Here is a 72,089-nt window from a genome sequence, read left to right on the forward strand (position 1 = left end):
GTGCCCTAAAAGTTTGGTGCTTTTTTAAAGAAAAAGTTTTTTTCTTTAAAAAAGCACCAAAAAAACATGCTGCCACTCTGTCCTCTCCCCCCCGAGATATGCTGCCACTCTGTCCCTCCCCCCCGAGATATGCTGCCACTCTGTCCCCCCCCGAGATATGCTGCCACTCTGTCCCCCCCCGAGATATGCTGCCACTCTGTCCCCCCCAACCTATGCTGCCACTCTGTCCCCCCCCCCCGACTTACCAGAGCAGACTCCCAGGTGTCTTGCGGGGCCAGAGGGGGACATCTATGCACATCATGTATACAACTCCCGGTGCCAGCACTCAGCGGAAGTGCCGGCACCGGAAGTTGTATACGCGTATTGCGTAGATGTCTTCCGCCGGCCCTGCAAGACACCCGGGAGTCTGCTCTGGTAAGTCGGCGGGGGGGGGATGTAAAATGCATCATGCGGACGTTCACCGGCAGCGGCACATCGCCGCTGCCAGTGAACGTCCACGCGATGCGCTTAGACAACCTTGCGTGCCGGCACTCCCCCCGTGGGAAGTGCTGGCAGGGGAGGCTGTCTGAGCGTATCAGACAGTAGGATACAGGTCCCCTGCACCGCTGCGGGGGATCTGTATCCTGACCCCGCTGCCTGCCCGGCACTAGACCCCGAATATAGGCCGCACCCCCACTTTAAAGACTTAAAGTGGGGGGAAAAAAGTGCGGCCTATATTCGGGCCAATACGGTATATATCAGCAGCAGGATCTAATATTTATATGTATCGGCAGCAGGGTCTAATATTAACGAAACTGCCAGTTCAGCTGTAATTTTGAAATCATGTTTCAATCATAGTCTTTACTTCAAAGAGATAAGTACTCATTATGTAGTTAAAAATGCATGTCTAACGCATATATGCAATGGAGCCCTCACATAAATCAATAGTAAAGGGAGGGGCTTGCTGGGGGCATTAATACAAATAGTGGTGGCTGGAGGCGATCATACAAGGGTGTGGGGGCACCACATTAATCTATACTAAAAGGGTGCTGGCTGGGGCATCAATACACAAGGGGCAAAAACACCAAGGGGGCATAAATGACAATGCAGTGTGAAAAATCCATCCTCCTGTAGATGTCTGTGATGTAGATTGTGTCCTACTGTTTGTGTGTTTTTGGTTATCAGTGTAGCAGAGCTTGTCCTGCGGTGTGTGTGTGTGTGTCGGTGTTGGTGTGGCAGAGCCTGTCCTGGTGTGTGTTTGGGTGTTGGTGTGGCAGAGTCTGTCCTGGCGTGTGTGTTCGGGTGTCAGTGTGGCAGAGCCTGTACTGGTGTGTGTGTTTGGATGTGGGTGTGGCAGAGCCTGTCCTGGGGTGTGTGTGTGTGTTTGGGTGTCCGTGTGGCAGAGCCTGTCCTGTGTGTGTGTATGTGTGTGTGTGTGTGTGTTTGGGTGTCAGTGTGGCAGAGCCTGTCCTGGTGTGTGTGTTTGGGTGTTGGAGTGGCAGAGCCTGTCCTGTTGTGTGTGTTTGGGTGTCGGTGTGGCAGACCCTGTCCTGGTGTGTGTGTCTGGGTGTCGGTGTGACAGAGCCTGTCTTGGTGTGTAAGGCACGTACCGTCCAGCGTACGGTACGCGCCGTCCGAGGTCCGGGACGTACCTGCCGGGGCAGACCGCATCTGCTTGCGGCAGGCTCCTGGTCCCGGTCTCCATCGCGGGCAGCGTATTCTTCACTCCCCGCGTCCACGCGGGGAGCTAGGGAACACGTCGGCGACGCGGTCCGGGTCCCCATGAAGGGGGCGCCGCTTCAACACGCCGCCCTAAGTTCTCCTCCTCCTGCTAACTGTATGCAGGAGGGAGGGGGAGGAGTGGGGACAGAGGCTTCCCCTGCCGTCCCATAGGAAAAAGGCGGGTGGGGGCGGTACAGAGGGTGGAGATCCAGACGTGACGTCAGACGCCACGTCTGGGATCTCTATAAAACCCCCAAGCTCCCTTATGTCGGCGCTCAGATATTCTGAGACGCTCTGTACCCTACACAGCGTCCCCAGTTCTGTGCTCCTTTACCTGTTCTCATCCTGTTTGACCCTATCTGTTACCTGACCATTGCCTGTGACCCGTAGTCACGCTATATTTGATTGCTGCCTGCACCTGATCTCTGCCTGTGACCTGACTACGCTATTGTTTGCTGCCTGAACCTGATCCCTGCCTGTGACCTGACTACGTTACTTGTGTGCTGCCTCTACCTGATCTATTTTGATCGTGCCCTATCTCCACTACTCTGGACTGTGTCATTTACCTCCGGTAGTCCTGCATTCTGGACTCCTTCTACCCTGCTAATACAGACACCAGCTAGTGTGTGACATGGTGTGTGTGTTTGGTCATCTGTTTCCTGGCACTTAACTTACAATAGGAATTATTTAATTTATACTTATCCAGAGATAAAATGCCCTCCTGAAGTTGTAGTGACTTCAGGGGACAAAACGTTCAAGGCCCTGAAATAATTTAGTGAAAAAGTTAAGGTATTGTGTTATTTACTCTGTAATATTTATTTCAAGTATTAGTCATTCTAAATTGTGGCTTCAGGCTTCCCATGTTGAATGATCAAGTATTATGTTAGTCCAATAACAAAAGTATCATTCCATAGCACATTACTTTTGGCAGTATATATATTTATTATTATTATTATTTATTTATTTTTTCAGTGGTATGATTTAATGGTGGAAATTATTAATGCCCCCCCCCCAGTTTGACTATGGTATCTTGTGTGCCCCCCCCCTATATATTGTTTCTAGAGTCGCCACTGGTGGTATTCATTCTCTTACCAGTAATACTTCCCAATACGTGGATTCCTTCCTTCCCTCACACATCCAGGATACTAAACACACCCTCAACCTTTATATCAAATGGCCCTCAGAATACATTTGGGCCACCATAGCTGTATCGTTTCTGTACACAGTCATTCCCCACGACTTAGTGATATGAGCCATTAGTAGAGTCCTACAAAACGACGTTGTTCTGTCCTCGCTACACGTTATCCCGTGGCGTGTGTGTAGTTTGACATGCAGATAAACCGCCCTACTTTTCAATAGACAAGACTGTATGATGAAGTCAGTAGATTTATTGAATTATAGGAAATGTGCGGTGAAACTAGAAAACAATAGAGCAGAAAACATGAATGAACACCTGGCGTTTATGGGTTTCAGACGCTGTAGATAAACATTGACGTGCCTTGGCCCAAATGGAAGGGAGTTGAAGTAAATAATGGTCAACAGCGGGAACAGGAGTCTCTGGAAACACTGAGGGCAAGGTGGCAGGGTGAAAGCCGTAGTTGCAAAAAAAAGGAGAAACTTTAGAGGCTTCATGCGTGACATTATTTCTCGCAAATTCTGCCCACGGGAGCAATCTGGCCCAGTCGGAGTGATAGTCTCCAATAAAATAGCGAAGGATCTGTTCTAGGGATTGATTGGTTCTCTCGGTGCACCCATTAGTTTGAGGATGGTAAGCAGATGAGAGGGCTAGAGAAATCCCTAGTGCTTTACAGAATGTTCTCCAGAAGGTGGTGTGAACTGAACTCCTCTATCAGACACAATCTGCGTCGGGAGACCATGGAGTCTAACAATTTCTCGTACAAAAACAGGTACCAATTCGGGTGCAGAGGGGAGTTTGGGCAAAGGGATGAAATGTGCCATCTTCGAAAACCTATCAACGACGACAAAAATCACAGTACAACCTTCAGAAACAGGTAAGTCCACCATAAAATCCATAGCGATATGGGACCAAGGACGAACAGGAACAGGCAGAGGTAGTAACAATCTGGCAGGACAGGAGTGAGAAGCTTTGGCAGTAGTACATTGAAGACACGCGATTACAAAATCATGACAGTCGGATCGAAGCTCAGGCCACCAAAAGTCCCTAGAGATGATGTCCGCCGTGTGCCGAGCATTGGGATGTCCAGCAGTAAGGGATGAATGAGCCCAGTATAGCACTTTACGCCTTACGGATTCAGGTACAAATAGAGTACCCATGGGCCAAGCACTGTGAACCGGAGAACGAGACTGAGCCTTCAATATGCGCTTCGTCAATGAAGAATCGAGTTGCGTGGTAATAGCAGAAATTATACAAGCTGGAGGGATAATAGGTTCAGGAGCCGGATTGTCCTCAGAGGTAGAAATAAACTGTCTGGAAAGTGCGTCGGCCTTAACATTTTTTGATCCCGGTCTGTAGGAGATAATAAAATTAAACCTGGACAAGAACAGAGTCCATCGGGCTTGTCTAGGGTTTAGGCGTTTGGCCGTTCTGAGATATTCCAGGTTCCTATGATCAGTGAGGATAGTGATGGGATTACGAGCCCCCTCGAGAAGATGTCGCCATTCTTGTAGAGCCCAAATAATTCCAAGCAATTCCCGGTTACCGACGTCATAATTAGCTTCGGTAGGGGAGAATTTCCGGGAAAAATAGGCGCAGGGATGTAGACGACTGTGAAATTCTTTGCGTTGTGAAAGTACAGCCCCAACCCCGATCTCGGAGGCATCGACTTCGATAATAAAGGGTTTAGTGACGTCTGGGTGTACTAACACAGGAGCAGAGGAAAATGCCTGTTTCAGGAGAGAAAACGCCCGTTCGGCATCTTTGGACCAAATTTTACAATTGGCCCCTTTCTTGGTAAGGGCGGTAAGGGGAGCGACGATCTTGGAAAAAAATTTTATGAATTTTCTGTAATAGTTTGCAAAACCCAGAAAACGTTGTAGAGGTTTTAAGGCCGCCGGTTGGGGCCATTCTGCTATGGCTGAGAGCTTAGCTGGATCCATCTCGAACCCTGAAGCAGAAATAATGTATCCCAGAAACGAGATGCGTGGAACTGCGAATTGACATTTCTCGAGTTTAGCATATAAATTATTCTGCCGAAGACGCTGAAGGACTATACGGATGTGCTTCTTTATGAGTTTCGGGATCTGGCAAATGAATCAATATGTCGTCAAGATAAACAATAACAAATTGAAGTGCAATGTCACGAAAAATGTCATTTATCAATTCTTGAAAAACTGCGGGAGCGTTACATAGTCCAAAAGGCATAACAGTATTTTCATAATGTCCCATGCGTGTATTGAAGGCCGTCTTCCATTCATCCCCCTCCCTAATGCGAATAAGGTTATAAGCACCTCTCAGGTTATAAGCACCTCTCAGAGTCTCTCAAACGGTCAAACAGTTCAGGAATAAGAGGAAGGGGATACTTGTTTTTGACCGTAATATTATTGAGCCCCCTATAGTCAATGCAAGGACGTAAACTGCCATCTTTCTTAGTAACAAAAAAGAACTCAGCACCAGCCGGAGAGGTGGATTTACGAATGAAACCCCTTTGAAGATTGTCTTGGATATATGCTTCCAGAGCCTTAGAATCCGGAAGAGACAGCGGATACGTTCTTCCCCTGGGGGGCATGGTACCAGGGAATAATTCGATGTGGCAGTCATAGGGACGATGGGGAGGAAGAACCTCCGCTTTGTTTTTATCAAAAACATCTGCATAATCCAGACAGTAGGCAGGCAACGGCGCAACAGCGACAGAGGCTAGGTTAGCCTTGGTACGGGAAGGTTTTAAGAGGCAATTCTTCTGGCAGTGCAATCCCCAGGCTGTGATATCTTTAAGTCTCCCATGAATGGAAGGATTATGCAATTGCAACCACGGGAGCCCCAGGATAATGGGGCACTTGGGTGATGAGATGACCATAAGGGAAATAGTCTCTTGGTGAAGTAATCCAACGTGCAGCAGGAGAGCCAAAGTACTATGAGTGACGGCAGCGGGGTGTAACGGGAAACCATCTATGGCAGAGATGGCAATGGGAGAACCGAGAGGGGCACAGGGAACATGGTATTGCTTAACGAAGCTGGAATCGATGAATGAACCAGCAGCCCCAGAGTCAATCATAGATGTGGTACAAATCTGGTGACCACCCCATCCCATGGAAATAGAAATAAGGAATCGGTCATCAGGAATCGGAGGAGCAGAAAAATGCTCACCCAAGACAGGCTCCTTAACTGCGCCTAGGTGCGGAAGTTTCCCGGCCTCGAGGGACACAGTCTGACAAAGTGACCCTTCTGTCCGCAGTAGAAACAAAGAGCCAAAGATCTCCTGCGAGACCTTTCTTCAGACGTGAGTTTAGTAGCACCCATGTAATGGTATGATGAGGCAGGACCCCAGATGGCGGAGGTAGCCAGGCCAAACAGGAACCAGAAAGTCAGAGAACCAACCGGGTCAGACAGGTAATCAGGATAAGCCAAATCAGAATCCAGAGACGAGGTCAACAAGCCGAATCAATACCAGGTGAGCAGGAATCAGGAGCCGAATCAGAAGACAGGAACGAGGTCAACAAGCCAAGTCAAACCGGAGCAGTAGTCACAAGCAATGCACAAGCAAATAGCAAAATACACCAACCAAGGGTGATCCAGAAGAGGAATTCCGGGTTTAAATAGGGAGAGGAGGAGGCGTGTCCTGCATTAAGAGGTCAGCCAAGGTTATAAAAGCATGTTACAAATGTAACGTGCAATATTAACTTTTGACCACACGGTGGTACCCGTTTACCGCGTGGTCGGCCATGCGGTGAAGACGCCGACCGGGTAGCGGTGGTACTCGCTGCCCGGGAAGCCGCCTGAGGAAGCGTCGTGGGAGCAGCCATGGAGCGGGGCCGGAGAGGCAGGTAAGTCCTTACAGTACCCCCCCCTCGAGAGCCGCCCAAAGGGCGACCAGGACCCCCACTGGGTTTCCGGGGGTACCTGACATGAAACTGACGAACCAGACGAGGAGCGTGGACTTCAGAGGCGGGCACCCAGGCTCTTTCCTCCGGTCCGTATCCCTTCCAGTGTACAAGGTATTGGAGGGTACCCCGGAAGAAGCGTGAATCCAGGATGGAACGGATCTCATAATCATCCATGGAGGAGACTGAAACAGGACCAGGACTGGCCAGCGTCCGGGAAAAACGGTTAAATATCACCGGCTTCAGGAGGGAAACGTGAAATGTACGAGGAATACGGAGGTTGCGAGGCAAGTCCAGTTCATAGGTAACAGGGTTGATACGACGGCGGACGGAATAAGGTCCAATAAAGCAAGGAGCCAATTTTTTGGAGGGAGTACGTAGGCGTATATGTCGGGTTGATAGCCAGACTTTGTCCCCGGGCATGTAAGTGGGGGCTGGTAACCGTCTGCGATCATAGTACTTCTTTTGATCCTGAGAGGCAGCAATGGACGCAGAACGGACAGAGGACCAAACTGAAGTTAGCCGCTTAAGATGATCATCCAACGCAGGAACACTCGAATCAGGGGATACCGCAGGAAGTACAGTCGGGTGGAAACCATAGACACTGTAAAAAGGTGTATGCTGGGTAGAGCCTTGTACCGCATTGTTTAGGGCGAACTCCGCGAGTGGAAGAAGGTCAGCCCAATCGTTCTGGTTGTCATTAATGAAAGCCCGCAAATACTGCTCAAGGCGTTGATTGGATCGTTCAGCCGCTCCATTGGTTTGGGGGTGATAAGCCGTGGAAAAGGAAAGGGTGATACCCACAGCTTTGCAGAAGGCTCTCCAGAAACGGGAAACAAACTGGACTCCACGATCGGAGACAATCACCTGGGGAAGGCCGTGGAGTCGTACAACGTCTCTGATGAAGATGACTGCAAGCTCCTTAGCTGTCGGTAATTTGACGAGAGGCACGAAATGAACCATCCTGGAGAATCGGTCAACAACAGTAAGTATAGTGGTGTAGCGATGAGAGGAAGGTAGCTCCACTATGAAGTCCATGGCGATGTGGGTCCAGGGACGACTGGGTACTGGAAGGGGCAATAGCAGACCGGAAGGGGGAGTCCTGGGGGTCTTGGTCGTAGCACAAGTGTGGCAAGATTTAAGGAAGTCTGCAACGTCCTTTCTCCAGGAGGGCCACCAAAAACTACGGCCCAGAGCCTGACAGGTGCGCCGGAGACCAAGGTGGCCCGCAAACTTTGTGGTGTGGTGCAACTGGAGTATCTTCTCACGGTATACAGGGGGCACGAACAACTTGTCAGAAGGGGTCTGGGCTGGAGCAGTGGGTTGACTGGCTTGAATTCGTTGCAGAAGGGGAGAGGAAACGGCAAGAGTGACAGCAGAGATGATACGGTTAGTGGGTACGATGGGTTCCGGGTCAGGTTTCTCCTCAGAGGCAGTACAGAACATACGTGATAAAGCATCGGCCTTGGTATTCTTGGACCCCGGACGATAGGAGATTATGTAATTGAAGCGGGATAAGAAAAGGGACCATCGTGCTTGTCGAGGCGTTAGTCGCTTGGCATCGCCAATATACTGGAGGTTCTTGTGATCCGTGAGGATGGTTACAGGAATACGGGAGCCCTCCAGAAGATGACGCCATTCAGAAAGGGCGAGAATCACTGCCAGTAGTTCACGATTGCCTATGTCATAGTTCCTCTCTGCAGGAGAGAATCGTTTAGAGAAGAAGCCACAGGGGTGTAGAGGCCCTTCGTACGTTTTGCGTTGGGACAATACTGCTCCGGCCCCGATTTCCGAAGCATCTACTTCGATTACGAAGGGTTGAGATACATCAGGATGTATGAGGATCGGAGCGGACACAAACAGGGTCTTTAGTGTATGGAACGCTTGGACTGCAGCGGTAGGCCAGTTATGGCAGTCAGCTCCCTTCTTGGTGAGATCGGTCAAAGGAGCTACCACTTTGGAAAAGTCCCGGATGAATCGGCGATAATAATTGGCAAAGCCGAGAAATCTCTGTAGGGCTTTAAGTCCCTGTGGTTGAGGCCATTGCAGAATGGACTGGAGCTTGTCAGGATCCATCTCGAACCCTGTACCGCTAATGACGTAACCTAAGAAGGATACACGGTTGACTTCAAATTCACATTTCTCTAGTTTTGCGTACAACCGGTTTTCACGAAGACGTGTCAGGACCTTCTTTACGTGAGTTCGATGTGAAAGCAGGTCAGGTGAATGGATTAGAATGTCATCAAGGTAGATGACAACGAATTGGTGCAGATAATCCCGAAAACAGTCATTTACAAAGTCCTGAAAAACAGCCGGGACGTTACAGAGCCCGAATGGCATTACTGTATATTCGTAGTGACCAGAGCGGGTGTTAAAAGCTGTCTTCCACTCGTCGTTCTGACGGATACGAATGAGGTTGTACGCACCCCGTAGATCTAATTTCGTGAAAACTTTTGAGCCTTTTAGACGGTCAAACAACTCAGAGATGAGTGGCAAAGGGTAAGTGTTTTTTATGGTGATTCGATTAAGACCTCGATAGTCGATGCACGGACGTAGACCTCCATCCTTCTTGGAAACAAAGAAAAATCCCGCGCCGGCGGGAGACGTGGAGCGGCGGATAAAGCCTTTTAGGAGATTTTCACGGATATAGGTCTCCATAGCTTCGGTTTCAGCCGGGGATAACGGATACACCCTACCCCGTGGGGGTACGGTGCCAGGAAGCAGGTCGATGGGACAATCGTAAGGACGGTGCGGGGGCAAGGAGTCAGCTTCCTTTTTGTCGAATACATCAGCAAAGGTCTGATATTGTGGAGGTAAGGTGAAACGCAAGTGGTACACCGCCAGGAGGTGATCTCACGGGTGGACCAATTGATGTCTGGGTTGTGTAGCTGTAGCCAAGGGTAGCCCAACACTATGGGAGCAGCCGGAGAAGATATTACGTGTAGAACCACAGTCTCTTTATGGAGAACCCCTATTTGGAGACGAAGCGGTGTAGTGTCATGGGTCACCGCTGCAGGTAGGAGAGGCCGCCCGTCGATTGCCTCCACAAAAACTGGAGAGGCTTTCTCCTGCAAGGGAATGTTGTGGAGCTTGCAGAAGTCACGGTCGATAAAGTTTCCGGCGGCCCCAGAGTCAATAAGGGCTGGGGCTAGAATGGTTCTCTCCTGGACAGTGAGAGCAGCAGGCACAAACATACGCGATGTCCGGTCGTGGGGAAAAACAGCAGGAAGGCCTAGAGGAGACTCCCCAATCCTCCTTAGGCCCTGTAGATTTCTCGGCTTCACGGGGCAGGAGCGCACGTAATGACCTTGTTTGCCACAGTACATACAGAGGTCCTGTTGGCGCCGGAGGGTTCTCTCCTCCTCGGAGAGATGTGTGGAGCCGATCTGCATGGGCTCTTCAGGCGGAAGAGAAGCAGAGTCAGAAGCAGCGAGACGTGGCGCAAAACGCACTGGACCCCTTCTTTGGCGATCTCGCTGTACCTGGCGTTCCCGGAGGCGTAGATCAATGTGGCCAATGTAGGCGATGAGTTCTTCCAAGTCCGTGGGCAGGTCTCGGGCTGCTACTTCATCTTTCAGGCGGTCAGACAGGCCATTAGTGAAGGCAGCAACCAAGGCGTCGTTGTTCCATGCCACTTCTGCAGCCAGGGTACGGAATTCAATGGCATAGTCCGATAAACTGCGTGTACCCTGACGCAATGAGAAGAGACTTGACGAGGCAATATGGCCGCGACCTGGCCTGTCAAACACTTGACGGAAAGTGGTTACAAAGTCATTATAATTGTTGACCACTGGAGAGTTGCGTTCCCAAAGAGGAGTTGCCCAGGCCAGAGCCCTGTCAGTGAGTAGAGAGATGACATACCCCACACGAGCTCTGTCGGAAGGAAACAAGTAGGGAGACATCTCGAAGTGAATGGAGCACTGATTGAGGAATCCACGACAGGTAGCAGGATCTCCTCCATATCTGGGAGGAGGAGGTAAACGGAGGGTATGAAGACCTGGGTCAGCAGGCGGTGGAACAGCAACAGGTGCAGCAGCGGGCACAGGAGGAGGACCACGTGCTGGATCAGTCCTCGCCAGGAGGGTTTGCAAAGCCTGAGCAAACTGGTCCATGTGATGATCCAGACTTTCAATACGGGCTTCACAGGTAGACATCTTCTGGCCAATCTCCGCGGGGTCCATGGTGACCCTTGGTACTGTAATGGTATGATGAGGCAGGACCCCAGATGGCGGAGGTAGCCAGGCCAAACAGGAACCAGAAAGTCAGAGAACCAACCGGGTCAGACAGGTAATCAGGATAAGCCAAATCAGAATCCAGAGACGAGGTCAACAAGCCGAATCAATACCAGGTGAGCAGGAATCAGGAGCCGAATCAGAAGACAGGAACGAGGTCAACAAGCCAAGTCAAACCGGAGCAGTAGTCACAAGCAATGCACAAGCAAATAGCAAAATACACCAACCAAGGGTGATCCAGAAGAGGAATTCCGGGTTTAAATAGGGAGAGGAGGAGGCGTGTCCTGCATTAAGAGGTCAGCCAAGGTTATAAAAGCATGTTACAAATGTAACGTGCAATATTAACTTTTGACCACACGGTGGCGCTGTGGTACCCGTTTACCGCGTGGTCGGCCATGCGGTGAAGACGCCGACCGGGTAGCGGTGGTACTCGCTGCCCGGGAAGCCGCCTGAGGAAGCGTCGTGGGAGCAGCCATGGAGCGGGGCCGGAGAGGCAGGTAAGTCCTTACAACCCACTTCCATAGGTTCATCCACGGAGGGACTTGGACTAGGGCTGGAGAAGGTACAAGGAGATTCATACGACGATTTGGTCCATCTTTTAGTCTTTTGGGACTGTCTCTCCCGGAAGCGTGTGTCAATCTTTAGGCCCAAAGCCACGAATTCCTCAAAATCCACAGGGAGATCTTTAGTGGATAATTCATCTTTCAATCGTTCCGATAAACCATCGTAGAACGCTGCGATAAGCGCCTCAGGAGACCAGTTCACCTCGGGAGCAAATGTCTTGAATTCGATGGCATATTCCGCCACAGTCTTATAGCCCTGAGAAACATGTAGCAATGAAAGAGAGGCAGTGGCCGCCTTCCCTGGAACATCAAACGTCTTCCGAAAGGTGGAGATGAAGGCCGCGCAATTGTAGATAAGTGGGGAATTCTTTTCACATAATGGAGAGGCCCATGCCAAAGCTTTGCCAGACAGAAGGGAGATAATGTATCCTACTTTGGCCTTTTCGGAGGAAAACATGTGAGGAGAGAGCTCAAATTGTATAGATGACTGGTTCAAAAAGCCACGACAAGACATAGGGTCCCCTGCATATCGACTTGGAGGAGGTAGTTTCATGGAAACAGAAGGGGAGTCAGCAGACACAGGAGGACTTGAAACCGAAGGTTGAGCAGCAGACGTGGAGGAAGCAGCTGTAGGGTTAGGGTCTGACCGGGACAACAGGATTTGCATAGCATGGGACAGCTGATCCATTTTATCCTCAAGGCTAGTGAAGCGGGCTTCGTGAGCTTGAATCGCCTGCCCCTGGGCAGAGAGGACCTTGCCGTACTCAGAGGGATCCATGACCCTGGTGTAATGTCACGTCTACCACAAGCCAGAGCACTCACCGCGGAAGTTCTTCTCCTGGGGGAGTGCGCAGAGACGCAACCCCCGGGTATTCGATGATCCCAACAGTGAGGAGGCCCCAGAGTAGGTAGATATGGAGAGGTAGATAGTCTCTGGGTACAGCTGGAGAGATCTCCACCAAATTAGTGTAGGGGGAGAGCAAAACAAACGCAGAGTCAGACGAGCCAGGGGTCATACACGGGACGGGTAGTCAGCCAGAAGGTGGGTCAGATCCAAAGTGGGTAGTCAGACGATCCAGGTCATACACAGGACGGGTAGTCAGCCAGAAGGTGAGTCAGATCCAAAGCGGGTAGTCAGACGATCCAGGTCATACACGTAGAGGAACAAACACAGCCAAATCGCAGAGCAGAGCGTAGTCAGGACAAGCCAAAGGGTCAGATAAATCATAGAACGCACTAGAACGGTAACCAGCAAAAGACCACACCAGGGTACCGGTAACAGGGCTTCCGGATTTTTAAATTTGGCGCCGGTAGCCACCACGCCCCCAACGCTGACGTCACACGCGCCCCCTACCTGCCAAAACACGGCAGCTGCGGCTAAACCTAGCTGCAGTAACGCCCGTGTCCAGCAAGGGGAGCACGACCGCAATGCCGAGCACCCGGCCGACGCTTCCTCCTGACCTCGCCACGAGGTAAGTGTAGCGGCGAGCCGGGAGCCGGATGGACGGACGCAGGACAACGGGGGACAGCGGATCCACGGGAGCGGGTGACACTGATTTCCAGAGATTCATAATATTTTCTTGAAAAAGATTTGTGGACAAATCAAGAGACCAACAACGTTTATTTAAACATTTTTATCTACACAATACATTGTTACTAAAAGGGCGATTCGCATTTTTGTTTTTATGTATGTGTCGGTTTTCGGGCCAGAGATGAAGAACAATCCAGAAATGCACATTCCTTTTATTTCCCTTCCATATCTTCCACTTCGACGGCACTTTTACAGACCCTGATTTTGCGTCAATTATCTAGACCAAACCCCGTTCAACAAGGAAGAAAATGCAGCCATGGAGGGATGCCACACCCCGAGAGGGAGATCTTATGACACGTTATCGGCCACTAGGTCCCCCCCACATTGAACGCAGTGACGTCAAACCCGGAAGTATACACTACATAAGACCAGACAAGGGATCGCACACATACACGTATCTTTTTCTCCGACTACTATTAATTATTCTCCTGAGGTAGGAGAAGTAGGATTGGCGAAACGTGTTGAGAAAGAAACGAGAGAGAGACTCCAGACTGGATATTTTACAGCCTTGAGACTTCGATCCTACATCCTCTATATCTATGGCTGTTTTGCGTTTCTTTATAGGTGAATGAAGAAAGGTTGAAAATCTGTTCTTGGTTATGAGAATGTGGGATAGTTGGTCCGTTTGTGTTGATCTTTTTCTTCGGGATCGCTCCCTCTCTGCCCGGACTGCCTTGAGATGCACAGTGCTTCTCATGTTGTGCCAATTTCAACTGTAAGCGCATCCAGATCTTTCAGATCATTTTACCCAAGATACTGCATTAGTCCATTTATCTTACAGATTTTAAGAAGCCGTTAAAAATAACTTTTTTATTGCATCCTCTGATGGGTCCGATTTATCAAGCTCGTTTGTGAGTTGATTTTACATCATATAAAACCCTACATTTGTTTTATTATACTGCACCGTCATTGTTTTTGTTTTTTCTCCCTTATGTATATGCGCTCCATGGTTCGTTGATTGGATGATAGTAAGAAAGCTACAAAGCTAAACTCTCGGGCTGCCATCTCTCAGCAAGGCAAGCTGTTTTTATTAGAGACTATTTATATGCAAGTGCAAACAAGTACAATAATATATAACTGGAAACGCTGGTAACAATAATGTTCCTTGCATACATTAAATATAGGGGGAAAACAATGTTTGTAACAAAAACATTTTTCCTTTAAATATTGAAAAAATTGGACCCTAGGCAATTATTTCCTTTGCACTCCCTGCACGCACCCTAGCATGCAATCACTCCCTCCGCTCCCACACAGAAAAAAAAATATTTGCCACACTGACTGCAGATTAAGGGAAGACTGTGAGAGTCAGTGCAGTCTTCCCTCCTTCTGACTCTACCGTGACTTTGAAAGGTCCTCTCCACCGTAATCATTCCCAGAGTCCCTTTGTCCCCTCACTCACTATGCCACACCTCTCTTTTCCTTCCTCCCTATAGTTCAGGTATAGATCAAATAAACAACACATGTAAACAACAGTTGCGTGTATAGCATTGCAGGTATAGTCCAACAGAATAACACACAAACCCAGCTTTGCAGGTATAGATGAACTGGGGATCACATGTAAACTCAGCACTGAAGGTATAGATCAACTAAATAAGTTATACAAACCCAGGTATACATAAATAATGTATGGAAACATAGTTTATCAGATATAGATCAACAGAATAACACAGAAATCCGGCTTTGTAGGTATAGATCAACTGGAAATCACATATAAGCGCCGCATTAAAGGTATATATTAAAAAAAACTAAATTGCAGGTATAAATCACAGGTTGCACACCCCAAAACCAGCCCTGGTGTCCACATTGAACTTAACCAGCACCCAGATTACACACACAAATTACAGCCCAGCCTGAGCCATCTTTGTCCCCAAACATCCCAGCCTGAGCCATCTTTGTCCTCAAACAGCCCGTCCTGTGTCATCTTTGTCCCAAATCACTTATACATCTACGATACACACAAAACACTTATACAGTCACTTACTCATTCACTGTCATTTACACAATTCCTTCACACAATTATTAATTCTCTCACTTATTCACACAAATCATTTACACATTCATTAATGCATTCTCACAATTCATTCTCACCATTCATCCACACATTAATCCATTCATTCTCTAATTCATTAACACAATTCATCCACACATTAATTCATTAATTCTCTCTCATTCAAACAATTTATCCACACATTAATTTATACTCTCACGCATTCACAAAATTCAACCACACATTAATTCATTCATTATCTCCCACATTCACACAATTCATACAGACATTAATTCATTATCTCACGCATTCACACAATTCATTCACACACCAATTAATTCTCTCACTCATTCACACAATTCATACACACATTACTTCATTAATTCTCTCACCCATTCACATGATTCATCCACACATTACTTCATTCATTATCTTACTCATTCTCACTCTTTCTTTCAAGATTCTTACTACCCCCCTTTCTCACGATCTCCTCCCCTTCTCACTATCTACCCCCTCTCCTCTCTTCCTGTCAGGGTCCACGGCGAGAGAATCCTCACTGCAGTAACTCACCTGAGTACCCGCCGATAGCTACTGTCTCCCACGCCACAACCTCCATCTTCCCTGAACCAGCTCCTCCAAACTGTGTTTAGGGGCGCGCGCTCACCCTCCTGCCTCCTCTAGTTTCCTGCACGACGTAGCCTGGGGAATGCACGTCAATGGCACCACACAAGGAGGAGGCTTTGTACCCTTGGCTTTGTACTTCGCTTATCCTGATCTCTCCGACCCCGAATTTTGGCTCGTCTTACGGATTTCGCTGCTGTCTCCCGCCCTGATCCTCGGATCCCCCAGGATTTTGCCTTATCCACTAAACCTTCCCTCATCTTCTGGAAGGTAGCCTGTGTACTGGGTTCCTCTCCTCGCTCCTATCAGCCTGACACTTCCTCACAATCCCCTCCCCTTCTCACTATCTACCCACTCCCCCCCTACTCACTGTCTAACCCCTCTACTACCCTTCTCACTATCTACTTCCTCCCCCCACTCACTAGCTAACTCTCCCCCTTCTTACTATCTATCCTCTCTCCCCCCTTTCTTACTATCTACCCCCCCTTGCAGTTCACTTGCCCTGGTGAGGTCCTATGGTGGGAGCACGAGGCTTCAGTCTTGCTGTCCTGCCACAGCGCAAACAGCTTCACCGCTGAGCGTCAGGATATGACGTCATATCCCGGCGCTCATCATGAAGTGCCGCAACGCGACCAAGGCCTTGAGCTCCCACCACCGCAATCAGAGCAGCGGTAAGGAGCAGAGGAGACAAAGGGGGCCGAGCGGTTGCTAAAAACTTTTTCATGTGCGACCACTCTGCACCCCTTTCTCTCCTCCTCTCCCTGCCACCTGCTGCCTCGGCATGGCCCTGGCGATGGGACGGCTGCATGGCGCCTCTGCTGCCATGGTGCCCTGTGATTTACTGAAATTTTAGTTTCGGTCCAGAAATTTCAGTACATCCCTAGAATAAATAGATCTATTTTATTTTTACTTATCAAGAATCCTGAATTTGTAGTCACTTCAGAGGACAAAACCTACTAGGCCCAGAAACCACTGAGAGGAAAGTAAATGTTTTGTGTCATTTACTTTATTTCAATCTGTAAATCATATTAAAGGCCATATTTTCTCTCGGTGAAAAATGAGTGCGGCCCATGCACATATACATTTCTGATGAAGTGTCCCACTGCAGAAAAAACTTGGACACCCTGTGTATATGCTATTGTAGGTATTTTATTTGTTTTACATTTCTTCGTTCAAAATTGGGAGTTGAAACCTCAGCATTTAAAATGTAAAAAAATCAACAGTTTTGAAAGCATAATGTACACCAGGGCCGGCCCTATAATGGGGCAGACTGGGGCAATTGCCCCAGGCGGCACTTTAGAAGCGCTTTTATTTGTTTGTTTTTTGAAGCGGAGGAGAGAGGGGCACCGAGTGGTTTTCGCTTACCCGCTCGGCGCCCCTCTCTCTCTCTCTCCTCTGCGGCGAGTCTCCCTGTTCGGTCCCGGTGCCGGCTTGTAATGCAGAGCGCCGGAAGTGACGTCAATTTCCGGCGCTCAGCATTACAAGCCGGCACCGTGGCAGAGCAGGGAGACTCGTCGCAGGACTGTTTAAAGGTAAGTACCGGGGGGGGGGGAATCGTAGATTATGGCGTCGGCGAAGTTTAAAATCCCCCCCCCGACGTCGACGGGGGGCGGCGTTTTAAACTTCGCCCCAGGCGGCGTTAAGTCTTCGGACGGCCCTGATGTACACCTTATAATATCTGCCATGTAAGAATTGGGAAAGTATAGAAATTCTATATAAATTAGGTATTTATGAAATAAGGACACCAGAATTAATACATTTTCAGGGTAGTTTATGTCAATGCAGCTTTGTGAGGATTCAGACGGGAAACTATATTAAAAATATGTTTGTTTTTCTAGCTTTTACTAAATTACAATTATGTTAATTGTCAGCTAATCATGTAAGTATGGTAACAAAAGGAAGCTCTCTCTCTCTCATCGGAAAAAAACCTATGGGACTGAAGGGCTGAAATGTTTTGAGGTGTGAACAAGATCTTTCTTCGGGTTATCTCAATAAATCAAGCAGGTTACCAAGGAGCATCACCGGGTACTGTTATGTTTCATAAGTAATACAGGGCTTCTTTTTTCTGCGCAGATAACCTTCAGACGTAACATTCCGGGAATTAGGAGCCCTTTAATGCATTCTAGATTTTCAACCTGTCCAATAAATCATGCCCACTGGGTGTAACATGGATGTTACTAATTGCTAGGTGTCACTGCAACGCCAATGCACCCACTGCTACTGTCACGTCTTGCACCGTCGCCAAATAGAATCACGCAATACAGAGTACAGGGTGTAGAAGCATACTTAAACAGGTTACAATAAACAAACACTACTAAAACTCAGATATCAGACTAGTTATGCTATATATAGCAAAACATTTTAAGGAAGGCTTATAAAAATGATACGTCATGAGAATTTGTTCCTACTCTTAACTGCAGATATTTTTTACATTGTATTAGTAAAGCATTCTGTATTTTTTAAATTCTACAGATTTTAAAATCTTGACCGGATTAAAATATGTGTTTTGCAATTTGCGAACATGGCTTCTGAATGGTATCACGGGTGATATCGTAACACGCCTTTACAGACTTTAGTTCTGTCCTTCATTGGAGCAGGCGCGTATTTAATCGTCATCTTTTCGCGTTTATCGGTGGTTCATAGGCTTCAGTTTGATTGGCTGTTGCTGTTCATGCGCTTGCATTTGCTGAAGAAATATGGCGTCGGCATCTGCTGCGTCCACTTTAGGTCGTTCTTTAACGGCCGTGAAGCCGCTTCTGAGTCGTGATTTAGGAGAGGCAAAACGGCGTGTTCGGGAACTATATCGGGCATGGTATCGGGAGGTACCTAACGCAGGTAAGGGTAATCATGGTGTTATTATGTTTTACGGTGCTCTTTGTTTGACCTTTGCGTGTATTTTCGCAGTTAGCGTATTGTGAGATCTTATATAGTTATAAACTGTGCTCATGCGGTTTATGGGAAGGATTTATAAATAAAACTACTTATGTTATCTAAACTTGTGTCGGTTTTTAGCCCCCTTTTTTTTTTTTTTTTTTTTTTTTATTATTTTTTTTTTTTTTTTTTTTTTGCTTTACAATGGTTCCTAATTTTATAAACCAGTATAATCGTTTTTATCAAAGACCTCAACACTACACGAAAAGCTCCCGGCCCACCCTCAAGTAGATTAGGGTTTTATAGTGCATACAGTCACTTGCTCTGTAAACAGCAACGCTATAACTATATACATTTTCTATGTTTTCACCCCTTAGTACTTGGGGGGTGACTGTTACCCCCATTAACCCCTTCGTGGCAATGGCTGACTTTTTTTCTTGTACCCTTTGTGACAATGGCTATTTTACCATTTGTATGGTGCTTGTGTTTAGCTGTTTTTTATTTTCTTGTTTACTGAACTCACACAAGTTATATATATATATATATTTTTTTTCAGGTCGACAAGGGCTTTCTTTAGATGTCATGATGTTGATTATATCATACTACTTACTATAAAAAAAAAAAGTATAAAATATGGTGAAAATTCTAGAAAAAAAGGACTTTTCTTAAAATATTTTATAAGCTAACGAAAAAACCTGCTTAATAGATAAGGTTTGTCCTGAGTTTAGAAATAACCAATTTATTTAAAAAAAATTCTGCACGTTATAGGGTAATAAATACAAGTAGCGTTTTGCAGTTTCAAACCATTTTCTCCAAATCTGGTAATTCTTCCCCCCCCCCATGTGCTATTTTGGGTATCTTTGGAGCTGGCCAATGCAGTTTACCCCATCAAACCGTATACCGTATTTGCTCGATTATAAGAGGACCCTGATTATAAGACGACCCCCCAAAATCAAAATGTTAATTTAGGAAAAAAAACAAAGCCTGAATATAAGACTACCCTATAGGAAAAAAGTTTTACTAGTAAATATTAATTCATGTAAACTAATTTTCATATTTAATAAAAGCTATGATTGAGAAAAATATATTTTTTATTTCTTTTTATTTGCCAACCTGCCCCCCCCTGTTATGCACATCTGCCCCCAGGCTTGCCACTCTGCCCCCAGAAATGCCTTATACCCCCCCCTATTTGCCACGCTGCCCCATGATGTGCCTTTTAACCCTCTATATGCCACTCTGCCTCCAGAAATGTCTTATACCCTCCTATATGCCACTGTGCCCCATGATATATACCCTCCTATATGCCACTGTGCCCCATGATATATTACGGCTGAAACAACTAATCGATAATAATCGATAATGAAAATCGTTGTCAACGAATTTCATCATCGATTAATCGGATCGATTTTTATCGATTATAAAAAGAGGTTTTTTTCAGAGCAAATGCTCCTCTCCTTATATAATCCGACCTCAAACAGAGATTGGATTATAACACCGGAATCCAGATCCCCCGCAAAGCTGTAGGGGACCTGGATTCCCCTCACTGTCGGCCGGTCTCTCACTTCCGTCTCTCTCCCCCTCCCATCTGCCTCCTCCCCCCTCCCATACATCACTCTGCCTCTCTACCCGGCACCGTTACTGACAGGCACTTTCCCTGCAGCTTCATAGAAGCCTCAGTGTAAGTGAAGGGCAGTAATGGAGTCTGTCTGTGCGATGCAGACCCCCACCGGCTGACAGAGAATCATCCTCTCTGACAGCCGGTGAGGGTCTGCGTCGCACAGACAGACTCCGTTACTGCCCTTCACTTACACTGTGGCTTCTATGAAGCTGCAGTGAAAGTGCCTTCAGTAACGGAGCCGGGTAGAGAGGCAGAGCGGTGTATGGGAGGGGGGAGGAGTCGGAGGGGTGTATGGGAGCCACCCTCCAATACACCACTCTGGCTCCTCCCCCTCTCATACGCCACTCTGCCTCTCTACCCGGCTCCCTGGTGTCTTGTCAGAAACGGAGGTTCACAGGAGGCAGAGTGGAGTATGGGAGGGGAGGAGCCAAAGTGATGTATGGGAGGGGAGGAGGCAGAGTGGTATATTGGAGGGGGAGGAGCCAAAGTGATGTATGGGCGGGGGAGGAGGCAGAGTGGTGTATGGGAGGGGGGAGGAGGCAGAGTGGAGTATGAGATGGGGAGGAGCCAGAGTGGTGTATGGGAGGGGGAGGAGCCAGAGTGGTGTATGGGAGGGGGAGGAGCCAGAGTGGTGTATGGGAGGGGGAGGAGTCAGAGTGGTATATGGGTGAGTTATAGTGGTGTATGGGGTATTATGAATTTTTAGGGCATATAGGGGGTATAAGGCATATGGATATTAGGCATATCAGGGGGGCATAAACATATCTGGGGATAAAAGGTATATCAGGGGGCTCAGTGGCATATAGGGGATATAAGACATATCGATATTAGGCATATCAGAGGGGTATAAAACAAACCTGGGGGTAAAAGGTATATCAGGGGGCTCAGTTGCATATCACTGGCATATAAGGAGTATATGGCATATCAGGGGCACAGTGGCATATCAGGGGGCACAGTGGAATCTGGCATATAAGAGGTATAAGGCATTTATGGGGGCAGAGTGGCAAGCTGGGGGTCAGATGTGCATAACTGGGGGGCAGTTTGGTAAATAAAAAAAATTTAAACACGGCTTTTTTTCTCAGTTTTTATTAAATATGAAAAATAGTTAACATATGAATTAATATTTACTAATAACTTTGTATTAAAACCTAGTTTGACAAACACTGTGTTTGGGTTCTTGTAGCTTTTATGTCAGTAAAATAAGAAGGTGAATAGAGAGAGGCCATTGCAATAAAGAGATGAAAGTGTAAATTGTACGTTTTTTATTGCAATTTTTCTTCAATTTAAAATAATGTATTTTTTGATCCGATTAATCGACAAAATAATCGGCCAACTGATCGATTATTAAAATAATCGTTAGTTGCAGCCCTAATATGTATGTATATGTGTGTGTATATATGTGTATATATATGTATGTATGTGTGTGTATATATGTGTGTGTATGTATGTATATATATGTGTATATATGTATATGTATATGTATATGTATATATATATGTATATATGTATATATGTATATATGTATATATATGTATATATGTATATATGTATATATGTATATATATATGTATATATGTATATATATGTATATATGTATATATATATGTATATATGTATGTATATATATATATATATGTGTATATGTATATATGTATATGTATATATATATATATATATATATATATATATATATATATATATATATATATATATATATATATATATATATATATATATATATATATATATATATATATATATATATATATATATATATATATATATATATATATATATATATATATAGCTAATAGCAATCACACTCCTATCAAGCCAAGGCAGCCAGTACATGCTGGAACCTGGGGATGTTAGAAGTGTGATTACAGCCTCTCTATGCCATGCTACTACCCCCACCCCCCTTACACATCCATGCTATCACTCACACACACACTAATTCACAAACATTTAAATACTCATTTATTCCATTAATCACACATACATACAGACACGCTCAAACCCCCCCACCCCCCACCTGAACTGCAGATTTCCCACTCGCAGACTTCTGCAGGGGCCCGGCTGTGCGAGCAACATCTCTGGCCCTGCCCCCAGAGGAAGGGGAGGTAGAGTTATGTGCTACCTTCCTGTTCTCCTGCAGCTAATAGCAGAGACGCTGCTTGCGATCAAAGCCCGGTAAGCATCATGGCCCCAGCAGAATGAGGTCTGATTAGAAGACTACCGCGATTATAAGATGAGGGGTATTTTTCAGAGCATTTGCTCTGGGAAAAAAACCTTGTCTTATAATCGAGCAAATACGGTAAAACTAAAATTAGCACATTAGCTTAAAACAATTCTCGCATGGAAAGAGTTAAAATACTGGCATATTAAATTAGGGCTGCAACTAACGATTATTTTCATAATCGATTAGTTGGCCGATTATTTTTTTCGATTAATCGGATAAAAATAATGAATGTAAATTTTTTCATTTATTTAAAATAATTTAATAAACAAATGATGATAAATACAAACGGCAGAATAAAAAAAACTTTGATAAAATGCATTTCTTGTCTTTATTTCCCAACCAGCCCCCCCCAATTTACGCACATTTGAGCCCAGGCTTGCCACGCTGCCTCCCACGTATGCCGCACTGCCTCCCACATATGCCACTGTGCCTGATACGCCTTATACCCCCTGATACACCACTCCATCCTCCCCAGGCATGGCACGCTGCCCTCCCCACATATGCCACTCCACTCTACCCCCAGATATGCCACTGTGGCCCCAGATATGCCTTATACACCCTGGTACACCACTCCGTCCTCCCCGTATATGCCTTATATACCGTATATGCCGTATATATGCCTTATACCCCCCGTTATGTCACTCCGTCCTCCCCAGATATGCCTTATAACCCCCAGATATCTCATAGTCCCCTCATAGTCACAGACCCGTTCGCATCACACTGACACCATACTTTTATAAATAAGTACTGGGTTAACCTTCACTGCCCCCAGGATTTAGATTTAGACTGCCCCCTTTATCTCCAACTGCACCTTAAGTTAACTTTATTAAATTAACCCTCAGTCCTCATCATTAAATTAACCTTTAACACCCCATTAACCATAACTACCCCCTAAATAAACCCTAAACACCCCATCAACCACAGCATCCCCTAAATTAACCTTAAAGACCCCATCAGCCACAATGGCCCCTAAATTAACCCTAAACACACCATTAACCACAACTTCCTCAAATTAACCCTAAACACCCCATTAACCATAGCTGCCCCTAAATTAACCCCCACCTTCCCTAACTTTCAGCAGCCAAGATATTAATTTTATACTTGGTTAGATGAGTGCCACAGCCATGTGGTTCTGGAGAAGGAAGGGGCGGGGCCAGTAGTCACAGTGATTACAGGGAGGGACTGGTAAGCAGGAACTGCTGCTGTGAGTCACTGAAACGGATTATGTAATGAGGGTTATTTTTCAGAGCGTTTGCTCTGTAAAAACCCTCATTTTATAATCGATAAAAATCCATTCAACTAATCGAAACTGAAATTCGTTGGCCTTTTAGTGCCCCCAAAAATGACAAACCCATGCATGTGGGGTATCACTGTACTCTGGAGATGTTGCAGAACACATATTGGGGTGTCGTGTGACAGCGGCATATACCTGGAGCTGTAAATTCATACATAAAGTAGGTGTGTGGAGGGGAAAAATACACAAAAAAATACTACTGCAAACTTTGAAAAAATGCTAGTGGTAAAATGTGTGTATGCAAAGAGTTAAAATACCAGCATTTGGAATACCCTGGGGTGTCTAGTTTTCAAAAATATATGATTCAATGGGGTAAATTGCATATGGCTTTATTGGGCATACTGAAATGGCCTACTGAAATGGCCCAGCTCAAATAGGGCATGGGCAGTTGATCGCCAAACGCCAAAGTTCAACATTGAAAATGCGCATGCCCCAAATGTGGCCCTTTTGCCCCCAAACAGCCAGGCAAAATCATTCATGTGAGGTATCGCTGTGCTCAGGAGATGTTGCTGAACACATATTGGGGTGTTTTATGATAGTGACATATACTAGAACCTTTTAATTCATACCTGAAGTAAAATGTGTGTGAAAAAACAAATGCAAAAAAATGACTACCACAAAGTTTGACAAAGACTGGTGGTAGATATGGTGCATGGAAAGAGTTAAAATACTAGCATCTGAAATACCCTGGGGTGTCTCGTTTTCAAAAATATGATTCAATGGGGTAAATTGCATTGGCTGGCTTCAAAGATACCCGAAATGGCACATGGGGGGAAGAATTACCAGATTTGGAAAAAATGGCTTTGAAATAGCATAACGCTACCTGTACTTATTGCCCCATAACGTGTAGAAAAAAACATTGGGTATTTCTAAACTCAGGATGAATACTAGAATCTATTTAGCAGGTTTTTTCATTACCTTTTATAGATGAGTAAAAGATTTTTTCATCTAAAAGTTAGTCTTTTTTTTTTCTAAATTTTTCACCATATTTTATACTTTTTTTTAATAGTAAATAATATGATACAATCAAAACAATGTCATCTAAAGAGAGCCCTTGTCCTGAAAAAAACAATATATATAACTTGTGTGGGTTCAGTAAATGGGAAATAAGAAATGTACAGCTAAACACGAGCAGTGCAGAAATGTTAAAACGGCCATTGTCACGAAGGGTACAAAAAGTAAAATCAGACTTTGTCACGAAGGGGTTAAAGAAAGCATCTCCTTTGTAATTTTATAGATGCGTAGTTTGTTCTGTTTGCATTAAACATTAAGCTGTATTTTGTATAATTATACTAAGCTATTGCTATATATTCCATGCCTGTGTTACAATTTCAGTCCAGGTTTACCAGTTGGATGTCACAGTGAAGCAGGGAAGAGACAAAGTGCGGGAGATGTTTCAGAAGAATGTCCATGTTACTGATCCAAGAGTAATTGACATGCTTGTTATCAAGGTAATTTTTAATATGACAAGTTAAACTAATTTTATTTGAACCACAATGACATCAACATGTTTATCATTGTTTGCCAAGCAAACAATATATACTTTTTTTTTTTTTTTTTTTATTGGTTGTCCTGAATTGGGCTTTGGGACTAGTGGTCATAAGACTTTTCAAAACCACACAAGTGTCTGCGCACCTGAATAAGGCAACACACACTACGCGTTTCGCTTGCTTCACCAGATGACATTGGGAGGAGGAAGTGGATCAGAGGACTAAGACTGAGTCTTTGTGGTAGCGCTGCTATGAAGTTTGAAGCCTGGACTCTAACATCCGAAACAGAGGACAACAAGTTTGCCTTTCTTTTATACATTAAAATTATCGTTTTTATCTACTCCCCTCCGCTGCCTACTTTCTTTATCTACAAGTACCAGTTTGGGATAAAGAAACTCCTAAGGAGATCATCACACTCTATGTATGGGCATATTTATGCCCTTTAAATTGTAAGCGTCCGATCTGCTTAATAGCATGTTTTTTGTTTGTTTTTAGACCTACTTTGGTATACTACACCATAATTTTCTTTTTTCTCTTCCCTTTAAATATATGAGCCTTTTGAATACAGTGTGTGGGAACGCTTGCTGGAAGGGTATCTTTGTACATAAAATTTACTCGCTTATTATTTGGGTGCGCAGACACTTGCGTGGTTTTGATTGTTTAATTTGGAACATTTTGGGGAGTTTGTTCCTGTGTCTTTGCAGCACCACCTCACCAGAAGGTGTAATACTTATATTTAATTAGGATATTGTGCTTCACTTTTTTGTATTTTGGGTCATAAGACTTTTGGATTGTCGGTGACAGTGGCTGTAAAATGAGTGAACAGGACATATGTAGTATGTAACATGACTTACAAAATCAGGGAAGGTGGGCCTTGCTCAAACAAGTTTACAGTTTAGAGGGAGTGTATTGCACAAGAGGTAAGCTAAGGATTATAGGAGGAATGGGTTTAATGTGTAACTTTGTAAGTCGTTAAAAATTGGGGGGGTAGTTGAGGGATTTTCTTGAAAGACCAAAGGCAGGCGGAGGGCATACCAGAAGATAGGGGCAGCTATTGAGAAATTATGCAAGCGTACATTAGAGCTAGCAATAAGAGTAGAGGACACAGAGTTTGAGTGGAGATGGGTTAGGAATGTATTTACAGATAGATGACTCGATGCAAGTAGGGGAACCGCTATGAAGAGTCTTGAAAGCAATTGTCAGGATTTTGAAGTGAATTCTAAAGTGGGGAGGGGAGAGGTGTTAATAAAGTGGTGATAATCAAGGTGAGAGATGAGGGCATGGACAAAAGCCTTAGTGGCATCTAGTGCTGGGAAGGAATGAACTGCGAGAGGGGCTGTGGAGATTATTGCACCATTGACACTTAGGGAGACCGTTGAGGGAATATAAGCATTGGAGGGAGGGAATATGAGGAGTTCATTTTTTGAGAGTAGCTTATAGGAAACATGCAGACATCCAGTTAGAGACAGAGGCAAGGCAGTTCTATCTGGGTGTCATTGGCATACAGGTGATACTGAAAGCCAAAGGATGAGACTTTTTTACCAAGTAAGGTAGTGTAAAGAGACTGAGCCTTGGGCTACCCCTGAGAGGGGAAGTGGAAGTGTTACTGGAGATGGAGGCTGAAGTTTTGGTAAGAGGTAGGATGTGAACCAGGAGAGTCTTGAAGACCAAACTTGAGAAGGATTTTCTTCAAAAGCTGTGAATGGTTCCAGTAGGATTAGAATGGAGTAATACACAGAAAAAAAGGTTGGAATACAGCACTCGGTAGTGAGATGGTGCACGAGTCAGGGTACCACCAAGTCCTTCAATAAATCCAAAATAAAGAAGCATAGGCTCAGCACTCAAGTGGTAAGGTGAGTTTATTTCACGCAGGCAAATGCGTGAAGTAAACTCTCCTTACCATTTGAGTGCTGAGCCTCTGCTTCTTTATTTTAGAATGGAGTAATGGCCTTTGGATTTAGCAGTGAGGTCATTGGTAAGGGCAGTCTCAGTAGAATGTCTATAGCCGAATCCAGGGGGTCAAGTAAGGAGTTAAGTCAGGGCTCGACAAATCCCAGGTCGCCATGGCGACAGAATTTTGTCCTGGCGCCTAGGTTTTGTCAGCCTCTTACATCCAGAAAAAATTGTGGATGTGAGAGGCTGAGTCACCACATGGGGGCGCTGCTGCTGTCTGCCCAGGAGTCTGGGCAGACAGCACAGCCACTCTGAGCCTGAGATCACTCCCACGGAGTGATCCTGTAGGCTGAAAACGCAGTTGCTGCAAAACCAGCAATCGTGTTTTCAGCTGCCACAGGCAGCTTCAGGAAAGGGGGTTGAGTGTTTGGGTCCCCACACAAGTGTGGGCACCTGACACAACACCCCCCCTGCTGCCTGATCGCTCCATGAGAGCGACAGTGCAGCGTTAACCCCTTCAATGCCACGATCGCAGCATTAAGGAGTTAATTCCCGTTTTGTAAGGGACTCTGCTGCTGGTGGTCTGCCTGGAAGCCAGACCAGCAAAAACAAGCCCCCACAAGCCCTTTGATTCCTGTAGGCATGGAAGCCTACAGCAGTCATCAGAGACACCCCCCCCCCCCCTGCAATGGCTGGTCTATAGACCAGCAATTGAGCCAGAGGCAGCTTCAGGGACAGGGGAGAGGGTTCTTTGGTCTCCACATGAGTGTGGAGAGCAGCCCCAACACCCCCCTGCTGCCTGATCGCTCCCTGAGAGCGACAGTGCAGCGTTAACCCCTTCAATGCCACAATTGTGTATGACGCATTCGTGGCGTTGCAGGGGTTAACATTTGTCCCCACAACCTTGTGGGGACTAAATATCAGTCAATGCTGTGCTCCAATGGAACATCAGCATTGAAAGGGTTAAAAAAAAAAAAAAAAAAACAGCACTGACCTGAAAGTCCAGGGTGCTTCCAGGTCAAATGCTATGAGTTTAGTAAGTGGGATGATCACTCCTGACCAACTGTTAGTTTAAAAAAATCCTGGCTCCTAACTTTTTTTTTACCTGGCGCCTAGATTCACAACAAATTTGTCAAGCCCTGAGTTAAGTAACTTAGTTATTTGTGTGTAAACTATTTTAAGAAGCATGGAGGTCAGAGGAAGTTGGACAGATCAGTCGGGTCCAGTAAGGGCTTTTTCTTCAGGATAGGAGTTACAGTAGCATGCTTAAAGGAGGATGGGACAGATCAAGTAGAGAGGGGGAGAGGTTTAAGATATAAGCTAGTGTAGGGGTCAAGAGCAGATGAGGGATCCTGAGTAAGGTGAGAGGAGCAGACCAAGATAACATGGTATATATTGGTATACAATGAACAAATATGCTTTATATAGTTAAGTGAACAAGCGGAAATATGTACACTGCTATAAGCAACGTCAGATGAATACTAAACGGTATGTTTTTGCGGTGCTTGAAGGTGCTGTTCCCCTTTGGAGGCCTCTTGGGAGAAGTAAAAGAGCTGTTTTGTTTTCTACTTAATGCTCTCTCTCAAGGGAGAACTACACCTTTACTGTGGTGCTAGCACCTCTTCTATACCATTAATCCTTTTACAGTCTTGCTAGACTAAATATTGGTGGCAGGATCATTGTTCACTGGCACATGAACTATCCTAGGTCCCTTCACACAATCCAGGTTCTGTAAACTACACCTATACACATTTGTCCAAGATATAAAAGTGCAGGCCAATGTAAGGGCCCCTCCAGCCCTACTGGCTATTTGGGATACTCATGACAGCATTTCACAAAGGGTGGGGGAGTACCTCATCTCATTTCTTCAAGGCAAATTTAAGGGAAAATTACAACTTTCAGATTTTCTTTTAAAAAGCTGCCCTCAAATAGAGGTCTGACTATAAGACTAAGATCCAGATCCCTCACACGCAGACAACCTCCGCTGGTGCCTGGCACTTCCACCAGGGCTTGTGTGATGGAACGCCAGAAGGGCATGTCGCACCGGCGCTCCGTCATAGATGCCCCAGCTGAAGTGCTAGGTAGCACCGGGGGCTGTCTGTGTGTGCATCGCGCAGACGTTTTACTGGCTGCCAGAGAGGAGCGTCCATGTCCCTTGCAACGCTGCGGGAGATCCGGATCTTATAGTCGGACCTCCTATTTAAAAAAAATAAATAAATAAATGATAGGTAAGCCACTTCTTATGCATCTGCTTTTAAGTAGTGTTTTATTTTCACGTGCAACATTGAATCCAACCGAAATATAACTAATTACAACAAAATATTATGTTATGCTTTAGGGAAAAATGGACCTTGAAGAAACTATAAAGGTTTGGAAGCAAAGAACACATATAATGCGATACTTCCATGAAACCGAGGCACCACGACCTGCTGACTTCCTGTCAAAGTTTTACATTGGACAAGACCAATAATTTCTAGCACGCTATTGAAAATAAAGATTTAATTATTTAGTCCAGTGTGTGGGTTTTTTTCCTTTACAAAATAATTTACTATGTTAACAAAACGGGTTTTGTTTTTATCCCCTTTGTGCTATAGTAAACAGTAGTAGGCTTTGGATAGAACCCTGAGCTACTCTACTTACCATAACATTGATCAGAAGTTTGGGCAAGATGTCAAAATATGCACAAATAACAGGGAAACACTCAGGCAACAGACTTCTAACTTTGTGGTGCTGCGGATATGACCAGTATGTATACGCAACAAACGGTGTAAAAAAAGTGATTAAATACTTAATTCTGTAAATGCTATTAATAAAATAAAAATCACTGCTGTATATTGCAACTTGTTTGGCTCGCCACCAGTTGAATGACCCTTAAATTAGGTAAAATACTAATATGGCTAAATCAGCCTCTACATCAATGTATAGACACTCACTACTTTTTAGATCATAGGTAAACTACTTCTCGTGCATTGATTTCTACAGATGGACTGTTTTACTAATGTTTCTCCTTTTGGTGATGCAGATATGTTGTGGTCTCTTCCCAGTATATGCTTATCTTTCTAGAATATACAACTTTCATACACTACCTGACTTACAATCATGTCCAGTAGTTTTGGCACTGCTCTAATATTTAAGCATACATTTGTTTCTACTCCCCGTGTTATCTTCTAGGGCAGGGCTTGACAAATTTGTTGTGAATCTAGGCGCCAGCTAAAAAAAGTTAGGAGCCAGGATTTTTTTAAACTAACAGTTGGTCAGGAGTGATCTGATTGAAGGGGTTAATGCTGCACTGCTGCTCTCATGGAACGATTGGGCAGCTGGGGGGTGTTGTGTCAGGTCCCCACACTTGGGGGTGTACTAGCAAAACCGTTAACTGATATATTTAACGAATCATTGGTAACGGGAGTTGTCCCTGGGGATTGGAAAGTAGCGAATGTTGTGCCTATACACAAAAAAGGCAGTAGGGAGGAGTCGGGCAACTACAGGCCAGTTAGTCTTACATCTGTAGTGGGAAAATTAATGGAAACAATGTTAAAGGAAAGGATTGTTAAACATCTGAAGTCACATGGCTTTCAAGATCAAAAACAACATGGGTTTTCCTCAGGAAGATCTTGCCAAACAAATCTTATTGATTTTTTTGATTGGGTGACTAAAGTAATTGATCAAGGTGGTGCAGTAGACATTGCGTATCTGGATTTCAGTAAGGCCTTTGACTCTGTCCCACATAGAAGACTTATAAATAAACTGCAATCTCTGGGTTTAGATCCCAATGTTGTTGAATGGATTAAGGAGTGGCTGAGTGACAGAAAACAGAGGGTTGTAGTCAATGGCGTATATTCAGAACAAGGTCTTGTTACCAGTGGGATACCTCAGGGATCTGTACTTGGACCCATTCTCTTTAATATTTTCATTAGTGATATTGCAGATGGTGTTGATGGAAAGGTATGTTTATTTGCCGACGACACAAAAATTTGCAACAGGGTTGATGTTCCTGGAGGAAGAAGCCAAATGGCAAACGATCTAGGTAAGCTGGAAAAATGGTCAGAGCTGTGGCAATTGGCATTTAACGTGGATAAATGCAAAGTAATGCACCTGGGGCATAAAAACCCAAGGGCAGAGTATAGACTATTTGGTACTGTCCTAACCTCAACGTGTGAGGAAAGGGATTTAGGGGTAATTATTTCTGAGGATTTAAAGGTAGGTAGACAATGCAGTAGAGCAGCAGGTAATGCTAGCAGAATGCTTGGTTGTATAGCGAGAGGTATTAGCAGTAGGAAGAGGGAAGTGCTCATGCCGCTGTACAGATCACTGGTGAGACCTCACTTGGAGTATTGTGTACAGTACTGGAGACCATATCTCCAGAAGGATATAGATATGTTGGAGAAAGTGCAGAGAAGGGCTACTAAAATGGTTTATGGATTACAAAATAAACCTTACCAGGACAGGTTAAAGGATCTTAACCTATATAGCCTGGAAAAAAGACGGGACAGGGGGGATATGATAGAAACATTTACATACTTAAAGGGAATCAACAAAGTAAAGGAAGAAAGTTTATTTAAAAGAAGAAATAAAACCGCAACAAGAGGACACAAGCATAAACTAGAGGGGCAAAGGTTTAATGGTAACATCAGAAAATATTACTTTACGGAAAGGGTAGTGGACGCATGGAATAGCCTCCCAGTGGAAGTGGTAGATGTTAATACAGTAAAGTCATTTAAGCAAGCATGGGATAGGCATAATGCCAAGCTAGATATAGGATAAGGGCAAGTACTAAAGGAGAGTACTCAGAGGTTGGGCAGACTGGATGGGCCTTCTGGCTCTTATCTGCCGTCACTTTCTATGTTTCTATGTTGTGTGGGGACCAAATCGGCACATCACCCCCTTCCCTGAAGCTGCCTGTGGCAGCTGAAACCGCGATTGCTGGTTTTCCTGCAACCGCGTTTTCAGCCTACAGGATCACTCCGTGGGAGTGATCTCAGGCTCGAGGGCGGGCTCTGAGTGGCTGTGCTGGTCTGGGCAGACAGCAGCAGTGCCCATGCGATCACCACGATTGTGGTGATGTGGGGGCAATCTTTTGTAGATGTAACAGGCTGACTAACACCTAGGCGCCAGGACTAAACTGTCGCCATGGCACCTGGGATTTGTTGAGCCCTGTTCTAGGGTGAGCATATTAAGGTTTCTGTTTTTGAAAGTCTCTTCCATTTAGCAGCCTTTTAAATTCACCATTAACAGTACACATTTCTACTACACAAAACAAGGTTTTGCAGGTAGTGTAAGTGTATTATTGAAACATAACCCAGTTTTAAAGTAATGGCTTCTAATTTTAAAATCCTACAAGAGCCCTAAAGTAATTAAAAAAAACAAAAACAAAAAAAACTTAGAAAGCCCAACTGCTGCAGACCTAGCAAAGGCAATAAAATGAACTTTTAACACTTGTAATGCCTGTAAAACTATATGAAAAGGTTAAACCCCCCTCCTCCTTGCCCATAAATCCTCGCTCCAACAATCCTCAGTTCTTTCTTGCCCCCTTCGAGGATGGACGATAGTCCTGAGGGGTGGCACACGGGTTGCTGTCTGGGGCTAGTCTTCCTCCGAGTGCTCACCAAACTCAAAATTGGATATTTAAGCTGTACCACCTGTCTGACTGCAGTGGGTGCATGTCAGTACAAGGATTTCTGTGTCGCCCATCTGCCACACAAATAGGAGTTTACGGTAAGATTTTTCTTTGTCTCTAAAATATCCTCTCCCCTCCTGGTTGTCTTATTTCTGACCTTGCATGCAGATGTCTAGTCCTGTACCTCCAGTAAAACTAGATAAGGACAGAATACCGCCACCCACTCCGAAGAAGTCTGCCTTTGAAGCAAAGCATGTTGCTTGCGCAGAAGGTTCTGTTCTGCTACCAGACGGTTGCAGGAAGAAGTTTGTAATCTGTGCACAAATGGAAAGCTGTTTTAAGAATAGCCCAAGGAGATGCAGTGTTTCTTGGGATGGTAATCTGGCACAGAGTTTTGAGTCAATTAAATTGACGTGTACTGCCACTATTCAGGGAAAACAAATGGTTAGTAAAAATTAGTGGGTTTTTGGGCCGCTCCTATTAATCACTCGTGTATAGTTTTATATATAATCCCTTCCCTGCTAGAAAGCACCAAAAGAGGTTTTAATAGTGCCAAAACGGACAGATCCTAACAGGCCTGGACTGGGACAAAAAATAGGCCCGGGCATTTAAGACTGAGCAGCCCATTTTTATGAAAAAAAAAAAACACACACGTACATACATACGTCACTACAAATTCAGGAGGGCGTTTTATCTCTGGATAAGTAAAGATGAAATAGTTCCTACTGTAAATTAAGTGCCAGGAACCAGATAACCAAACGCACGCACCAGGACAGTCTTTTCCACGCTGGCACCCAGACGCGCACACCAGGACAGGCTCTGCCACACCCACACACACACTGGATTTTGTCGTTGATACCCCCCTTAGTGTGTTTGTCCCTTGTGTATTGATGCCTCGGCCAGCACCTTTTTAGTATAGATTAATGTGGTGCCCCCCAGACCCTTGTATGATCGCCTCCAGCCAGCACTATTTGTATTCCTGCCACCAGCAAGACCCTCCCTTTGTTACTGATTTATGTGATGGGCCCCATCACATATACGCATTAGACATCCATTTTTAACTACATAAGTATTTATCTCTTGAAATATGATTTCAAAATAACAGCTGAATATATATACTTTTTTTTTTTCCCCTCAATTCTCTGTTTATTGCACGTTTGGGAAAATAAACACAATACAGAGTGTCATATACAGAAATAACAATGAACATCCGGTATGGTTGGACATATGTCTAAGGAACACGGTACACAGTGGTGTTGATACAAGCAGAAACATGACAGTAAGGATATTATAGACCAAAAGTAGACATTGCGGTAGATAAGCTAAATTTGCGATGTGGTCTGGGTGGCCCGTGTATCACAGGTAAAAGTAACAAATTCAAACCTGACACATAGCCAACACATAAGGTACAGTATCAACACATATAGACTCAGAGGGTAAAGGCTTACAACGATATCAGCCCCAGACGGTTGGAAACCGGTGACATTATCGCAATGGAGAGCTGAGAGGTTGCATTCGATGAGACATGTAAAGGAGCAAATGCACCTCTCTGTATTGGCTTTAAGTATGTGAGAAGGTTAATTAACGGCACCTTGCAGAGTGTATGAACTAAATAAAGAACATAAAACTGGCCAGGCACTACAAATGTGTAATCACGCCCGTCCCAGTGGTATGGTTGGGACAATCCGCGAAGGAGGAAGAATACCCGGCATGTAAAAATAAAAAAATAACAAAGAAATTATAACGAAACATGTCAGTCCCAGGGTCCAGTGGGATGTCCCGATAACCAGTGGCAATCAAGTGCCCCATATGGAAATGCACACGAGAAAGCATACAAGGGGAGTCCCCCGGCAAAACCTCGTGTCATGAGAGGCAAGTAGCAGATATCGCCTTATAAAGAGATAGGTGGGAGATGCTTTTCCAAGTTCGCCACGTATGTACGCCAATGGAACCATCTAAGCTCAATTTTATGACCAGCACCCTTGGCGGACCAAACCAAAACTTCCATTTGGTAAACAAATTCAACCTGATTTACCCAAGCTGAAAATGAGGGAGGGGTGGCTGACTTCCAGTGTCGAGGGAGAATAGCGTTAGCCGCATTAATCAGATGGAATGTCAGAGACTTTTTGTAACTCGTAAGCGGAATATCTGTGTGATGGAGGAGAATAGATTCGGGAGAAGCCTGAAAATCAGGATTGGCAATTTCACGAATGGCTTTTACGACGGCTTCCCAAAAGGGTATAATAACGGGGCACGACCACCAAATGTGTTGTAAGGAACCTGGATGGGCCCAGCCTCTCCAACAGGTAGGTGACACTTGGGGTAAAAACCTGTGGATGTCCAAAGGGACCCTATACCATCTTGTAAGTATCTTAAAGGTTGTTTCCCTGCCATCCCAGGTGACACAAGGATAGACTCCTCCTCCGTACCTGATAGGGCAGGACTCCAAACTTTAAAAGGGCCCTCCCCTCCTACTAACACCAGTGTTTTTTTCCTGCCCTACCAGGTAGGGGACTCGTCTACCTTTTTATTATTTTCTAGGCTCTAGGTTGAGCCGTTTCCCCGGGCTAAGCCCCCATTCCTGGGGGATACCTTGCACCTCAGCCTGATGGCTGGTGCTGCGTCGCCCAGCGCTTGTTCCGGCGATGATCTCGGCCGCGGCGGCACCGTCGTCCCGGCGCCGTCGTCTCGGAGGTGTTCGCGGCCGCGGTGGCTCCGTCGTCCCGGTGGTTATCGCGGCCCCCGGCGGCGCCGTCGTCACGGTGATCGCGGCAGTGCCGGCACCCCGGCGGTGTTCGGCTGTACCGGCGTCCCGGCGGTGATCCTGGCCGCCGTCCTGGCGGTTAGCGGCAGCTCCACCGGCCGTGTGTACGGAGATGCCAGCAGGTTGCCAGCACCTCCTATAGCCGGGGACGCCTGCCGGTCTGTGTTTCAGCCACTAGATGCCGCTGTTGCGGCTTACTGGCTTCGGCCAATATGGTGTCTGCTGTCTTCCGATTGGGCTTCTGCACTTCTGGTTGTGCATTCCAAGCCTCGTTTTGGTCAGAATTTGAAAATTTGGCGCCAAACTCTCTGCTGTTGCAGATTCCAGCCTAATTTCAGCTCCTTTTTCACTGTATATATGGAAGGTAAGCTATTTGAATGCTGTGTGTGTTCCTGCTGCTTCTTTTGGTCAGGTGCTGTTGCATCTTTCATCATGTTGGCCCCTGATAATTCTGAGCCGCCCTCTGTTGAGGTCAAGCCCAAGAAAGCTGTTATGAAGTCTAAACATGCCCAATGCTCCGGGTGTCACAAGGCTTTGCAGGATTCAAGGAAGAAACTCTGCTCCGCTTGCCTGAGATCTGTAGCGGATTCTGAGCCGTCTGGGGGTAGGGAATTTTTGGTCTGGCTTAAAGAGGAGATGCAGTCTACCTTCTCTGCCTTCCGTCAGACGGTTCCTGTTCCTGTTCCTGCCTATCATCACCTTCCCGCGGTACAAGACCCTGCTCTCCTGGGGCGTCAGCCTTTGTTCTCAGACTCTGAGTTTGATTATCCTGAGGTAGAGGAAGGTTCCTCAGAGGAAGGAGAGATCCGGGAGGAAAGTTCTTTTTTGTTCCCGGTGGAGGAAATTGAGACTTTGATTTCTGCTGTGAGGTCAGCTATGCATTTGGAGGAGGCCTCCACCCAGAAAAATGACTCTTTCTTTGGTGCCAGCTTCTCCAAGCAGTCTGCCTCGTTCCCTGTTCATCCTGCACTTTCTGACGTTATCAAGCAGGAATGGAACCACCCGGAAAGGAGGGTTAACATGTCCAGACGGGTTAAACGCATGTTTCCCTTTGATGAGAACTTTGCTGATTTTTGCGCTACCCCGCTGGTGGATACTGCTGTTATGAAGGTCTCCAGAAAGACTACTCTGCCCCTTGAGGATGGCTCTCATTTTTCTGACCACATGGAAAAGAAAGCCGAAGCTGCAGTTAAGAAATCTTTCGAGGCTTCGGCTGCGGCCTTTAAACCTGGAATTGCTTCTGCCTCAGTTTCCAGAGCTGTCAAGATTTGGCTCTCCCAGATCGAAGAGGATATTGCTGCCAAAACCTCCAGGGAGACTATCCTCAAGAATGTTGCTGCCGTGAGATTGGCCGTGGATTTTCTCTGTGATGCTTCAATCGAAAACATCAGAATGACAGCCAGAGCTTCGGCGCTTTCGGTGGCAGCTAGAAGAGCCTTGTGGCTTAAGGCCTGGGCGGCGGATAATGCCTCTAAGAACAGGCTTCTTAATATCCCTTTTAAGGGCAAGACTTTATTTGGGGAAGAGCTGGAGTCCCTTTTGGAGAAGACCACAGGGGACAAGCATTGGATGCCTCAGCGAAAGCCTCCTTCGAAAAGACGGCAGTCCTTTCGGCCTTTTTTCCCGGGACAATCTAGAGGCCATAGTTCTAGATTCAACCCCTCGTCTAGAGAGCAAAACTTTCGAGGCAGATTCCCTCGGGGAAGGGGGAGATTTGACAGGATCGCCTTCCCCAAAGCGTTTCAAGACCCCAAGAACGCTGCATGACGCCTTCTCCATTCCGGTGGGAGGAAGACTTCGTTTTTTCACCGACAGTTGGTTCTCACTCACCCGAGACCCCTGGGTGAGAGCCGTTGTATCGCACGGCTATCAACTTCAATTCCGGACCAGACCTTCGGACCATTTTTTGATCTCCCACCTTCCTCCAGACCAGGTGAAGCGGTCGGTCCTGTTTTCCACCATTCATCAGTTGACAGACATCAGAGTCCTGGTTCCTGTTCCTTGGCCAGAACAAGGCCAGGGGGTTTATTCTCCGGTTTTTCTGGTCCCCAAGAAACCGGGTGGCCTTCGCTTAATCATAGACTTGCGTTTTTTGAACCGTCACCTCCAGTTCATCAGGTTCAAGATGGAAACAGTGAGATCCACCCTCGACACCTTATGCCTCAACGACTTCATGGCTTCATTAGACCTAAAGGATGCATATTTCCACGTTCCCATCCATCCGTCTCATCAACGTTTCCTGAGAGTGGCGATTCCTCGGGGTTCAACTGTCCAGCATTTCCAGTTTCAAGCCCTGCCATTCGGTTTGTCAGCAGCACCAAGAGTTTTCACAAAACTCTTGGCAGTCGTGGCGGCCCATCTCCGTGTTCAGGGTATCTCAGTCATTCCTTATCTGGACGATTGGCTTATCCATGCCCGGTCGGCGCAGATTCTTCGGGTTCATCTTTCCACGGTGGTCAACACATTACAAAGTCTCGGCTGGATTCTGAACTGGGACAAATCCTGCACCATTCCCTCTCAACATCTAGTGTTCCTGGGTCTTCGCCTGGATTCCTGCTCCGGGAAGGCTTTCCTTCCGACTGCCAGAATAGAGGGGATTCGATTCCTAGTACGCAGAATTCGCTCTGCGCACCGCAGCCCCTTACGGTTATGTATGTCCCTGCTGGGCAAGATGGTCTCCGCAAATTATGCAGTGCCCTGGGCTCTGGCCCACATGAGAATACTTCAGAGATTTGTCCTCAACCATCTAGAAGACACCCCCTTGGCTCTGGACAGGCGTGTCTGTCTTCCTCCGCAGGTCAGAGCTTCCCTCTCCTGGTGGCTCCAACGGAACGTCCTTGCAGCCGGGAAAAGATGGTCTCTTGTCTCCAAGGTACTTCTCACCACCGACGCCAGCATCAAGGGATGGGGAGCTACGTATCAAGACCTGTTTGTGCAGGGTCTCTGGTCTCCAGCTACAACACTTCTTCCCTCAAACTGTCTGGAGTTACTTGCAGTAGAAAAAGCTCTGCATCACTGGGAGCATCTGCTCGCCGGCAAGGACATTTTGCTTCGTTCCGACAATCAAGCAGTGGTAGCCTATGTCAACAGACAAGGGGGCACAAGAAGTCCTCAACTTCTCCGTATATCGCTCAGGATTTCCTTTTGGGCAGAGGCCCATCACATGACTCTGTCCGCCGTTCACCTCAGAGGAACTTTGAATTCTCAAGCAGATTTCCTGAGCAGAACTCCTGTGCTAAGCGGCGAGTGGGCTCTGCATCCGAGAGCCTTCAATCTAATCGTCCAAAGGTGGGGCTTGCCCGAGGTCGACCTAATGGCTTCCAGAGACAATGCTCAGGTTCCGGTCTTCTTTTCCCTCAGGCCTCAGGATCATCCCTTGGCAATAGATGCCTTCTCACAGGAATGGGATTTCCGTCTCGCATACGTTTTCCCTCCGTTTGCCCTAATCTCCAGGGTCCTGCAGAAGATCAAGAAGGACCACGCCTCTGTGATCCTGATAGCACCAGACTGGCCGAAGCGAGTCTGGTATTCCGACTTGATCGCTCTAGGTATCTCTTCCCCTCTGAAGCTCCCAGCTTGGAAAGACCTTCTACATCAGGGTCCATTCCTACACCCAAACCCTGCCGTGTTCCACCTGACGGCCTGGAGATTGAACGCGGACTGCTGAGAGCGCAAGGTTTTTCTTGTCATGTGGCTGAGACTCTTCTGCAGAGTAGAAAGAAGGTTACCTCTCTGCGATACATTAAGATCTGGAAGAGATTTCACAGTTGGTGTGGTTCCAAGGGGATTTCGCCAACTTCCTGTTCCTCTGCCTCTATTCTGGATTTCCTCCAGGAAGGATTCGACTGTGGCCTTCAGCCTTCTACGATCCGGGTACAGATTTCTGCCATCAGTGCTCTCCTCGGGTTCGAGCTTATATCTCTGCCTGTGATCAGACGTTTTGCCAAGGCCATCGTCAGGATACGTCCTCGTTCAGTCACCAGGATGGTTCCGTGGGACCTGAATCTCGTCCTTCGAAGACTCACATTACCTCCTTTTGAGCCTCTTCAGTCGGTTTCCCTGTATCTATTATCGCTGAAGACGGCCTTCTTAGTAGCCATTACTTCCGCTCGTCGGATTTGTGAACTCCAGGCTTTGTCTACGAAGGAACCGTTTCTCCGTTTTTTCCCGGATAAGGTGGTTCTCTCTCTGCCACCTGAATTTGCACCCAAGGTTCAGTCGGCTTTCCACAAGAACCAGGAGATTGTGTTGCCTACCTTTTTTCCTGATCCTGGCTCGGCTGAAGAAGAAGTTCTTCACACTCTGGATCTGAAGAGATGCCTCACCATCTATTTGGAACGGACTCTACCCCTGCGTAAGTCCTCTCGTTTATTCGTGGCCTCTTCAGGGCCCAACAGGGGCATCAGTATCTCCAAGTCTTCCATCGCCAAGTGGATTGTTGCAACCATCAACTTGGCATATTCTGCAGCCGGCCAACCTGCTCCTGTGGGGATCCGTGCCCACTCTACTAGGGCGGTCTCCACTTCCTGGGCTGAAAGATGTTGCCTTTTGCCTGACCAGATCTGCAAGGCGGCTACTTGGCGGACTCTCCACGCTTTTGTGCAGCATTACCGTCTCGACCATATGGCTCAGGAGGACTCTCTTTTCGGTCGGAAGGTCCTTGAGGCTGTTTTGTCTCCTTAGTTTGCCCACCCTTCTTCTTTGGTAAATCTATCCTTGTGTCACCTGGGATGGCAGGGAAACAGGAAGTTCTACTTACCGAGAGCTTCTTTTCCCTGTCAATCCCTGGTGACACATTTTTGTTCCCTCCCTTCTTTTCAATAAACTTTGTTGCATCAGATTTCTTTGCCTGTGTGGTCTTTGATATTCACTGGTGTTAGTAGGAGGGGAGGGCCCTTTTAAAGTTTGGAGTCCTGCCCTATCAGGTACGGAGGAGGAGTCTATCCTTGTGTCACCAGGGATTGACAGGGAAAAGAAGCTCTCGGTAAGTAGAACTTCCTGTTTCCTGCATCCGGCTAGAAACCGAGCCCTTGTGTGTTATAGAAAGAATTTTCGTCCAGTCCTCCGAGGAGAATGAACAATTCAAGTCCCTCTCCCAAAGGCAAAAGTAATAAGGGTTAGCCAACGGTTCCAGCGCCAACAATAGCACGTACTACTTGGACAATACGTGGGGAGGTTCCTTCTGTTCGAGACAATACCTTTCCAGAGGTGTAAGCGGCCTATCAGCAAGCGGCAAGACCCCTGAGGACATGATAAAGTGCCTGAGTTGGTGGTAGAGGAATTGGAGCGAAAAAGTAGGAGAACCCCGACCAAGTAATGCCCCCAAGGGTTTAATCTCACATCCACTAACTACATGGCACAGGCGAAGAAGGTGCACTTTAGGAGGTAAAAAGGCTTTCAAGCCACCCAGGGAGTGGCTCGGTGGGAAGCTCGGGTTCCCCTCCAGAGGGAGTAATGAGCCAGGGAGCCTGGAGAGCGAGCCTTCCCTCAAAATGTTCCTAAAGACTCTCAAGGTGGGGACAATAAGTGGGTGTGCAGAGTAGGGCTGAAACAACTAATCGATAATGAAAATCATTGTCAATGATTTTCATTATCGATTAGTTGAATCGATTTTTATCGATTTTATCCTTATATAATCCGACCTCAAACAGAGATCGGATTATAACACTAGAATCCAGATCCCCCGCAACGCTGCAGGGGACCTGGATTCCCCTCACCGTCGGCCAGTCTCTCACTTCCGTCTCTCTCCCCTCCCATACACCCCTCTGACTCCTCCCCCTCCCATACACTGCTCTGCCTCTCTCCCGACTCCCTGGTGTTTTGTTAACCTCCGTTGCTGAGGCACTTTCACTGCAGCTTCATAGAAGCCTCAGTGTAAGTGAAGGTGAGTAACGGAGGCTGTCTGTGCGCATCGTGCAGACCCCCACCGGCTGACAGAGAATCGAGGTCTCCTGCAGAGGATAATCCTCTCTGTCAGCTGGTGGGGGTCTGCATCGCACAGACAGCCTCCGTTACTGCCCTTCACTTACGCTGAGGCTTCTATGAAGCTGCAGTGTAGGTGCCTGTCAGCAACGGAGGTTCACAAAACACCAAGGAGTCGGGAGAGAGGCAGAGCAGTGTATGGGAGGGGGGAGGAGTCAGAGGGGTGTATGGGAGCCACCCTCCCATACACCACTCTGGCCCCTCCCCCTTCCATACGCCACTCTGCCTCCGGCTCCCTTGTGTCTTGTGAACCTCTGTTGCTGACAGGAGGCAGAGTGGCGTATGGGAGGGGGCAGAGTGGAGTATGGGAGGGGGAGGAGGCAAAGTGGAGTATGGGAGGGGGAGGAGGCAGAGTGGTGTATGGGAGGAGGGAGGAGGCAGAGTGGTGTATGGGAGGGGGAGGAGCCAGAACGGTGTATGGGAGGGGGAGGCGCCAGAACGGTGTATGGGAGAGGGGGGAGGAGGCAGAGTGGAGTATGGGAGGGGGGAGGAGGCAGAGTGGAGTATGGGAGGGGGGAGGAGGCAGAGTGGTGTATGGGAGGGGGGAGGAGGCAGAGTGGTGTATGGGAGGGGGAGGAGGCAGAGTGGTGTATGGGTGAGTTATAGTGGTGTATGGGAGGTATAATGAATTTCAGAGTGGCATATCTGGGGGAGGCAGAGTGGTGAATCAGGGAGAATTTCAGGGTGGTGCAGGGCATTTATGTGGAGCAGAGTGGCATATCAGGGTGCACAGTGGCATATAGGGAGGTATAAGGCATAAATGGGGGCGAGTGGCATATTGGAAGTTATAAGGCATATCAGGGGGGCATAAGACATATCTGGAGGTAAAAGGTATATCAGGGGGCTCAGTTGGATATCACTGGCATATAAGGAGTATAAGGCATATCAGGGGCACAGTGGAATCTCTGGCATATAAGAGGTATAAGGCATATTGGGGCAGAGTGGCAAGCTGGGGGTCAGATGTGCATAACTGGGGGCAGTTTGGTAAATAAAAGAAAATATAAACAAGGCTTTGAAAAATAGTTAACATATGAATTAATATTTACTAATAACTCTGTATTAAAACCTAGTTTGAGAAACACTGTGTTTGGGTTCTTGTAGCTTTTATTATTATGTCAGTAAAAAAGAAGGCGAATAGCGAGAGGCCGTTGCAATAAAGAGATGAAAGTGTAAATTGTACGTTTTTTATTACATTATTTTAAATAAAAAAAAATTGCATTTTTTTATCCGATTTATCGATGAATCGAAAAAATAATCAGCCAACTAATCGATTATTAAAATAATCGTTAGTTGCAGCCCTAGTGCAGAGTACGAGACACACCTCAATGGATCGCGAATCCATGGTATCGCACTAATTGGACATGTCAAGAAGGATTCCTCCAACGATACCCATTGTTTAGTGGGGAGAACAGACCACTCTACAATGCGGCGGAAATGGGCCGCCGCCCATATCTATTATTAGCCCCTGCCGCCGATTATATATACCGTATTGGCTCGAATATAGGCCGCACTTTTTTCCCCCACTTTAAGTTTTTAAAGTGGGGGTGCGGCCTATATTCGGGCTCTAGCGCCCGACGCCCGGGACATGCAGTCCCGGGCGCCGGGCAGGCAGCGGGGTTAAGATACAGATCCCCCGCAGCGGTGCAGGGGACCTGCATCCTTCTCTGCTCAGACAGCCTCCCCTGCCAGCACTTCCCACGGGGGGGGTGCCGGCACGGGAGGTTATCTAAGCGTTTTACCTCTGCCCACCCCCGACTTACCGGAGCAGACTCCCGGGTGTCTTGCGGGGCCGGCGGGAGACATTTACGCAATACGCAAATGCAACTTCCGGTAACGGTACCGGAAGTTGCATACGCGTATTGCGTAGATGTCCCTCGCCGGCCCTGAAGACACCCGGGAGTCTGCTCCGGTAAGTCGAGGAGGGGGGGCAGAGGAGGACAGCGACAGCGTATCGCGGGGAGGGAGGACAGCGGCAGCGTATCGCGGGGAGGGAGGACAGCGGCAGCGGATCTCGGGGAGGGAGGACAGCGGCAGCGGATCTCGGGGAGGGAGGGCAGCGGATCTCGGGGAGGGAGGGCAGCGGATCTCGGGGAGGGAGGGCAGCGGATCGCGGGGAGGGAGGACAGCGGCAGCGTATCGCGGGGAGGGAGGACAGTGGCAGCGTATCGCGGGGAGGGAGGACAGTGGCAGTATATCTCGGGGAGGGAGGACAGCGGCCGCGTATCTCGGGGGGGAGGACAGTGGCAGCATATCTCGGGGAGGGAGGACAGTGGCAGCATATCTCGGGGGGGAGGACAGTGGCAGCATGTTTTTTTTGGTGCTTTTTTAAAGAAAAAAAACTTTTTCTTTAAAAAAGCACCAAACTTTTAGGGTGCGGCCTATATACGGGGGCGGCCTATATCCGAGCCAATACGGTATATATATATATATATATATATATATATATATATATATATATATATATATATATATATATATATATATATATATATATATATATATATGCACCCCTCCGTCTCCTCCACGTAAAAAAAAAAAAAGCGTTTCTATTCACGTTGCAGCCCAATTACAGCTAGACTGGGCCTCGATCCTAAGGAATATTTGTTTTCGTTATGTTGAGATTTTCTGAGATACACAAAGTCCTACAATTTGCGCTGTAGCTTCACAAAAACTCTCGCATGAAAGATACTGGGATGTTAATTGCCCAGGGGAAGTCTGGTTTAAAAACAAAACAATAGAGGTAAAACAAATTGACAGATTTAAAAAATGTCCTAAATATAGGAAATGGGCACCGACTAACCAGATGTCCAAATTTCAAAAAAGGCACACCTCTCAAAGGTGGCCTTTTACCTCCCAAATAACCCGACAAACCCATGCAAGGCACTGTACTTGAGATGTTGCTGAACACACATTGGTGTGTTGTGTGACAGTGATATATGCCAGGAGCTGTAAATTCATACATGAAGTATAACGTGTGTGGGGAAAAATACACACAAAAATACTACTGCAAACTTTGACAAAGGCTGCCGTTAAAATGCCAGCATTTGAAATACCCTGGGGTGTCAATTTTCAAAAAATACATTGTTTTGTTGGGCACTTTGAATTGGCCGGCTTCAAGGATGTACCAAATAGAGCATGGTCAGTGGATCACCAAATAAAGTTCAACGGTGAAAAATGTGCGTGCCCCAAATGGCCCTTTTGCCCCCAAATAGCTAGTCAAACCCTTATGAAGAGGTAGAATCACTGTACTTGGGAGATGTTACTGAACACATATTGGAGTGTTGTGTGACGGTGACATATACCAGGAGCTGTAAATTCACACCTGAAGTACAATGTGTGTGGGGGGGGGACACAAAAATAGCACCACAAATGTTGACAAAGGCTAATGGTGAAATAAGTGCATGGAAAGGGTTAAAATACTGGCATCTGAAATACCCCAGGCCTAGGGCATCTAGTTTTCAAACCTATGTAGCTTGATGGGGTAAATTGAATTTGCCAACTTTAACAATGTCCAAAATAACACATGGGGGCAGGATGACCACATGTCAAGTTGAAAAATGCACACGTCCCAAATATGACCTTTTAGCTCCCAAACAAAAGTGTGGGCGTATCACTGTACTCAAGAGAAGTAGCTGAACACATATTGGGGTGTTGTTTGGCTGTGACATATACCAGGAGCTGTAGATTCCTAATGTAGAATGTAGCTGGTGGTAAATGTGTGCATGGAAAATACCCCTGGGTGTATAGTTATAAAAAACAATATGATTTTTTTAACAGACAAGAGGCTCATATTATGCCTAAGTCTCCATAGCAGCAAAAAAGTTAATCAGGTTGAGAAAAAAACAGTACAAACAAACATGAACAATGGAACACAGATGAACCAATCATAAAAGCCCATAACATGTAAAATTGTAAAATCCAGTGATTCCTCAAATTACTTCTTTGCTGGTCCTCAGGAAGATAAGTACATTTGCTTAGTCATTAACATATTTATTTACTATTTGAGGGTCATTGGTTTTGCTTAGATTTTTTTTTTTTTTTTTTTTTTTTTTTTTACTTTGACTACGGCTGGTTGTAGTATTAGTGCCTGGAAAGGGTTCAAATACCAGGAATTGAAATACCTTAGGGTGTCTAGTTTTCAAACATATATGGTTTGATGGGGTAAGTTGAATTGGCCGACTTCAAAACTGTCCCGAATAGAACATGAGGAGTAATTTTCAACTGAATTCTGCATACCCCAAATGTGGCTAATCCTCCCCTCCCCCAAACAACCTGACAACACCCATTGCATAGGTTTATCACTGTAATCAGGAGCTGTTGCTGAACACGTATTGGAATGTTGTTTGACAGTGGTATATACCAGGAGCAGTAAATTCATACCTTAATTAAAAAAAATGACTACCACAAAGTTTGACTGGGGGTAGAATTAGTGCATAGAAAGAGTTAAGATACTAGCGTTTGAAATACCCTGGGGTGTCTAGTTTAAAAAAAAAATATGGTTTGATAAGGTAAAGTGCATCGGCTGGCTACAAAGATGCCCCAAATAGCACAAAAATGGGAAAAAAAAATTGAAATAGCAAAACGCTACTTGTAATTATTGCCCTTAACCCCTTCAATCTCCTATGGACATACCGGTACGTCCAGCCCTTCGTGCAGCGTCAAGGACACATCCCTGCCGCTGCACGGGAGATGAGGCTGTCGTTTGACAGCCTGGATTCCCAATTGACAACAGAAGCCGGCATTGCCGGATTTCTGCTATCCAATCTGATGTAACTGATGAAAGCCAGAAAGCTGTTACATTTCAAACTGCCTGATCGCGCGATTGGGCATTCCCTTCCGGGTTGCGTCACTGCTGACAGGGGATATCCTGTCCTCCGATGAGGCACAGACGCTGCGATCTCTATCTGTGAGGACCTGCATAGAGATCACAGTGTGATCGGTGCAGGGGGGTCGCGGGGAGGGGAGTGAGAAACCATGTCTCTCATTCCCCCTCCCGTCCTGAAACAGTGAAGGAAAAAAAAAAACGTTAATTCATTTTAAAAATAATAATAAAAAAATCATTAAAATAATAATATAAATAATAATAATAAAAAAAATAATAATGTGAGCTGTGATGTCATTGTGACATCACTGGCATGTTCAGGAGGTCCCTAAGAGGACCTCTAACTATTTTTGTGTAAAAAATATATATAAAAAAATACCATAAAAAATAAATAAAATAAAAAAAATATATAAAAAAGATAATAAAAAAAATAATTAAAAAACCTTCGATCCCATTGCCCTAGCATAACATCTAGCCAGTATAACCCTCCTGCCCCCGTTCACAACCCCCAAACCCGTTAAGCCATAGGCATAAAAATTATACAAAAAATGTACACCTTATAGTATGCTCCCTGGTGCTGGGAAAGTATGGAAAATCTATATAAATTAGGTATTTCTGAAATCAGGACACCTGAATTGATAAACTTGGAGGGGATTTTCCATCACTTTACCTAATTTTGTGAGGATTCAGAGGGAAAATAAAATTATAGCCAAACATGAGCACCGCAGAAATGTTAAAAGGTACAAAAGGGTAAAAAAAATAAAATCAGCCATTGTCATGAAGGGGTTAAAGCTTAAATGAACTAAACATACTAGTCAGTCTCTAAGTCTAGCTTCAGTCTTTCGGTCTGCCTCACCATTGTAAACAAAAATGTAGGATTTTCCTAGCCTTCGGCGACAAAGTATGGATTTTAGGTAAATCACTGTTTATTGATTTTTCAACAGAGCAAGGGTAAAAGGAAATCTGGGAAAGGGGAGGGGAAGGTAGCCAAAAAGGGTAAAAGGAAAGGGACATGTAATCATACAAAATTGAACCATGGCGGTCTAACATATGCACGAGAATTGCAAGTGCAGCAATCTGATACAGAAGTAGATTGCTGTTTCTTGTACCTTGGAGGCCACCGAACATTTATGCGCCAACTCACCCAGGACCTCCTCCCAGTAACCCTGAAACGGCGGCGGCGACGTGAGATCAGCCGCGAGCAACAGGCGGTATTGGATAGATATTTCCCCCCTGGGCAGTGTTTGGCGTCTGGTCAGAGCCTGAAAGGGGGTCAAGTCTCTAGAAAGGTGGTGTTTTCCCGGAAGGGAAAGCCCATACCGAGTAACCTGACCATATCGGAAGCGCTGCAGCAGAGTGAGCTCAACGGCGGGGAGTGCGTGTTCGGCAACGGCGCAGTTCGATCCCATAACGCCGACAACGGTAAGTTCGGGGGCCTCCCAAGTGACGCCAGGAATCCCCGCTCTCGTCCCGGAACAAAGTCCGGGTTGTCTGCTATAGGAGTCAGTGGGGAAGGATAAGTGGTTAGAGACCCGCTCACACACCTCTGCCTCCAGACCATCACAGTAGCCCGGACAAAGGGATTCTCGGTCCTCGACACTCGAAGAACACCAGGGCGAAGACCCAGACTAGAAGACAGAGGGATCGACGTGGTGGCCTGTTCTAACGATATCCATAATTTGGCGGGTGGATTGAATCGCCATTCCAGCATCCGTAACAGGTGAGTCGCGCGATAGTAACCGCAAAAGCCAGGCAGAGCTAACCCACCCTTCTCTTTGGGCCTGATAAGAAAAGAGTGGCGAATCCTTGGACGTTTTCCCCAGCCAGACATAGTTGGCAACCAACGATCGAAGTTCAGAGAAGAACTCCTTCGGAATGGGGACAGGGAGTGTCTGAAAGAGATAAAGAAGCCGAGGGAGCACATTCATCTTTACCACACTAACCCTTCCGTGCCAGGTGATATGGGGAAAGGACCATCTACGCAAATCACAACGAATCCGATCCAAGAGTCTAGGGAAGTTCTCGCGAAAAACCGTGCACAGATCGGAGGGAATCCAGGTCCCCAAGTACCGAATGCTGTTACGACACCACCTGTAGTTAAAGGACCCCTTGATTGCGCCTGCCTCATCTGGAGTCAAGGAGACATCCAGGATTTCGGACTTGTCTGTATTTATTTTAAAGTTAGAGAGGGATCCGAATTGTCGTAGTTCTTCCTGAAGAACTGGGAGAGAAATCCGGGGTTGCGCTAGAGTGAAAAGTAAATCGTCCGCATAAGCGGCCACCTCATACAAAGAGTCATTACACTTCAGACCGTGAATATCCGGGTTGTTCCGAATCGACTGCAGAAATGGTTCCAAGGATATGGCAAACAAGAGCGGAGACAGCGGGCACCCCTGTCTGGTACCATTACGGATGGGGAAGGAGCCTGTGAGGGCACCATTTAAACGGATACGCGCCGAGGGGGCCGAATACAAGGCGGTGATCCAATGCAGCCACGAGTGGCCGAATCCAAACGCACGCAACACCTGGAACATGTAGTCCCATGCAACCCGATCAAAGGCCTTCTCAGCGTCCGTGGACAGAAGGAGAATCCTCTCACCAGTCGCCCGGGCCAAATGTATCGAGTTCAAAGCCCTGTATGTGCCATCAGGGTGAACCAAGGTGCCCAACACAGACTGCAGTCTGGTAGCCAGCACCTTTGCAAAGAGCTTCAAGTCCGTATTGAGGAGGGAGATAGGCCTGTGGCTCTGACAGAGCAAAGGGTCCCTCACCTCAGCACAGTGATCGTCGCCATGAGGGAGTGAGGATGGAAGGTAGTGCCGGCACGCACCTCATTGAGCAACGATTGTGAAAGGGGCCTGCAGGTGCCCCCAGAAGACTTTATAGTGGCGGAGGGGAAGCCCATCCGGACCAGGAGCCTTCCCTGAGTCCATCGACTTCATGGCTACCTCCAACTCCTCCACCGTGATGTCAAGCTCGAGCGATTCCAACTGTTCCACCGAGAGTCTGCGCCGAACACGCGCAGCTAGGTAGTCTCTGATTAAGGACACCCTGCGGGGAACCGCCGGGTACACAGGGAGATTGTAGAGGGAGCGGTAATAGCGACAAAAAAGAGTCCGCTATATCGATGGGAGAACAGGAGGTCACGCCACTGGGGGTCTTAATCTTGCTAACATAGAGCGTCTGGTGCCTTGCACGCAGAGCTCGCGCAAGCATCCGGCCGCTCTTATTACCAAACTCATAGTAGTGGGCTTTGGTGCGTAGGAAGGAGCCCATGATTTTATAGTTAAGTAGAGTTTCTCAACCGTTTACGATGGGCCAGCAAATCCAAATAAACCTGTTCATCGTCCGACTGTTTGTGAAGGGCCTCCAAGTCAGCAATGCGAGAAGAGAGGTCCGAAACCTCCCTAGTTCTCAGGCGTTTCAGATGAGAGGCTTTGCTTATAAGAAACCCTCTAATCGTGCATTTGTGAGCCTCCCAAACTGAAGAAGGTCCCACCTCCGCAGTCGTGTTTTTCAGAAAATAGCGCTGTAATTGCTCTGAAATGTCACTCACTACCTCCGCGTCCGAGAGCAAAGACTCATTTAAACGCCAGGACGTGGTGGTGGGCCGGTGAAGTGGAGCCTGGAGGCTCAACGTAACAGGCAAGTGATCCGAAAGCTCAGCAGCGTTAATGGTGCAACCAGTCAGCGCACCCACCTGACAATACTCCATCAAGAGAAGATCTATCCTGGAGTACGATCGATGGGGAGCAGAATAGCATGTATAGTCCCTCCCTTCCGGGTGAAAAGCCCTCCAACAATCCACCAATCGATATTTGCGAAGAATGGAGGCAAAGCGCCGAAGTTGAGATGGCGGTAGACAAGAAACCCCCGAGGATGTATCCATCCGGGGGTCAGGGGGCATATTAAAGTCACCACCTAGTATTAGCAGACCTTGATTGAGTCCGTAGGATACTTAATAACGCAGAGCACTGTTTACGGTTGGGCAAATAGATGGAGGCAAAAGTGAAAACCTGATCATGAATTGTACCCCGAACAAATGTGAATCTCCCCTCAGGGTCCTCCCGGGTGTCAAGCAGTTGAAAAGGGACATGGCGTGAGAACAACACGGCTGTACCCCTGGATTTAGATAACGCATAATTACTAGTGTACACTTGTGGGAACGCCTGATCACGGAACGTAGGGGCCTGGGAACCTCGGAAATGGGTCTCCTGCAACAAGACCACCGAGGGAGAGGCTCATTGAAGGTCCCTAAACACCCAAGAGCGCTTCTCAGGCGTGTTAAGCCCTCGTACATTAAGACTCATCACCACCATAGGGGAAGCACGGAAGGGCGCGACATGGGGAGACATGACAGCACAGGTACGAACAACGAAGGGAGGGCCGAACAAAAGGAGCCACGAGAGCAGAGAGCAACCAGAGAAAAGGCGACAATAGGGGGAGTACCAATAAGGTAGGAGAAGAAGAGAAGGGAAGAAGGAGAAGGGGGGGAGGAAAGAGAGGAAGAAAGGGGAGGGGAAAAAAAAAAAAGGAGGTGCAAAGACAAAAAACAAAAAACAAAGACAAGACATTGCAATGCTCCACAGCAAATACCCGTCGTAATGCAATTTATCAGAGAGACCATCCAACACATTGTAATGAGTAACCATCAAAACAGCATGCGTATCAATGAAAGAGAGATCACAGTCTAGCCCAATGGAAAAAAAAAACATATCGTAAATCAGAACAGTTGAACAACGAGGCGCAGATCATAACAAGTGACAGATAGACATCCCATGGAATCGCTGACATATGATGGGCACGTAATGACCCAAACCGAGCTTATGTAGTGCTATCATGTAAATAATAATAATAAAAAAAAACATGCACATAGATAGGCAGATGAGCATAGATATATGGGTCCCCAGTGTATGAATGTGTGCGTGTGTCTAGCAGTAAGGACCCGACTCCCGGCGAACACCTGTGGCGGGAGTTCAAGACGTGTGTGAACATGGAGTGAGCAGAAGCCCACATGAGTCCAGAGCGTCAACAGTGCACTGGGGTCAGGGGAACAATAAGCGTGTACCGAGGGCTCACGGAGCAGCCAAAGTGGGTTAGCAAAATAAGACATATATATAATAAAAAAAAACAAACAAAAAAAAAAAACCCATGCACATAGATAGACAGATGAGCGTAGACATATGGGTCCCCATTGTATGTATGTGCGCGTGCGCCTAGCAGGAAGGACCCGACTCCCAGCGAGCACCTGTGGCGGGAGGCCAAGATGCGTGTGAGCAAGGAATGAGCAGAGGCCCATGTGAGTCCAGAGCGTCAACGATGCACTAGGGTAAGGGGAACGATAAGCGTGAGCCGAGGGCTCATGGAGCAGCCAAAGTAGGTTGTCAAAATACTATAAATAATATATAAAAAAAAAAATACATATATATATATATATATATATATATATATATAAATAAGCAAATAAATAAATAAAGAAAAGGGTACATATATAGGCGTATAGACAGTGATGCATAGGTCCCTAGTGTGCGAGTGCCTGCGCGTGCCCAGCAAACGCCAACTGAGAGGTCAGGCAACAGGGGTTAAAATGAGGACTATGGCATCAGGGATCCTCAGAACAGAAAGGGGGGGGTCCACAATCAGCATATGCGCGGAGACTCGATTGGATACATATATAGAAAGAAAGGATTGTACAAAGTAAATAAGTAAATAAAGAAGGAAAGAAAAGGAAACAAGACAATATACCACTCCCAGCCAAATGAGTGAGCCGAACAAAAAGTCAGGGGCATGTGGAGCTGGCGAGGAATGATGCTCCAGGTGCGGAAAGTCTCAGTGACACTGAATGTCCCTCGTGGTCCTGGAGAGAAGGTAATAGGTGAACTATACGGTGCGCCCATCTCAAATGGCACGGTCGAAGTGAAGAGTAACAGTTCTTGTGAGAGCTGCGTGACGTAGCGCCAGGAGGGAGTCCATAGGTGGACGGACCCGTTTGTCTGACCCGAGATGCCGTCAGCGGGCGAGCGAGCTGGCGGGCGAGAAAAAAAAAATTAAAAAAAAAATATATATATATATGGTGCGTGGCGTGCGAAAGTCAACTGTAGAATGTGGTCACTGTCCGTATCACCTGTGTTAGCTATGCGCGGTAGCCATGGGAGTCCGAGCCGAAACGCCAGGCGACCCTACTCCTCCTGAGTGGATGCGGTATAGCGGCCCTCAACCCCCTCACCCATACGTCTAGGTTTCGGGTGGCGGGGTGCCGGAAGCACACGGGGATTCAGTGCGGTGGCCTGCAACCAGTTTTCCACGTGTGGAGTCGGGAGACCCAGTGATCTAGCCACTAAGGCCACGTCTTCAGGCTGTACGGGTGGATGTTCATCTGATGAGGAAGTACTGGCCGGTGAGGGCGCCATGTTGGGCGAAGGTGGCTGAGTGTCCAGGACCGCAGGGGTCTGGAAATAATGTCTCAGAGAGTGTCCAGACGATCTGGGTTGAGTGTCTAGGGCTTCGTGTTGCTGTGAGGGACGTTTCACACGACCCATGGCGAAACCTAATGTCGGATGGTTGCGGATTTTCTGGGGTTCGCTGTGGAGCTAAGGTCCTAAGCAGCCATCACCAAGCAAGGCAAGCCACGCCCCCCCCAAAGTATGGATTTTATTAAAGACAGGAGGCAAATATTATTCATACGATTCTCTCTTTACTAATGTAGCATCAAATATCAATAGTTAAACAAAAACATTGAAGCATTACAGTATGCAAATGTAGAATGCAGTATCCAATCACAGCAGGGCACATATACACACATATATATATATATATATATATATATATATATATATCAGTCAGCCAATCTTCCTCTTTTGTGCTGCAACAAAATGAACAAAAAAATACAACCAAGACGAAAACTCTGAAGAATAACAGTAGAAAAAAATATTTCAATCTGAAACAAGAAAAAGATGGGTGGGTTAAAAGGTTGGGATAATACTTGCCTCCTCGTATTTTGAATGTTACTGATTATGAAATATACCGTATTATAAGATTATAATTATAAGACGACCCCCCCCAAAATCTGAATATTAATTTAGGAAAAAAAGAAAACGCCTGATTATAAGACGACCCTATAGAGAAAAAGTTTTACTAGTAAATATTAATTCATGTAAACTATTTTTTTGTTTATATTTCCTTTTATTTGCCAATCTGCACCAAGTTATGCTGGTGTTTCCAGTGAGTATCCACTTGTATCCAGTGAGTACCTACTCCTCTGTTCCCACGTCTCTCTCATTGAGAGCTTTTTAAATATTTATTGTTGCTACTTACAGAGTGGAGTTCATATTTATAAGCAGCTCCGGTGATCCTTTGCTATATTGTACCTCTTTCACATTTTGAAATGTTGGGAGGTATGGTATTGTGTAAGATACTATGAGCCAGCATTTTTAAAACATTTTGAGGATCTAATTTTACACTTTAAACTGTATGTAATGCAACATAACAAACTGTAAATCAAATCCTTCATCACAATTTAATGCTGAGTCAACCTGACCTCCTCCTACTTGCTTCAGTACTTTTATTATGCTGTGTCATGGTCACGGAGCTTTTATTGGGAAGTGAAAGCCCAGTCATCTAGAAGTTTCTCAAAAGGGTAGATGTTTTTTTTCTACTTATTTGTGTTTTGTTGCCTTCAAATTATGACCTTCATTAACCCTTTATATCAACAGGCAACATAGCATTGTTTGTATTATAGCTTTATCATTATGTTAAAGTTAAACTCATCTTTGTCTTGTTGGTTCTTATTAGTGTGTTAGTCATGATGCAGAAATTTGCTGGGCAAAAATCACTTATAGCAGAAACAGAACTCCTGAAGCCATTGCTTGCTAAGAACTTGAAAAGTGTCTGGTTGCACCCTCAGTTAAAATAAAACTTAGTAGGCAAATACTTCTTCACACAAGCTCACACATTTCTAATTTATCATTACTCTTTATGTACAAAGTTTATACAGTAAGTACAGTGTGATTAACTGATGCTTTTAATTGCATAAATTAACTGTTTGATGCTGTTTGGGTGAACAATTACTTTCTAGGGTGTAATAGTTTGTACTAAAGAAATCACCACCCAAGAGAAGCAGATACTGAACTAATATCTGACAGCTGTATCCCTGAACTAGGCGGTCCTAGAAATGCCTTAATTCAAATGGGATACCTTTTTTGGACCAGTGTAAAAAATATAGATACTCAAGCTTTTGGACAAGAAGGGCACTTTCTCTGATTTTATTTCAAACATTTTTTACTCATCTACGACAGCCAATGAAAAAAAAACTGCTAAATAGATTCTAATATTTGTCCTGAGTTTAGAAATATCCAATGTTTTTATGTTTGTTTGGTTTTTTTCTTTTTATAGAGCCTGATCTTGAGAGGGGCACTTCCAATTTTTTCTATCTGCCACCACAAAATAGATGTTTTTATTGTTTGCGGAGTGGACAATGTTTCATACAGAGTATCATGTAGTCTTACCAAGACTGATATGGGACAGGACACAGAAGAACGTGGGTGGGGGTAAGACACAGACGAGAGAGGCAAATTATTTGTGCTAAATCACTGAAGAAGAAAACATTAGTTCTCAACGTCTCCAACTTTTCAACTTTCTTAACAGGCATGGTTATCTGAACCCAATCTACTAAACAAATCTGCTGACATTTATTACGGTATATAGCCTGTGGGAAACAATGGAATGGTTGAATCTTAATCACCATCTTAATCAGGCCTGAGTCTACGGGAAAGCAGACTTCATTAGCATTGCCACAAAGAATCAGCTCAGGAAAAGTCACACAAAGATCACATGACTGACAACAGTCGCTGCCTCCAAGTGCACAATGAGATTGAACGGCACAAAAATAAGATAAACCAGGTTTTGTCAATACTAACCAACCTTACTGTATACAAAGCTGGGAGTTATTACTGTAATACAGCCATGTAATTTATGCTCAAGGCGAAAAATAATTTTTTTCTTTGGGACATTCGTATTACCACAAACAACAATACTAATATTACATACCTGCTAACAGTCGTCAATATAAAGTGCAAGTCCCTAAATATTTAAATAAATTAGGCAAATAATAAGCAGCATTTAACACATGTTGTAAGGAGGTTAATATTAAACAGAAACAATAAATACCATAACATTCCAGTAGAACTTCTGCACACAATCCTCAGTATAAAGTCTCAGTCCCTAAATATTAAAATCATTATAGGCTTATAATATGCAGCATTTAACACATGTTGTAAAGAGGGTAACTTTAAACAGAGAGCAGGTTACAGGGGTTGCAACTGGGACCATGCCCAGGGCCATAGGAAGGATGAGGCGAGAGAGGCACTCGCATTGGGCGCAGCCTCCAGGACTGTTTGGGGAGATCACAGATCTCTCTAACAGCTCCACAGGGCCCCGTGGTGAAGCCCCTAAAAAAATGGTAGCGTATCTATAGGGGAGGGGGCCAGCAGAGAGGCCACCTCCCCAGGGCCGGTCTTCAGGGGACTGCCGAGGCAGCTGTACGATTGTGCTCTCCCCAACCAGCCCTGCTCATCAGGCGCCCCTGTGGGCAGTGCGCACCAAGGCACCATGAGCGCTGGTCTGGGGAGGAGGTGTCCAATGAGCAGGGCTGGTTGGGGAGAGCACAACTCCCTCTAACTGTGTGTAAAGGCAGCGTGTATAAGTATGTGTGTTTATGGACAGGTGTATGTGTAAGGGCAGTGTAAATAAAATAAAATCTATAATAAATATAGCTGGGGGGCACAATTTTCCATTCTTGCCTCTGGCCATGCCCACCTCTATGGGGGGCACGGGTGACCCCTTGTCCTTCTTGTCCACCCCTTTAAAGCAACTGGGTGTGTGTAATACCCGCAGCTAGTTGGATAGCTTGGGTCGGCTGGGATGGTGGGCAAATTCCCCACAAGCTGTTTCGGGACAAAGATTGCACAGACAACTTGTTTGGGGACACAGATGGTACTGACAAACTGTTTGGGGCCAAAATCCTTTTGGATTTTTTCAGGCAGTTCCAGACTCCTGTACCACCATATAATAAATTGAAAATGAAAATTATATTTTAATATATTTTAAGCTAAACCTACTATAAGAGTCTTGTTATCTTTATCAGTATCCTCTGCTCCATGCCCTCAACACAGTTGTTACACTGCCGACCCCTTGCCAGCAATTAAGGGTCATTGTCCAATCTGGGACATATTTGAAGTCAGCAAAATCAATTTACTCAATCAAAAAAATCAAACCATATATTTTTGGAAATGCAGCGATTGCATCCTGTACAGTAATGTTGACACATGAAAGAATTTCAAATAAAGGTTATTTCAAACATACTTTTCGAACAGCCCTACCGTCCCACAAATTTGATCTGGGAATATCCTTTTTCTTTTCTAAAACCAAGGTAGGTCCCTTTGGTTTTGGTCCCTTTGAGGTATTTGGTATTGGAACCGTGAAACTGTAATAGGTATCTATATCTGTATCCGTGGCTCAGGTTTATAAACCTCTGCATACTAGGTATTAATCTGGAGATATTGGCTGTTTTGGTGTATTTCTCTTCAGCTGCACATAACCCGTACATAATCATTAGTGAACTGAAAATGAATGCAACCAGAATGTTGGCAACACACCGGAAGTGTTAAAAATGTTATTAGAGAAATACCCTGTGGGTATTGTTGGTACCCCAGCATTCTAGATGTTACCAATATATACTTGATCATGAAGGGTTAACATAAACTACCAGAAAAGGTATGATTTCTTTTTAACATTTCCATCCTCTAGCCCATGAAGCAGAAGGGTTACAGTTGCTTGATCATATGATTTATTTATTGTACTAATCAGCGATAATGAGAAATGAGCGTACCCCGCTATGTTTAGTTCCCTCCTACGTTAGTTCCTTCTCCCTTCCTATTATTTTGTGTGGTGTGTGACAACCAATCTTCTGGTGGAATTCCTAAATCAGCGTTTTTTCTATAGTCACATGACTTAAGGAAACGATGAAGTATATAAGTAGGGAACGGGGAAACATAAATTACAACGGGTCCAGCTTTTCACCGGCGCGGAAGAAAAGAAATAAAGGAGGAGATATGGACACCGGTATGGACCAGAAACATAATAGGTACTTACTTTAACATTCGATTTATTTTAACCACTTTATGTGGAGATCGAACTATAAGAATCTTCATTACCCGTGGATCTTGCTTACTTGAGTTAGAAAGACTTGTTTATTAAACACTGTTTATCTGTAGTTACAGTGAGTCAGTTTAGCTTCTAGGACATATTTGTATGAAAAAGTATATAAAACAACTAGAATATGTTAAATGGCATTTGCTGTCGATGAGTCCTTTTTTAATTATTTACTGTTAGGAAAGTTAAAATTATTAGTTCAGGGTTCCTTCACAAATAATGAAACGATATTGCAAAGCCACTTTCTGACTATATTTGTGGTAAAAGTAAAAATGCATTATAAAGTATGCAATTTGTTTAACGTAATGGGTACAAATAAAATGTTACACTTGAGCTATCTTCGGAAATGCATCTTTTTTGACAATCGATGTGAAAATTTGTAGAAGAGTCTAAGGTATTCCTTAAGAGCAAGATTTGGTATTGAGTTACACAAGACACTTTTGGACATGTGACCACTAAATTACACACACAGAAGGGAACGGTTTTAATGGAACAGCTGAATATTTACTGAATATAAGACTTTTTTTTCTCATGAAAAGTAATTGAGAAATTGGAATGTGAGTGAATGGGTGAGTCCTCTCCTATTTGCGATGTATAGGCAGTAAGAGAGATAAAACTGGGACTAGATAAATAGGAATGATGAGCTTTTAGGAAATGGAATATGAAGTGAGTAACTTGTGATTAATGGGGGGAAAATATGAAGGTAACATATTTGGAAGAGGGGGGAGGAAAAATACAGAGGGATTTCAATTACAAAGAACAGTTTTATATGTGATTAGTCTTATTTATGACCTGGAAAGACTAGGGAGGCTCAAAATGTCCCCTCCTTTACTTTTCCACGACTCTTTTCCTCGCCCATTTTGTTCAGGTATGGATCAAATAAACAACACATGGAAACATAGAATTGCAGGTATAGATCAGCTGAATAAGACACAACCTCATCCCTGCAGGTATAGATCAATTTAAAATGATTTGGAATCTCGGCATTGACGGTACAGATAAAATAAATAATGCATGGAAACCCTAAATTGTGGGCAACCTAAAAAGCCAATCCTTGTACCTTGCACGCATATGACTTGCCCCAGTACCTAGATTGCATGCACACAGGACTAGTCTCAGCGCCCAGATTGCTCACACAAGACTTCCCACAGTTTGCACTACTTAGCATAGAAATGGTATTTTGGGGAATTGCTTGATTCAATTAACATGTCTATAAATCACTCTAAGTTTGTTATTGTATCCATTAACTAGCACTAAGGAGTTGTCTGAAGCTTTAAAAGAGGCAACAAAAGAAGTCCACGAGGAAGCCGAGAACACAGCACTAATGAAGAAATTCCAGAAAGGGCTAGTCTCATTAAATGAATTCAAGGTAGGAATCTGAGTCCTAAACCTTTATTTTGAGGTGCATCTTATGTGGCTAGTAAGCAAAGAAGTTTCTGTGATTATTTCCATTAAATACATACTACAGTTACTATAAATGCTATTTAAAATATTTTAGATGAATATATTGTAGATTTTCACACTGTATGTCATAAATATATTTAATTTTATTTTATAATTTATAAGACTAAAAACCAAAAAAGATAGTTACCTGCACACTATCCCAAATCACTATGCTTATTTAGACAATTTTTTTTAGTTTCACTCCAATAGCCATTTAAAGTGAAAGCTCTTTAGTGAGACAGAAAGGGGTATTGTTACAAATGCTGCCGTGACATGTGGTCCCTATTAAGAGGCTAATAAGTGTGTAGGGGTTCAGAGAATACCCCTTTCTGTCTCATTAGAGATAATTTAAAAGACGTTTTACGTATTTACTATGTATGAGCAGATTCCCTTTTCTGTTGAATACACTAATCACTTCAGGAACACCCCATAAATCTACTGATATCCTAAAGAGAATACTTGTCTACACCACATAAACCAAAAATAATATTGAAAGTTAATGTTTGCCTAAATCAAACTGCCTTACTGACTCGCCTTACTGACATGAATCAGTAATAATTAGGTATAATTAAGAATATTGCTAGTTTACGTTGCCAGCAATATCTTCCTGACTTCAGTCTGAAGGCACCACCAGGGATCCTGCAGGTTCCATGTACACAGAAACTGAGAACACACATCTACATTGCCTTAACGTAATGTCATCTAGGTCAACAGTGACATGAACGTAGAGCATTCCGGTGCTTGGTAGGGAGAACGACCAGCTTACATTCTTGGTAGCTTAATGGAAACATTGAATGTTGTTTTGCACTTAAAGGATGGTACTTCCTTGCACCAAGTTATTAACTGTGCAAACTATAATGTATACTTCATCCTACTGTTATATCATAGGCCTTTCCTTGTGTGTAAATATAATACAGATTTTGAGGTCCTCACGTACTGGCAATTAATACATCAATTTGTGCCCTATAAACCAAAATTATAGGTTTATATTATGATTTGTGATCATTATGATGAATAAGGATGTGTTTTGAGTGGCTGACTAAGCATTTTAACCTTTAGTGTAACTTATTGTCTTTCAGCTAGTTATGTCCTCCCTATATTTTGTTTATGAAGCTCTAGAGGAGGAGATTGACAGGAATAAAGAAAATTCAGTCTTTGCCCCACTTTATTTTCCGTTGGAGCTTCATCGCAAGTATGCATTGGAACAGGATCTTGAGTATTTGTATGGACCACAGTGGAAGAACAAGATATTGTGTCCACAGTCCACAAAGAATTATGTGAACCGGATTTATCATGTTGGCCAAAAGCAGCCAGAGCTGCTAGTAGCCCATGCATATACACGTTACTTGGGTGACCTGTCAGGAGGACAGGTTCTCAAAAAGATTGCTCAGAAAACCTTGCAACTTCCAGCGACAGGCGAAGGGCTGGCTTTCTTTACGTTTGACCATGTTTCCAGTGCAACAAAATTCAAACAACTATATCGTTCTCGCATGAATTCCATTGAAATGGACATAGGTACCAAGCAACGAGTCTTAGAAGAAGCAAAGACAGCCTTTTTGCTTAATGTAAAGGTACGAGAGAGATCACTGTTGAAGTTTATATAAACAACATTATGTTTATAACTATATATTGGGAGACAATTTATGTTTTACTGGTGGACAAATAATACACAATACATATTTAGCATGGATATTGGATGGAGACCCAACTTCCTCAGATTTATCCATAGAGAGAAACAATGGTATGTCTATGAGCATGAATTCTGCATTTTATTATGATATGGAGAGAAACAATAATAATTTTTGTTTCGCAAAATTCATTTTGTATCTGGTATCAGGCTTTTCATATTTCCTAGTTAGGCTGCATACTATACATTGGAAGTTGGCCATCTGCATAATATCGGCAACTATGGCAGCCAACTAGAGTGGCAAATGCTGCGTAGAAGAGACATCTCTGTCCACCTCTGGAGTAACAAGGTCGACTGGAGAGAAACATTTGCCTTTTAGTGTAGAGGGCCATTAACTTGCTTAGAAGCTTTTAGTATGCCAAAAGAATGAAAGCAGGGTTCAATCCTGGAAGGGAATCAGGAATTGTGAGCATGTACAGTAACACCTAGTTTTTTTCTGAAAGAAACTCTGCTCAGTTCATTGAAATACAGGGATCAAATACAAATACAGAGGCAAATACTTTTTGCTTCGCGGACCAAAAAATTGACATTGGAGCCCCAATAGGATATTAAGATAATGGGTTTTTTTGTCTTTACTTGAAAAAAATATTACACACAACACAATAAAATATTTAAATATAACACAAACGCTAAGCACTTAGATAAAGAGTATGTGTTTTATTGTCAGCTACACGCAGATAATGTACAGGTTTTTGTACATCCATGCATATTCTGGTCTGCCTTACAATTAAAAAAACATATAACTTGGAAACATAATGTACTTGTGGGTTTCATAATACTGAGGTAAAATAGCCTTTACATTTGGATATACTATAAGAATGCTAATATTCTAACATACATGAGGTATGCACCAAGGAAAAACTGGTTAATGTTGTGTTTATTTATGTATGTGGGGGAACAATTTGGTAGTCTGTAAAGTGTTTGTATGAATTATTGTACTTTCATTGTTTCTCAGGTTTTTGAAGAACTGCAGAACTTATCAGAGTATATGAAAACTGAAATTTCAATGTTAAGAAACAGAGTACCCAACAGAGTAAATGGTAAGACAAGCCAGTGGTTTCTTATCAACTACTGAATAGAGCTGAAGTTGTTACAATACAACCAAAGGCTGCCTGGCAAGGTTGTAAAAGTAATATACACTTCCCATAAAAATTATAATAGAAGCACCATATAAGTGTGTTGCATCTTTTTGTATTAAAAATTGTGGTTACGTAAAACGTAATTTTATTATAAATATAGATGATTAATCATGTAAACTAAAATAACATAAGCAGTTCTAGGAAGAAGCATCAACAATGTAGAAAAAAAATATTGGTTTGATTTTCAATAGTTATGACTAAGATATCTTCATTTTTGTACAATTATTATCATCATTAGTCTTGTCATATCAAAATATAATATGGCAATAAAATATTTGCTATTCAGTATATTTTTTCTGCTAAAAAACATGCTTTATATCTTTCAGGTATCCCTTGTGTTCTTCTTTTTACACGTAAAGTTACATATTTGGTTATGAGCTAATAGCCGCCACAAGAAACATACAGATATACCGTATTTGCCCGAATACAGGCCGCACTTTTTCCCTATATTCGGGGTCTTGCGCAGGAATGCGCAATTCATATCGCCCGACGCCCGGGACATGCAGTTCCGGGCGCCGGGCAGGCAGCAGGGTTTGGATACAGATCCCCGCAGCGGGGCAGGGGACCTGTATCCTACTCTCTGATACGCTTTGACAGCCTCCCCTGTCGGTACTTCCCACAGGGGAGTGCCAGCATGGGAGATTGTCTAAGCGCATCATGCAGGCGTTCACCGGCTGCGGCGATGAGCGTGAACGACCTCCGCTGCCGGCACGTCTGCTCGATGTGCTTTAACAATCTCCCTTGCCGGGAATTCCCACAGGGGGAGTCCCGGCAAGGGAGATTGTTAAAGCACATCGTGCAGACGTGCCGGCAGCGGAGGTCGTTTACGTGCATCGCCGTAGCCGGTGAACGTCTGCACGATGCGCTTAGACATTCTCCCGTGCCGGCGGAAGCAGAGTGGCAGCATGTCTCGGGGGAGGGCAGAGTAGCAGTATATATTGGGTGGAGGGCAGAGTGGCAGCATATCAATTCTACGGTTATGCAACTAAGAAACATTTTTCCTTAGAAAAGCACCTAACTTTTAGGGTGCGGCCTATAACCGAGCCAATACGGTATTTGGTTGAAGAAGTAGTTTAAATAACGCAAACTTTTTCCATATCCCACAGGCCAATGATGAAGAGGGAGCACATGATGAGGTCCATACTCCTCTAATAGGTCTTAAGTGTATTTTTACCCCCTCACCCCAAAAGCGCAACTTTTATTTTAACCCTCTCATCCCACTGGAAACCAGATGGGGGTGAGTGAGAGCCACAGTTTGGGGTCCTTGCCTCCCAAACGAAAGGGCTTATATTGGTTAATATACCCCCTCGTTTTTTTTCTTACCTTAACCCAATGTGAACAGAGCTGGGAAGGGCAGACAATCATCATTTAATTTACTTGGATGTCAGGTGACTCACATGTCAACTTGCAAGCTCCATCAACTCACAGGCAACTTGTAGGTTAATTCATTTGCAAGCTGGCTGCTTGTCCAAACTCTTGTACACTAGAATACACTCACATCTCTTGGATTGTTTGCACAAAATGCCTCACAACGTCCAGTTACTGGTAAAGATCTCACTTTCTTCAATTTAAGCTGGCATTGAAAACATAGCATTTCCCATTGCATACACTGCGTCATGTTTATAAATATGTGAAAGAGGGATTATTTAAAATGTAACTTTTATTGTCACATCATAGTATAATAGGAACACACAATTCCTTAATACACGAACACTGGAAACATAATAAACTAAAACTAAGAGCATACATTCCTGAAAGAAAAACAATTATTCTGGCTCATAAAGCCTATTTACAAAATGGATGTGCATTGCTTAAGAGAGGATTGATTTTTTTTTTTCCTCGTCACCCCAGATAGTATTAGGTTATATCTGTGTGTAGGAGCAATAGTAGGTTTTTGGGAAGAAAACGAAAACAACATTACACACTGAAAAGCTACACAAACATACATAAATTAATATCAATCAATTTTGATTAACAAAGAGCACAAGAGATAAGTTTGGTAGGAGTTGTAGTCCTCCAAAGTGGATACACTACAGGTGATACATGTTTCTCTTTTTTATTTTGTCATACATGGACAAACAATGGCGATTTTGTTTTGTTATTTGAACTCCTATATTACGTGATATGATACATGGTTTGCCTTAAGCTAAGCATCTATGGATAGCTTAACTGGTAAAAACAAAAATAACTGACGAGAATAGAATAAAACGATGTCAGTATGGTCATATTCCTGTTATTCTTAGTGCTGACCATTATGTATTGCTTATTCACAGGAGACTTCGGTATCATGACACAAAGCAGTGAACCAAAGATCTCCAAACAAAGAAATTCTATGTTGTTTCTCCGCTGGACTGTCATTGCAGGACTTGCACTAGTAACGTTTGTGGGATTATATCTTTTGTAAGAAGATACATTTAGCCATTTTTAATTAAATGCTTAACAAAGTAAATACTTGTTAATTCAGTTGTTTTCCCGTTAGACTTAAATTAAACATAAGTTAAAACCCTGTTTATAAGTTTATTAACAAATTTAGTATGAGCTTAATGTAGTATAGGGAAATTAATTGAAAAATGGGAACATGACAGACTAATAATAATAATTTATATTTGATAAATATTATTATTATTATTGTTTTATATAGTGCCATCAAATTCCGTAGCGCTGTACAATGGGTAGACAGGACATAACAAGTAGTATGAAACATAACAAATTGACTAACACAGACATCAGATGAGGAGGGCCCTGCTCAAACGAGCTTACATTCTAGAGGATAGAATATTATTATTAAATATAGTAATATTTATATCGTGTTAACACTTTGTTAGACACATTCAAAGGGAATGGCAAAGCTAGAAGTGAATGATGTATTGTTACATTAGGTAAAGAGTGCCCTGCTCACAAGCTTGCAATGTGGAGATACAAAGATTTAACCACTGTAGCTGCTCAGACCAGAAGATTAATTTCTTACAATGCCAGGTGTAATTTGACAGGTTTTTTAAAAAAACTGTGATGCTACACAGCAGGATTAGCTACATGTACAGCACGGTGGATAAGATTGTGATATATAAATAAATAATAACAATAATAACAACAACACATGTTCAGTAAAATCATTAATGGTTCATGAAACATTATAGTGAGAAAACAAGTTCATAGAAGAAGATGTAGAGTTATATAAACTCTCTTTATATCATTGAGCCTTCAGGTATGTAGAGACAGTTCTGTTTTCCTTACATGTTACTAAACTTGTAATTATTTGAGGTAATTACATTTTGAAATGTTTTCTACCAAAGTTTAGAAATATCTAACAGCAGTCTTTGAGAGCTAGGTTTTGCCCACAAGGGATAAGAAACAGCAGTAAAAACATTGAATGTCTAACCAAAACATGTAGATCTATGTATCCCTTCTTTTCTTCTTTAGAATTATCTGTATTTTGTAAATGCTATTTTAGTATCTTTCTATGTGTTACCGAGATATTTTACATACAAAGCGGTTGTCTTGAACTTTTCATTTGATTTTTAGGATTAATAAACCATTAATAAACCATTAAAATATACTGAAATAAATATTTTATCCACTATTCAATACAGAGTATTCAATTGTGCTAGTCGTTTACAAAACATCTATTGAAGATCTGTGACATAAAGCAATCAGAATGTTTTGTGTAGTATCCTGTGTATTAATAAAACTGAAACAACCCTTCATATCATACTAGTGAGAGTCTTGTTTATTTACTTGATAATTAAAATGAACATTCATGTTTTCCATCCATTTATTAAAGTGGAACTATTATATTTCCCAAATCGTTCATTTTATAGCTCAGTACACCACTGACATAACTAATAGTGTTTACCAATTAAAATAAGCATTGTATAGAACCCCCAACTTACATGTACAGTATAATACTGAAGTCAACCTATCAGACAGTTTGCTAACTACTGGGCTGATATTTGGGGTGCAATATCTTTACATTTCCACAGTGAAAATACACCATATTCTAAGATATAATTTAGGGGTGTGTGAGAGAGATATGTGCAGTGTACCTATATTGGTCCAGTGGGGGAATTATTCTTAACCCTATGTAGAATGTTGAAAAATGCCAGTTGCTAACTACTGGGCTGATATTTGGGGCGCTATATCTTTAAATTTCCACAGTAAAATCACATTATATTGTAAGATATTATAGGAGGTAAGATATTTGCAGTGTAACTATATTGGTCCAACGGGGGAATTTTGTTTAACCCTATGTAGAATGTTGAAAAATGCGAGTTGCTAACTATTGGGCTGATATTTGGGGTGCTATATCTTTAAATTTTCACAGTAAAAATACACCATATTGTGTGTGAGATAGGTATGCACACAAGGAGGTATGATAATGAATATATGAGTTATTATTGATATGTGTTGGATATGACCTGGATATGAAATGGTTTTCCTGACTGCTAGTGGTTATATGAGGGGATACAGGCATATGGTGAAGGACTCGGCTAGCAGACTTAAAGGCACCGCCTCCCTGTGAAATCTCACACCTTTCAGAGGGCCTTGGTTGGAGTCCCAGCTTCAAAAGACCAATTTATCTAAAAAGACCTTTTGGCGCCACATGCCTATACAATCAAATTAACCCCTCACATACTGAAATTGGCTGTGCTATCTCTACCGGGTAGCCAGTACATGTACGTACTACACCGGTTGGTGTGACACTTACATTGATTACCTACAGAGATTGTGTCAGACCGTAGAACGCAATTTGTGGCACGTTTTTGGCGGGAGTTTACCAGAGCTCTCGGAATCAACCTTGCCTTCTCCTCCGCATATCCCCAGACCAATGGGGCTGCTGAGCGAGCTAATCAGCACCTTGAACAGTTTATTTGTGAACGATCATCAGGATAACTGGGTTGATCTCCTGCCATTCGAAGAATTTGCACGTAATAATTCTATACAGGAGTCCACCGGGGTTTCTCCCTTCTACTGCCTCTACGGTCTGCATCCGCAGGTGTTTCCTGGCTCCTTCCCTACGTTCTCGGTTACAGCCCTCGATGCACGTGTCGCCCCTCTCCACTCCACCTGGGTATCTGTTCAAGCTGCTCTGGAAGGGGCTGCTCTGCGCCAGAAGCGCTACGCTGACAGAAGACGCTCGCCACACCCTACCTAGTCTACAGGCGACAGGGTGTGGTTGTCCACCAGGTATCTGAGACTCAGAGTTCCGACCATGAAATTGGCTCCACGATTCATTGGTCAATTTTCTGTTGTTTGACGTGTCAATGTGGTGGCCTACGAACTCACCTTGCCCAAGACCTTCCATATACTCAGGGTCTTCCACGTATCCCTGCTCAAACCATTGGTTTGTAACCGCTACACCGTTCAGCGCCCGGCTTCCTCTGCTGTTCCGGACTCTGCAGTGGAGGAGCGCATACCCCAGGCTATTATTGACTCCCGGAGGCAGCAGGGGAGTTTGCAGTACCTGGTTCATTGGAGGGGTCTTGGTCCTGAAGAACGCTCCTGGGTTCCTGCAGCACAGCTGGAGGCGCCACATTTGATACATGAATTCCTCTTACGGAGGCCGGCGCACCTTGCCTGTGGTCGCCCGGTGGTCGCCCCTTTGAGGAAGGGTTCCGTCACCTACCTGACTGATCCGCTGTCCTCACGGAGGAGAGGGAGACCCTCCTCCTCCAGACTGCAGCCGCTGCCACTGCCACGCAGGAGAGGGAGACCCCCCTCTACCCATCAGCAGCCGGAACCGCCACCGCGCAACCCATCTTCCTGCTTGCTTTTTGCGATGATGTATTGCATTGTCCTCCTACCTTTAAGTCATAGAAATAATTACTCCCAAGTCCCTTCCTTCTGTCGTCACTGATGTGCCGCAATGCTATATTCTGTCTTGGGATATTTACATCCCAAGTGCGTTATTTTACATTTATCAATATTAAGCTGCAGCTGCCACACCCTCAACCTTTCTTCTAACTTACTTAAATCAATCAATATTTCAGTTGTCTACCCTGTTGCAAACCTTTGTATCATCTGCAAAAAGACCTTCTGTAATATCACAATACCTGGGGACTCTCCGGGTTTGGCCTGGAGAACTCCGGGGGAAGCGCTGCCTTTCTAGTTCTCTGGATCAACACCTGAATCCTCCGGGTCACAGGAGTAGAGTCTTGACACGCCCACTCCCCTTCCATTTCCCCTTTAAATGGAGGTGTTTCACGTGATGTCAGACGGAACGCCCACTGACATCATTATGAATATTACTAATAAAAATATTAAAAAGTGCAGGTTCCAATACTGATCTCCCCACTACTTACAAGTCCTTGATCTGTATATACCGCATTAACTACAATTTTCTGCCTCCTGTCACTCAACCATTTCCTTATCCATTCAGCTATTCTGGCATAACAAGGATAATGTTGGATGCCTTATTAATATCTAGATAGGCGATATCAACAACGCGTCCCTGTTGGGTTGTCTTAGTTACCCAGTCAAAAAAAATTATTTTAGTTTGACAGGATCTTCCTGCAATATACTGCTTCTGATCATACAAACCATTTACTTCAAGATATTTAACAATCCTATCCTATTAATTTACCAACTACTGGCTTAAGGCTTACTGGTTTATAGTTGGCAGAGTCTTTTCTACTGCCTTTTTGTGCAGTGGTACTACGGTTGCCAAACTTCCAGTCTTCTGGAACTACTCCTGTCATTAGTGACTGGTTAACCCCTTCACGACAAAGCCCGTACATGTATGGGTCACGATGCAATGCATTGGTAACAAAGCCACAATCGGCGGCTTTGCAGCATCCATGGAAGCCTCACAAGTGAGGCTTGCCATGGATCATGGGAGGATCTAAGAAGAACTAAGAAGTTAGCCTTTAGTAGATACAAAAATACCCAAAGTGAGGAAGATAGACAGATCTATAAAATTAGGCAGAAAGAGGCAAAGAAAGTTATAAAAACTGCCAAATCACAGGCAGAAGAGCGAATTGCCCTATCAGTAAAAAATGGAGATAAAACATTTTTTAGATATATAAATGAGAAAAGGAAAGTTAAACAAGGATTAGTTAGACTAAAAACAAAAGGCATATATGTAGAAGAGGATAAAGGTTTAGCTGACTGCCTCAATGAATATTTCTGTTCAGTTTTTACAGATGAGAATGATGGAATGGGACCTCAGTTGGGAAAAAAGACTGAATCATTTGAAATATGTGAGTTTATCGAGGCGGAGGTTTTACTTCAGTTGTCTAAGGTAAAGACAAATAAGTGGATGGGGCCTGATGGGATACACCCCAAGTTATTAAAAGAGCTTGGGGGTGTACTAGCAAAACCGTTAACTGATATATTTAACGAATCATTGGTAACGGGAGTTGTCCCTGGGGATTGGAAAGTAGCGAATGTTGTGCCTATACACAAAAAAGGCAGTAGGGAGGAGTCGGGCAACTACAGGCCAGTTAGTCTTACATCTGTAGTGGGAAAATTAATGGAAACAATGTTAAAGGAAAGGATTGTTGAACATCTGAAGTCACATGGCTTTCAAGATCAAAAACAACATGGGTTTTCCTCAGGAAGATCTTGCCAAACAAATCTTATTGATTTTTTTGATTGGGTGACTAAAGTAATTGATCAAGGTGGTGCAGTAGACATTGCGTATCTGGATTTGAGTAAGGCCTTTGACACTGTCCCACATAGAAGACTTATAAATAAACTGCAATCTCTGGGTTTAGATCCCAATGTTGTTGAATGGATTAAGGAGTGGCTGAGTGACAGAAAACAGAGGGTTGTAGTCAATGGCGTATATTCAGAACAAGGTCTTGTTACCAGTGGGATACCTCAGGGATCTGTACTTGGACCCATTCTCTTTAATATTTTCATTAGTGATATTGCAGATGGTGTTGATGGAAAGGTATGTTTATTTGCCGACGACACAAAAATTTGCAACAGGGTTGATGTTCCTGGAGGAAGAAGCCAAATGGCAAACGATCTAGGTAAGCTGGAAAAATGGTCAGAGCTGTGGCAATTGGCATTTAACCTGGATAAATGCAAAGTAATGCACCTGGGGCATAAAAACCCAAGGGCAGAGTATAGACTATTTGGTACTGTCCTAACCTCAACGTGTGAGGAAAGGGATTTAGGGGTAATTATTTCTGAGGATTTAAAGGTAGGTAGACAATGCAGTAGAGCAGCAGGTAATGCTAGCAGAATGCTTGGTTGTATAGGGAGAGGTATTAGCAGTAGGAAGAGGGAAGTGCTCATGCCGCTATACAGATCACTGGTGAGACCTCACTTGGAGTATTGTGTACAGTACTGGAGACCATATCTCCAGAAGGATATAGATATGTTGGAGAAAGTGCAGAGAAGGGCTACTAAAATGGTTTATGGATTACAAAATAAACCTTACCAGGACAGGTTAAAGGATCTTAACCTATATAGCCTGGAAAAAAGACGGGACAGGGGGGATATGATAGAAACATTTACATACTTAAAGGGAATCAACAAAGTAAAGGAAGAAAGTTTATTTAAAAGAAGAAATAAAACCGCAACAAGAGGACACAAGCATAAACTAGAGGGGCAAAGGTTTAATGGTAACATCAGAAAATATTACTTTACGGAAAGGGTAGTGGACGCATGGAATAGCCTCCCAGTGGAAGTGGTAGATGTTAATACAGTAAAGTCATTTAAGCAAGCATGGGATAGGCATAATGCCAAGCTAGATATAGGATAAGGGCAAGTACTAAAGGAGAGTACTCAGAGGTTGGGCAGACTGGATGGGCCTTCTGGCTCTTATCTGCCGTCACTTTCTATGTTTCTATTACCTTTCCCTCTTCCTCCCCTTCCTTGAGTCCCTTCCATCTGTCCTTCCTTTGCTCCCCCTCCCCTCCTTTTTTTCTCTCCTTCTTCCATATATGTTCTACTCCCTTCCCCCATGATGACAGGGGCGTGCAGCGACTTCGGTTTAGAGGTTAGTTGATATCAACTCACCACTCCGCTTTGCTTCACACCATATGTTTTTTGGTTCTGAGGAGAGATACAGTCATTACAAGGTATCTCTGCACATACACCTCTTGTCCTCCAAATTCCTTTATTGTCTTATTCGATAACGCTCCTTTTATTCTTTGTTCTTTCCCATTGTCTCAATGTTAATTGTACTCCATGATACAATAAACTTTCATCTATCTATAAGTATCATAAATACATATATAGTTACATAGTTATGTAGGCTGAAAAAAGACATGTGTCCATCAAGTTCAGCCTTTCCAATTATATCATAATCAATACAAAAAAAAAAATATATATATATATATATATTGTAGGGGACAGCTCACGCATGGGGCAGCAATTACAGTATTCACACAGGTTTCAAAAGTCAAGCGTGTTTATTTAGATGCTGTAGGCACAGAGCACCTTGAAAATAAAACAAACTCTAAGCCTGTCCAGCTCTAACTAAACATCCGGATACCTCTCTACAAGCCTAAGGTCTGGCACAAAGCAAAGTAACAGGTTTTGCATGGGTAAAGCCTCATACCTGGTGGGCTGCAGCGCTGGCTGTAGCTGCTCCCTGCCTCAGTCCCTCCTCCACCCTGCAAACCCAACAGCCCTCTCTTTTAAGGCTTCCTTCCCAGTAATGAGCATAGGAAGCCTCACCTGAGGGCTCCTGGGTTTGTTACCGTGCCTGGCTGAGGAAACCAGGTGAGATATATATCCCATCCACCACTTTCCCATACACTTTACCACAATATATATAAAGCACTTTTCAAAAGATGGTCAGCACTCCAGGTCTTTAAATTAACAATTTCTCTTTATTCAAAGTCAAGTCGACGTTTCAGTCATTGCTGACTTTCCTCAGGACATATATGTCCTGAGGAAAGTCAGCAATGACTTAAACGTCGAGAAATTGAGAAAGAGAAATTGTTAATTTAAAGACATGGAGTGCTGACCATCTTTTGAAAGTGTTTTATATGGAAACTGCTGGTTACTAGCACCAGGCTTGGGAAATTTGGAATGGTGTGCGATGGACTTTGTGAGTAAATATATATATATATATATATATATATATATATATATATATATATATATATATCAATTTATAGGAGCCTGTTTATTATATATATAAAAAACATATAGGTGTCACGCACAGCGAGGTAGGACACAAGGTACGGATAAGTACAAGTTCAAGCCGAGGTCGGGGTACCAGAGATCACGAAATATGAAGGACAAACCAAGTTCAGGAATCCAGAGGTCAGGAGAAACAAATAACAAGCCGGGGTCAATAACAGAAGACACGAACCAGAATGCGCACTGAGGAGTAACACTATAGGAATAGGT

The 72,089-nt window shown here is 44.5% G+C and overlaps 2 protein-coding genes across 2 annotated transcripts; both read left to right on the top strand.

Moving 5' to 3' along the window:
* Positions 1-18,380: 18,380 nt before the first annotated feature.
* On the top strand, positions 18,381-29,628 carry NDUFA6 (NADH:ubiquinone oxidoreductase subunit A6). The gene is made up of 3 exons (XM_053469106.1): positions 18,381-18,549; positions 25,072-25,187; positions 29,458-29,628. Exons 1-3 carry the CDS (start codon positions 18,411-18,413, stop codon positions 29,587-29,589), a joined length of 387 nt encoding a protein of 128 aa, XP_053325081.1. The 5' UTR covers positions 18,381-18,410; the 3' UTR covers positions 29,590-29,628.
* Positions 29,629-57,248: 27,620 nt separating this feature from the next.
* HMOX1 (heme oxygenase 1) lies at positions 57,249-64,227 on the top strand. The gene is made up of 5 exons (XM_053469088.1): positions 57,249-57,441; positions 58,761-58,878; positions 60,032-60,523; positions 61,595-61,679; positions 64,052-64,227. Exons 1-5 carry the CDS (start codon positions 57,320-57,322, stop codon positions 64,180-64,182), a joined length of 948 nt encoding a protein of 315 aa, XP_053325063.1. The 5' UTR covers positions 57,249-57,319; the 3' UTR covers positions 64,183-64,227.
* Positions 64,228-72,089: the final 7,862 nt, after the last annotated feature.

This window comes from Spea bombifrons, chromosome 6, assembly GCF_027358695.1.
Source record: "Spea bombifrons isolate aSpeBom1 chromosome 6, aSpeBom1.2.pri, whole genome shotgun sequence".
NCBI classification, from domain to species: domain Eukaryota; kingdom Metazoa; phylum Chordata; class Amphibia; order Anura; family Pelobatidae; genus Spea; species Spea bombifrons.

What these genes read in the sequence shown, in the direction of transcription:
- NDUFA6 (XM_053469106.1), top strand. Translation starts at nt 18,411, where the DNA reads ATGGCGTCGGCATCTGCTGCGTCCACTTTAGGTCGTTCTTTAACGGCC. An exon ending in TCGGGAGGTACCTAACGCAG is followed by an intron (nt 18,550 to 25,071) that starts GTAAGGGTAATC and finishes TTACAATTTCAG; the next exon opens with TCCAGGTTTACCAGTTGGAT. An exon ending in TTGACATGCTTGTTATCAAG is followed by an intron (nt 25,188 to 29,457) that starts GTAATTTTTAAT and finishes GTTATGCTTTAG; the next exon opens with GGAAAAATGGACCTTGAAGA.
- HMOX1 (XM_053469088.1), top strand. Translation starts at nt 57,320, where the DNA reads ATGAAGTATATAAGTAGGGAACGGGGAAACATAAATTACAACGGGTCC. An exon ending in ATGGACCAGAAACATAATAG is followed by an intron (nt 57,442 to 58,760) that starts GTACTTACTTTA and finishes TCCATTAACTAG; the next exon opens with CACTAAGGAGTTGTCTGAAG. An exon ending in CCTTTTTGCTTAATGTAAAG is followed by an intron (nt 60,524 to 61,594) that starts GTACGAGAGAGA and finishes ATTGTTTCTCAG; the next exon opens with GTTTTTGAAGAACTGCAGAA.